Source organism: Macaca thibetana, chromosome 1, assembly GCF_024542745.1.
Source record: "Macaca thibetana thibetana isolate TM-01 chromosome 1, ASM2454274v1, whole genome shotgun sequence".
In the NCBI taxonomy this organism is placed as follows: domain Eukaryota; kingdom Metazoa; phylum Chordata; class Mammalia; order Primates; family Cercopithecidae; genus Macaca; species Macaca thibetana.
This window is the reverse complement of record NC_065578.1, coordinates 60,855,396-60,916,343: the sequence shown is the minus strand read 5'-3', so window position 1 is coordinate 60,916,343 and position 60,948 is coordinate 60,855,396. Positions and strand designations below refer to the sequence as shown.

General features: G+C 40.2%; 1 protein-coding gene across 1 annotated transcript; it reads left to right on the top strand.

Annotated features, from left to right (window-relative positions):
- Positions 1 to 456: 456 nt before the first annotated feature.
- On the top strand, positions 457 to 40,479 carry TM2D1 (TM2 domain containing 1). Its single transcript, XM_050804353.1, has 7 exons — positions 457 to 668; positions 1,840 to 1,909; positions 10,807 to 10,915; positions 19,443 to 19,534; positions 26,302 to 26,375; positions 38,001 to 38,130; positions 40,171 to 40,479. The coding sequence occupies exons 1-6, from the start codon at positions 501 to 503 to the stop codon at positions 38,109 to 38,111; spliced, it is 624 nt and encodes a 207-aa protein (XP_050660310.1). The 5' UTR covers positions 457 to 500; the 3' UTR covers positions 38,112 to 38,130; positions 40,171 to 40,479.
- Positions 40,480 to 60,948: the final 20,469 nt, after the last annotated feature.

Sequence of the window (60,948 nt, the reverse complement as noted above, 5' to 3'; positions counted from 1 at the left end):
CAATTAGTAAGAGCATATATCTGAAATCTGGCAAACATCAATTTCATTCCGACTGAGTCACTTAGTGATTAAGGTCAGTGTGTTTCAGCGTCTTTGAGCCTTGTTCCTTATCTGTAAACCCAAATCCTATCAGGGCTAATTGCGATGATGTCAGGAAAGCATTGATTCCAACCTCAGGCGCCGCTGGCACTTTCAGAGGATCCAGAAGCCTCAGCTAAGAGCACGGGAATGAGAAGCGGGTGAAGCACCTGATTGCCTCAACTAGTCGTTTCCTTCCTCCAGCACTCAAAGGTCAACCTTAGCTCCTTCCAAGGGTTCGAGGGGCAAAATTCGTCCCGAGGGACAGGGTACATGCATATTTTAAAAGGGTCTCCGAAGCGAGGGAACTGGCCTCTATCCTTTGCGAGGTCCCTTTAAGAACGTCGCCCTGTTGCCCTTCTCCCTCCGGCTCCTGGGCGGAGGCGGAAGCGGAAGAGGCGAGGGAAGTGTCGGTCTCCAAGATGGCGGCCGCGTGGCCGTCAGGTTCGTCTGCTCCGGAGGCCGCGACTGCTAGACTCCTCGGTGTCCTGTGGTTCGTCTCAGTCACTACAGGACCCTGGGGGGCTGTTGCCACCTCTGCCGGGGGCGAGGAGTCGCCTAAGTGCGAGGACCTCAAAGTGGGACAATATCCTCTGTGGGGAGCACTCCCCATGGAGGCGAGGTAGAGTTGGGGTCGCAGGTGGGTCGCTGCCCTCAGGACTGGCTAGGGCTGTACTGAGTGAAAACGATAACCTGATCTGTGGCTTCTAATGACTGAAGGATCCCTGAAGGTAAACAGAGTTGTGGAGATTGCAGGGCCAGAGGCCACCTTTTGTGATTTCCTTATGATTTTACTAGTCATTGGCGCTTCCTCTTCTGATCCACTTTTTTTTTTCTTTTTTATCAGTGTGCTTACTTGTTCAATAAAACATGTAGATCCTGAAGTATGCCAGGCCCCGTTCTAGACACTAGTAATACAAAGATGGGTAGTCTCTTACCCTGTAAATGTTTGCCACCTCTTCCTAGGGGGAAGACAAGTAGTAACGATCTAGCCGATGTGTTGTTGCCCATTTATCGTTAACTTTATGTATATTATGTATATTACCTCCTGTTATCCTCACACTTCATGAGATGCTAGACTGCCAGTGGACAAATTTCTTTCTGTTTTATGTTTCTTTTGTTTTGAGACAGGGTCTCGCTCTATGCCCAGGCTGGAGTACAGTGGCGCGATCTCAGCTCACTGCAACCTCCGCCTCCCGGGTTCAATCAATTCTCCTGCCTCAGCCTCCTGAGTAGCTGGGACTACAGGCATGCGCCACCACACCCGGGCAATTTTTGTATTTTTAGTAGAGACGGGGTTTACGCCATGTTGGCCAGGCTGGTCTTGAACTCCTGGTCTCAAGCGATCCGCATCCCCATCAGCATGAGCCACCTCAGTGGACAAATTTCTGTTGCATTTTGTAACCTTGGATGACTTATTTGAACTCTGTTTTCTCATGAGTAAAAGCGTGGATAATTATGGCACAAACTTAAAGGTTTATTGTAATGTTTATGTATTATTATATTATTTGTAGAGACAGACTTCTCATTATGTTGCCCAGGCTGTTCTTCCCGAATTCCTGGGCTCCAGTGATCCTCCTGCCTCAAGTATTATTTAGCAATACTAAAAGTATATTTGTACATATGCTTATTGACTTGGACAAACTAGCAGCCTTTATTTACATGTGAATATCAACATGAGTATATAATATGAATAGTAAAGGCATGATAATGTGTTGTGTTGGAATGTAGTCCATATTTCCTTAACTTTTTTTTACATATATTTGTAAAGATCCAAAAATAAATGATGCTACGCAAGAACCAGTTAACTGTACAAACTACACAGCTCATGGTAAGACTTCCAGAAACATGTCTTTAAAAATAATTTTGAAAACATTATTTCATAGGTCAATGTATGATCACTAAGGGCAATTAATAAATGCATTTTTTCTAAATTATAACATTATTACTCAGTTACCAGAGTAACTTAAAATTGGAGAACTAGCTAGGGGCTGTCAGTATTTAATTTAAAAAAGAATTCTACTTGTTCTGAAATGGTGAAGTTTCACCATGTAAACAAAAATAGGGCCGGACGTGGATGTTCCCAGATTCAGTTAGGCAAGTGTACTTATATACTTTATTTTCCCTAAATGAATAAGCATATCATTCCCTCACATGGAAAGTCTTCCTTTTATTTTCCTTTAGCTCTCCACTTACATCATCTGTGAATACTTACCTGATAGTTCTTGGCTAGTACCATAATACCTACAAGTCCTTGATGCTTCCCAGCAACTTCATCACTATCGTTTCTGTCGCTTTGATAAATGTCATTTTTATTACTTTGATTATATTACTTTGGTTTATATTTGATTATATTTGTTTGATTTGGGGTGTGTGTTTATGTGTATTTTTTTTTTTTTGAGACGGAGTCTCGCTCTGTCGCCCAGGCTGGAGTGCAGTGGCGCGATCTCGGCTCACTGCAAGCTCCGCCTCCTGGGTTCACGCCATTCTCCTGCCTCAGCCTCCCTAGAAGCTGGGACTACAGGCGCCCACCACCACGCCTGGCTAATTTTTTTGTATTTTCAGTAGAGATGGGATTTCACCGTGTTCGCCAGGATGGTCTCGATCTCCTGACCTTGTGATCCGCCTGCCTCAGCCTCCCAAAGTGCTGGGATTACAGGCGTGAGCCACCACGCCCGGCCTATGTGTGTGTATTTAGCATTCAGTTGGCACCAAAATGATTTTTTACATGTTTATAAATTTATCAATAATTCTTAAGTGGATTCAACATTTTATTACAGAAGACACCTAACTGGAGGGCAGGAGGGCAGACTTCTTTTGGGGCAGAAATTCTTTTCAGTTGTATAATTTCCTTTGAAATCCCCATATCTACAAAAAAACACCCTGTAGGCTAGAAAAATGCTTTTTTTTTCTTTTTTTGAGACAGCTGGCTGCCAGCTTCCCAGTATGAAGCGAGATGCTTGAGTTACAATAGTATTCACAGATTTCTAGCATCTTTCATATGAATGATTGAAACAACTATTTGAGAACTAACTCTTCTTTATGTGTAACTCTATTCTCTGTGTTCTGAAAGCTACGATATAAAAGACTTTGAAGTGTAAAACAGGCAAATCAAAGGATATTTATAAGTTAACTACAAAGGAAAGGATTACTTACAAAGTTCCTTTAAATGGCCAGGCATGGTGGCTCATGCCTGTAATCCGAGCACCTTGGGAGGCTGAGGCAGGCGGATCACAAGGTTGGGGGTTCGAGACCAGCCTAGCCAACATGGTGAAATCCTGTCTCTACTAAAAATAGAAAAATTAGCCGGGTGCAGTGATGGGCACCTGTAATCCCAGCTACTCGGGAGGCTGAGGCAGGATAATTGTTTAAACCCCGGGAGGTGGAGGTTGCAGTGAGCCGAGATTGTGCCATTGCACTCTGGCCTGGATGACAGAGCAAAACTCTGTCTCGCGGGGGAAAAACATTTTCTTTAAATGTAATATATCTAAATAAAATAAATGTATACATACTAAGCAATGTCTCCTATATAAGGCATATATTATTTTCTTTCTGGGGGTCTCATTATGTCATCCAGGCTGGAGTGCAGTGGTGCCATCTCTGTTCACTACAACTTCTGCGTTGTAGGATCAAGTGATCCTCCCACCTTGGCCCCTGGAGTAGCTGAGACTACAGATGTGCACCACCACTCCCAGCTAATTTATTTTATTTTATTTATTTTATTTTTTGTATTTTTGGTAGAGACAGGGTTTCGCCATGTTGCCCAGGCTGGTCTCAAACTCCTGAGCTCAAGCAATCTGCCTGCCTAGGCCTCCCAAAGTGCTGGGTTTACAGGCATGAGCCACCAGGACCGGCTTCCCGGCTTTTTTTTTTTTTTTTTTTTTTTTTTTAAATTGTAGAGATGAGGGTCTCTCTATATTGCCCAGCCTGGTCTTGAACTCGTAGGCTCAAGCAGTTCTCTTGCTTTGGTCTCCCACAGTGGTGGGATGACAAGCATGAGCCACTGTGCCCAGCTAGTTGCCTTTTTTTTTTTTTTTTTTTTTTGAGACGGAGTCTTGCTCTGTTGCCCAGGCTGGACTGCAGTGGCCGGATCTCAGCTCACTGCAAGCTCCGCCTCCCGGGTTTACGCCATTCTCCTGCCTCAGCCTCCCGAGCGGCTGGGACTACAGGCGCCCGCCACCTCGCCCGGCTAGATTTTTGTATTTTTTAGTAGAGACGGGGTTTCACCGTGTTAGCCAGGATGGTCTCGATCTCCTGACCTCGTGATCCGCCCGTCTCGGCCTCCCAAAGTGCTGGGATTACAGGCTTGAGCCACCGCGCCCGGCCGTTGCCTTTTTTTAAAACACACAAAAGCTCGTGGGCTAGCTATGGTGAATCAATTCTAAGTCCTGATTGGAGATGGATATCAAAATAGCTCATGAAACATGCTTTTTGGTTCTGACATAGGAGAAAAATATTAAGAGTTGTGAAAAGTGTGAGTTAAGTGATCTCTGTCATTCTTCTAGCCAAAATTATTTTTCCTTTGTTTTTTTCACTGAGTATATGAAGAACTATTGTGAAATTCTCAAACTATGTTTACTTTTCTTTCTTTCTTTTCTTTTTTTTTTTTTTTTGAGACAGAGTCTCTCTCTGTCACCCAGGCTGAAGTGCAGTGGCGCAGTCTCAGCTCACTGTAACCTCTGCCTTCCGGGTTCAAGTGATTCTCCTGCCCCAGCTTCCCAAGTAGCTGGGATTATAGGCGTGCACCACCAAGCCCAGCTAAGTTTTGTGTTTTTACTGGAGACAGAGTTTTGCCATATTGGCCAGGTTGGTCTTGAAGTCCTGACCTCAGGTGATCCACCTGCCTTGCCCTCCCAAAGTGCTGGGATTATAGGCGTGAGCCACTGAGCCCAGCCTAATTTTCTTGTTTCTTTTTCTTTTTTTTTGAGACAGGATCTCACTCTGTCACCCAGGCTAGACTGCAGTGGCACCGTCCTCGCGCACTGCAACCTCCACGTCCCAGGCTCAGGAGATCCTCCCACCTCAGCCTCCTGAGTAGCTGGGACTACAGGCACATGCCACTACACCTAGCTAATTTTTTGTATTTTTTGTGGGGGGTGGGTAGAGGTGGGATGTCTCCATGTTGCCCAGGCTGGTCTGGAACTCCTGGGCTCAAGCGATCCACCTGCTTGGCTTTCCAAAGTGCTGGGATTACAGGCATGAGCCACGACATCTGGCTGTTTAATTTTCATAAACTAATGTTTGGGTAGGGATGAACGTGAGCAGTGTTTTACAGAGGGGAGTTTGGAGCTAGTGAGTAGGAATTGGGACAAAAGGCAAGGAAATTCATCTGCGACAATAAATTGATGTGATCTTAAAACGGTTCCTGGTTAGCTCAGTATCATCCAACAAGCACATTTGTTTATTGAGAAAGTATTTATTGGTAATGAATAATTTAAAACTAAATTTAATTATTGAGTTAAGACAATTTATATTACAAAATATTGTTATTGATTGAGAATTTGTTCATTTATTTATATTTATTTATTAAGAAATTATTACATGGCAGGCATCTGCTAAGCAGTATAGGTGATCTGCAAAAGAAGACATAATCCCTGACCTTAAGAAGTGTTCTGTCAGTCCAGGCGAGGTGGCTCACGCCTGTAATCCCAGCACTTTGGAAGGCTGAGGTGTGTGGATCATGTGAGGTCGGGAGTTTGAGACCAGCCTGGCCAACATGGTGAAACCCTGTCTCTACTAAAAATAGAAAAATTAGCCAGGTGTAGTGGCACACGCCTGTAGTCCCAGCTACTTGGGAGGCTGAGGCAGGAGACTCGCTTGAACCTGGGAGGCGGAGGTTGCAGTGAGCCAAGATCACGCCACTGCACTCCAGCCTGGGCGACAGAGCCAGACTCTGTCTAAAAAAAGAAAAAAAACAAAGAAGTGTTCTGTCTGGGTTATATACACACATATCAGCAAGTATTTTCAATTTTTCTGTCACTGAAATACAAAAAATATTTAGATTTTACCTCCAGAAAATTTTGCTATGGTCCTTTGATAGAAGTCTTCTTTATTTTCTTAAGTTTGTATTATAGTATTTTTACAGAAAAGTGCATGTAGGTATAATTCAAATGATTTTCACAAATGACACACCTGTAAATGCTTCCAGATCAAGAAACAACATTATTAACATGCCAGAAGCCCTCTTCATAGTCTTTTATAGTCACTACTCTGCCTCAGTGGGTAACCACTATTTATTCTAGCTTCTGACTGTAAATTAGTGTTTCAAAGAGTATATTATTTTTTATCTTTTTATTTGGAGATAGTTTCAAACCTACAGAAAAGTTAGAAGAATAAGAGTAGTACAAAGAACTCCACCGTAGGCTGGGCGCAGTGGCTCCCGCCTGTAATCTCAGCACTTTGGGGCCAAGGCTGGTGGGTCACCTGAGGTTGGGAGTTCAAGACCAGCCCAACCAACATGGAGAAACCCCGTCTCTACTAAAAAAAAACAATACAAAATCACCTGTAATCCTAGCTACTTGGGAGGCTGAGGCAGGAGAATCGCTTGAACCTGGGAGGCTAAGGTTGCAGTGAGCCAAGATTGCACTACTGCACTCCAGCCTGGGCAACAAGAGTGAAACTCCATCTCAATAAACAAACAAACAAACAAACAAAAAAACCTCCATCTATATACTCTTTACCCAGATTGACCAATTGTTAACATACTTTCTCTCTCTCAATTTGTTTGTGTATATACTTTTTTCTGCCCCTATAAATCTGTGTTTTTCTTTAGAGATGTTCCAGATCAGATGTGGTGGCTCACACCTGTAATCTTAGCACTTTGGGAGGCTTAGGTGGGCAGATCACTTGAACCCAGGAGTTCTAGACCAGCCTGGGCTATGTGGTGAAACCCCGTCTCTACAAAAAATACAAAAAGCTAGCCAGGCATGGTGGCGCGCAAGTGTAGTACCAGCTACTTGGGAGGCTGATGTGAGAGGACTACCTGAGCCAGGGAGGTGAGGCTGCAGTGAGCCCTGATTGTGTCACTGCACTCCAGCTTGGATGACAGAGCAAGACCCTGCCTCCAAGAAATAAATCAGTAAAAAATAAAAAAATGAAAATAGAAATATTTTCTTAACATAAATACAGTTCAGTTATAAACTTTGGTAAATTTAATATTAATACATATGCTTTAATCTAATCCATATTCTTATTTTATCAGATGACCCAAATAATGCCTTTTTAGCATTTTCTCCCAGTACAGGATCCTAAAATCAGATTTTACATTTAGTTTTCTTTAAATTGGTACATTTCCACAACTTTCTTTGTCTTTTATGGCATTGACTTGCATGTTTGATGCCTACAGCCTCCCTGTATTTAATAGAGTGTTCCTCATTGGGATTGTTTGATATTTCCTTTTGATTAGACTTAGGGTATACATTCCACGCTGTAAAATAACGTAATTGATGGAGTGTCCTTCCCAACATCTCGCATCTGGGGGCACATGATAAGTATCTCTTTCTCCTTGGTGATGCTAATTGTTTATCACTTAGCTTTTTCTACTGTATAGTTAGTATTTTTTTCTTCGCAATTATAAATAATCTAAAGGGATACTCATTAAGGCCATGCAGATATCTCCCTACCACCCCCAGATTTATATCCCATTAATGATTCTGGCCTGAACTATTCTTTTTTTATAGAATGGTCAACACTTCATTCCATAAAATAGAAAAAGTGTTCCTTGGAACTATTCTTTACTCTGATAGTTGCAAAATGATTATTTTCCAAATCTAGCACTCTCAGAGTAGAACTCTTTTAATGCTAAAAATATGGAGATGGGGTTGGCTCTTGCCAACTTTATTTTTTTTTTCTCTTTTTTTTTTTTTGGAGATAGGGTCTCACTCTGTAACTCAGGCTGGAGTTCGGTTGCAGGATCTCTGCTTACTGTAACCTCCACCTCCCAGGCTCAAGTGATCCTTCTACCTTAGCCTCACCACACCCGGCTAATTTTTGCATTTCTTTTGTAGAGATGGGATTTCACCATGTTGCCCAGGCTGGTTTCTAACTCCTGAGCTCAAGCAATCCACTTGCCTCGGCCTCCCAAAATATTGGGATTACAGGTGTGAGCCACCACACCTGGCTTTTTTTTGTTGTTGTTGTTGTTTTTGGAGACACAGTCTTGCTGCTCTGTAGCCCAGGCTGAAGTGCAGTGGTGGGATCACGGCTCACTGCAGCTTCCATCTTCAGGACTCAAGCGATCCTCCTGCCTTAGCCACCGAAGTAGCTGGGATTATAGACATGCGCCACCAGTCCCAGCTAAGTATTTTTTTGCAGAGTTGCCCAGGCTAAATTTAGTCCTTTTTTTTATTGTTATGAAACTTCATTGTCTGATTACATTATTTCTGGTTTAGCATTTCTGTATTTGAAAAACGTCGCTCCTTTCTATGCCAGGTGTGGTGGTGGTGTGTGCCTGTAATTCTGGCTATTTGGTAGTCTGAGCCTGGAGGATGTCTTGAGCCCAGGAGTTTGAGGCTACAGTGAGCTGTGATCATGCCACTTCACTCCATCCTGGGCAAGAGAGTGTGAGACCCTGTTTCTAAAAAGAAACCAATCAAACAAAAAAAGCCACATTGCTGCTTTTTATAATGAATACTGTGTAGTTATTGGCTTCAATTGATGTTATGTAAATCCTAGACGTTGGTTAGAACCACACCTTTTTGCAAGAAAACTGCAAATTGAATCATTTGCAGGCTTGTAGCATGTTGCTTAATTTTGCTAGTTAACATTTATTGATAACTGGCTTCTTTGGTCTTGTTATATTGATTTGTTTATTTTTGCTTATTGCTGAAATCAGTGTTAGCGTGGGATAATTATGATATAATGGAAAGAGTATTGATTAAGAGTAATGAGTTTCAGTCTAGGATTTAGAGAGTATTATTTGCTCTTTAGTCAACTCATTTAATTTCTTGGAATCTCAGTTTTCCTGTTTGTGAAAGGAAAAATATTATGAATTTGCTTACTTAATAAGTTCTTCTTTCTTACAAGGATGAAATGAAATCGTTATAAAGTATGTCTAAACAAACTCTAGGGTTGTAGGCTTCTTTTGAATTGATTAATTTCATATAATAAAATCTTATGTTAATTTTATAGCCACTTAAAATGTTATATTCATTTCTTTTTTAGTCTTCTAAGTGTTAAATTTCTTGATTTCCTAGAGTGGGGAACCTAGCTCTCTTTTTTTTGTGTGTGTATATATATATATTTTTTTGGGGGGTAGGGGTGTGGGAGGTGGGGGGTGGGGTAGAGAGAGGCCTTGTTCTGTCACCCGGGCTGTAGTGCAGTGGCAGGATCATAGTTCACTGCAGCCTGGATCTCCTAGGGTCAAGAGATCTTCCTGCCTCAACCACCTGAGTAGCTGGGACCACAGGCACATGCCACCATGCCTGGCTAATTTTTTTTTCTTTAGAGAGAGAGTCTCACTATCTTGCCCAGGCTTGTCTTAAACTCCTGGGCTCAAGCGATCCTCCCTCCTTGGCCTCCCAAATTGCCGGGATTACAGGGATGAGTCACTGCACCTGGCCCCTAAACACTTTTTGAATACCTTTTCTAACCAAGCGCTATGCTTTACACAACATATGCCTGCCTGCCTTCCCTCCTTCCCTCCCTCCCTCCCTCCCTCCCTCCCTCCCTTCCTTCCCTTCCTTCCTTCCTTCCTTTTCTTTCCTTCTCTTCTTCTCTCTTCTCTTTTCTTTCGACAGTCTTGCTCTGTCACACAGGCTGGAGGGCAGTGGCACAATCTTGGCTCACTGCTATGTCTGCCTCTCAGGCTCAAGTGATCTCTTACTTCAGCCTCCCAAGTATCTGGGACCACAGGCACAAGCCACCATGCTTGGCAAAGTTTTGTATTTTTTTTGTAGAGATGGAGTATCGCCATGTTGCCCAGGCTGGTCTCAAACTCCTAATCTGCCCACCTTAGCCTCCCAAAGTACTGGGATTACAGGCATGAACCGCTGCACTCAGCCCTTTGGTACTATTTTTACCTATAAAGAATCCAAGGTTCTGAAAGGAGCAATGTCCAAATAAGTTGTTCTTATTCCAAAGGTCTTGTTCTTTGCATTATGAGGCTATAAAGCTGTTAAGGCAGTGCTTGCCTGAGTCTATAAGTGTTGCTTCCTCTTATTATGTCATCTGGGTTATGAGGAAGGATCAAGATTGCTTAAATTCTGAAATAATCTACTATATCAAACCCCAGAGGGAATCAAGAAACAAATACATTTAGAATCAATGAAAATAATTTATGGCAGCAACTATCTATGATAGTTGATATATGCTAAAAATACAAACTCAGATTGTGTTAAAATAATTTAATAGATAAATTGCCCAACGAATTACCAACAAAAATTTGAGCGGTGTTCTTAATTCTGGAGATGAAGTAAAGGGCAGTAATATTGTACATTTCTTCCCTTGGTACCTTTATCAGAGGCAGGAGATTGAATTAGATTAGCCATGCATCTAATCCAGTGTGGCAACTCTTGTATTTTTGTGTTAAGAGACTACTATACCATTTTATATTTATCTTGCATGTAAGTACATACATAATGTCACTTTTCCTGTCTAAAATTAAAGGCTTGTGTCATATTATATTGGCAGGTAGTTTGTTATAACATATTTGCTAGTCTTAGAAATAACAATTACACACTGTCTCTACAGAAAAAAATAAAACAGTTTCTTGACTTTTTCTGCCTTCAGTTTCCTGTTTTCCAGCACCTAACATAACTTGTAAGGATTCCAGTGGCAATGAAACACATTTTACTGGGAATGAAGTTGGTTTTTTCAAGCCCATATCTTGCCGAAATGTGTAAGTACATTACTGACACTTAAATTTTCAGATTACTTGCCTATATTATATCTTAATTGCATCAAGAGATGAGATAATTTATGGGGACTATCCTGAAAATATATCTTTTATCTTTTTGCCTGTGTCAGAAAACCTTTAAGTGTTTGTTTTTTGGTTTTTGAGACAAGGTCTTGCTCAGTCACCCAGGCTAGAGTGCAGTGACATGATTACTTCTCACTTCAGCGTCGACCTCCTAGGCTTAAGCAATTCTCCCACCTCGGCCCCACAAGTAGCTGGACTACAGGTTTGTGCCACCATGCCTGGCTAACTTTTAATTTTTTTGTAGAGATGAGGTCTCCGTATGTTTCCCAGGGCTGGTCTCGAACTCCCGGCCTCACATGATTCTCCCGTCTCGGCCTCTCAAAGTGCTGAGATTTACAGGCATGAGCCACTACACCCAGCCAAGTGTGTATTTTTTTTTATAAATGCATTATAAGTGTGTATTTTTTTAAATTATTGGCATTATATTTTCAGCCTAAAACTGTATATTGTTACAATTCTATTTGATGGCACCTAGTTTTGATTGTTTCAAGAAATAAAACACTGTACAGATAAATTGAACCTTAAAAAGGAAAAAGGAAAAAAAAGAAATAAACCACCATTAGACTATTGCTACAAGTCTATCAAATCAAGTAGAGCTGAGCAGTCCAGTATGTGGGACAAATAAAGACTATAAATGGCTTCATGCCATGTTAATTGAGGTCAATCAGTTTATACCACTGAGTTATGAAAAAATTGTCTTCAAAATGTGGGAGATTTCTAGAGTACAAATAGCAATTGTGTACCTATTGTATCAGAAAAACACTAATTTTTTGCACATAAAGGGCATTTTAAACTTCGTTTTATTCTTTGTAATAAATATGGATGATGAATGGTAATGTTAAACAGAATTCAAAAGTTATCAGTTTGGCTAGCTGGGCACAGTGGTACATGCCTATAGTCCTAGCTACTCAGGAGGCTGAGGCCAGAGGAGCTCGGAAGTTCAAGCTCAGCCTGGGCAATATAGTGAGATACTGTCTTTTATAAAAACAACAACAAAAATGATCAGTTTGGTATACTAAGACAAACGGCTTTCTTTTGTTAGGAATTTCTCTGTTTAAAGGACTTTTAGACCTAGTGTGGTGGCTTACTCTTGTAATCCCAGCACTTTGGGAGGCCAAGGCAGGAGAATCACTTGAGGCCAGGAGTTGGGGACCAACCTGGGCAAAGTAGGGAGACCCTGTCTCTACAAAAAATACAAAAATTAGCCCAGTGAGGTGGTGCTTGCCTGTGGTCCTAGCCACTGGGAGGCTGGGGTGGGAGAATTACTTGGGCCCAGGAGTTTGAGGTTGTAGTGAGCTACAATCGCAGTAACAGAGTGAGACCTTGTCTCTAAAAAAATTAAAATTAAAAATTTTTCAAAAAGGACTTTTAAGTTTGATTTCTCTTTCTGCTAAAGCTTATTATTCATTCTTATATTCCTGCTTTGTACCAAAAACATGATTTAGTGTTACCTATTTTTAATTATTGGCATTATATTTTCAGCCTAAAACTGTATGTTGTTACAGTTCTATTCGATGGCACTTAGTTTTCGTTGTTTCAAGAAATAAACCACTGTACAGATGAATTGGACCTTAAAAAGGAAAAAGAAAAAAAAGAAATAAACTACCATTAGACTATTGCTACAAGTCATTAGAATTCTTTGCAAGAACTTTTAGCGTTCTGTCTTTCCTTTTGATCCTACCTCATTGATTTAATGAGGGGCTTTTTATACAGCAAGGGGATTACATCTTGCTATATAATCCTAAGCCTACCACTGATCTTCTTGGGTTCCAAGATTTCGCATTAGTCGAGTAAAAATTGTTAAAAAGGAATAGTTTCCAGTGTACTTAGATATAGTTTCATTTTTTTTCTGTTACAGAGGTAAGTTTAAAAAATAAGGTTTAGTTAATATTTAAATTTATAGATATTTCTACCTTAAACATTCTAAACAACTGATGTGTTAAATGCTGGTCCAAGATATAGGTTATAGTAAGAAAATCATCTGTTGAGAACAGCTAACCACTCAGGCTGGAACTTACAGGTTTATATCATTTGTAATGCTAATACCAGAATGGCCTGTTACTTAATTTCCAAGTTGTTGCTGATTTTTCTTTCAGTGTCTCAAAATGGATTAGGCTGCATACAACTGAGCTGCACTAGTCATACTCATAAGTATTATTTATTTATTTATTTTTATTTATTTTTTTTTTTGAGACGGAGTCTCGCTCTGTCGCCCAGGCTGGAGTACAGTGGCTGGATCTCAGCTCACTGCAAGCTCCGCCTCCCGGGTTCACGCCATTCTCCTGCCTCAGCCTCCGGAATAGCTGGGACTACAGGCGCCCGCCACCTCGCCCGGCTAGTTTTTTTTGTATTTTTTAGTAGAGACGGGGTTTCACCGTGTTAGCCAGGATGGTCTCGATCTCCTGACCTCGTGATCCATCCGTCTCGGCCTCCCAAAGTGCTGGGATTGCAGGCTTGAGCCACCGCGCCCGGCTTATTTATTTTTTTTGAGACAGAGTCTTCCTCTGTAGCCCAGGCTGGAGTGCAGTGTCACAATCATATCTCATTGCAGCCTCAACCTTCCAGGCTCAAGGCATCCTCTCATCTCAGCCTCCCAAGTAGCTGGGAATACAGGTGCATGCCCCAAAGCTCGGCTAATTTTTGTATTTTTAGTAGAGATGGGATTTCACCACGTTGCCCAGGCTGGTCTCGAACTTCTGGGCTCAAGCGATCAGCCCGCCTCAGGCTCCCAACATGCTGGGATTACAGGCATGAGCCACCATGCCTGACCCTTATAAGATATTGGTATCAATTATGGTAAGAAATATAACCATCAGGTAAACTAGATATTCCAAGGCTACTGGCCAGCTTATTCCCTTCTTACAATAAAGTTTACAATTTCTTTTTTTTTTCTTTTAAGATGGAGGTTTGCTCTTGTTGCCCAGGCTGGAGTGCAATGGTGTGATCTTGGCTCACTACAACCTCTGCCTCCCGGGTTCAAGCGATTCTCCTGCCTCAGCTTCCCAAGTAGCTGGGATTACAGGCATGGGCCATCACGCCCGGCTAATTCTGTATTTTTAGTAGAGATGGGGTTTCTCCATGTTGGTCAGGCTGGTCTCGAACTCCTGACCTCAGGTGATCCACCCACCTCAGCCTCCTAAAGTGCTGGGATTACAGGCGTGAGCCACCGCGCCCGGCCTAAGTTTACAATTTCAAGACAGAATTTGCAGCTCGGCATGGTGGCTCATGCCTGTAATCCCAGCACTTTGGGAGGCCAAGGCAGGTGGATTGCTTGAGCTCAGGAGTTTGAGACCAGCTGGGCAACATGACAAAACCCCATCCCTACCAAAAAATACAAAAGTTAACTGGTGGTGCATGTCTGTAGTCCCAGTTACTCGAGAGTCGAAATCATGGCTACTGCTCTACAGCCTTGTTGACAGAACCAGATCCAGTCTCAACCAAATAAAAGAAAAAGAATGAGCATTGCTCATCAGAACAGTGGGAGTTAGACTGATGGGTAATTTTGATGGTAAGAATGGCAAAGCTAGGCCGGGCGCGGTGGCTCAAGCCTGTAATCCCAGCACTTTGGGAGGCCGAGATGGGTGGATCACGAGGTCAGGAGATCGAGACCATCCTGGCTAACACGGTGAAACCCCGTCTCTACTAAGAAATACAAAAAATAGCTGGGCGAGGTGGCAGCGCCTGTAGTCCCAGCTACTCGGGAGGCTGAGGCCGGAGAATGGCCTGAACCCGGGAGGCGGAGCTTGCAGTGAGCTGAGATCCGGCCACTGCACTCCAGCCTGGGCTACAGAGCGAGACTCCGTCTCAAAAAAAAAAAAAAAAAAAAAAAAAAAAAGAATGGCAAAGCTAAGATAACCTGATAAATAATTTTGCTTTATTGGGATATTAGGTACGTGCCTACCAAAAGGCCAGCTGCTGTGCAGCTACTGAAAAAGACTCAGTGATACATTCTTATTCGTTAGGTGTCCCTTTTCCAGTTTCATATTTTCTTTGTACTCCTGTTAGCATATTGTTTTTAAAACTATATATAATAGGTTAATACTTGGTTAAAACTTCATCTTAGTATTGCAAATATTCTGTAATGTATTCTTCAGAAACTAAAGTCTGATAACCATCCTGATTGATGACCAAGCCACCCACCTATTTACACTGGCCATCTATATTAGTATTATGTCATAGTTTCATTTGGGTTAACTTGGAGGTCTGGGTGGTGTTGGTGACGCCATAGTTGTTCCATGCAGTCACGAATGGGCCTTGCTCCTTTCATCTTGTGGCTTTGCTTTCTGTAGTCCTTTGAGTCCTTTCCACTAAGCCAGCAGGTGGGAAAGAGGAGAGGGAAACTTTTATAGGAGTATTTTATGGGCCAGACTTGGAAATGGCGTACACTTCCATCCTCCTTCCACTGGCCAAAACTCAGTTATGGCTGCACTTAAGTGCAAGGTGAGCTAGGAAATGTAGGTTAGCTGTATATTCATAAGAAAAAAAGAGAAATGAGCCTGGGCGTGGTGGCTCATGCCTGTAATCCCAGCACTTTGGGAGGCTGAGGCAGGCAGATCGCTTGTAGTCAGGAGTTCAAGACCAGCCTGGCCAATATGATGAAACCCCATTTCTACTAAAAACACAAAAATTAGTTGGGTATGGTGGTGCGTGCCTGTAATCCCAGCTACTCAGGAGGCTGAGGCATGAGAATCACTTGAACCTGGAAGGTGGAGTTTGCAGTGAGCCGAGATCAAGATTGTGCCACTGCACTCCAGCCTGGGCAACAGAGAAAGAGAAATGGCTCGGTGAATAACTAATCTCTGCTATACCACCAGTTTTCAGATTATTCTTTAGGGTGATTTACTTATATAGATAATTGCTTTTCTAATTTCATTTCCCTTCCCAGCCAAACTTTTTAAAAGTTGTTTTGATAATACTTATCTGTTACAGGATTTTCTGTCTAATGTAGTATGGCTTTTGGCCATGCTGAGATTCACCAGCAATCTTTGTTGATATATCGAATGAATGTTTACAGTCCATGTCTTAATCTTTCTACAGCATTTGGCTATTCCCTTCTTTCTCTCTCCTCTCTTTTTAGTATAGAGGCAGGGTGTCACTATGTTGACCAGTCTTTTCTGTCTCAAATTCATGGCCTCAAATGATCCTCCCACCTCATCCTCCTAAAGTGCTGGGATTACAGGTGTGAGCCACTGTGCCCAGCCTGGCTGTTTCCTTTCTTAAAATACTTTCTTGGCTTTCTTAAAATACTTTCTTGGCTAGGCCCAGTGGCTCAGGCCTGTAATCCCAACAGTTTGGGAGACTGAGGCGGGTGGATCACCTGAGGCCAGGAGTTTGAGACCAGCCTGGCCAACAAGGTGAAACCCCATCTCTACTAAAAATACAAAAATTAGCCCAGAGTGGTGGTGGGCGCCTGTAATCCTAGCTCCTTGGGAGGCTGAGGCAGGAGAATCACTTGAACCCCAGGAGGTGGAGGTTGCAGTGAGCTAACATTGTGCCATTGCACTCCAGCCTGGGCAACAAGTGTGAAACTAAATCTCAAAAAAAAAAAAACAAAAACCCTAAAACACTTTCTTTTTTTGGCTTATAGTATAAAACACTCTTCTGTGTCCCTTCATTCTTATTTCTTTGCTTCTTCCTTAAGTCTTGATGTCCTTGGTCCTTTTTCCTTTTTCATTCATCCACCCCTTTGGCTTCTCTCACCATCTTTGTATATATATGTGCCATATAAAAAGTTGGTGATATGTTTTATATTCAATTTTAGACCTCAGATTTAATATATATAAATAGCCAGGCACAGTGGCTCATGCCTGTAATCCCAGCACTTGGGGACGCCAAGGCGGGCAGATCACCTGAGGTCAGGAGTTCCAGACCAGCCTGGGTAACACTGTGAAACCCTGTCTTACTAAAAATACAAAAATTAGCTGGGTGTGGTGGCGGGTACCTGTAATCCCAGCTACTCGGGAGGCTGAGGCAGGAGAATTGCTTGAACCCGGGAGGTGGAGGTTGCAGTAAGCCGACATTGTGCCATTGCACTCCAGCCTGGGTGACAAGAGCGAAACTCTATCTCAAAAAAAAAAAAAAAACAAAATTATGTAAAACATATATATGCTTATATATAATATATACTAGTATATTGTATATAGTAATATATATATAACATTACCATCTTAAATATGCAATATAATATTTAATGTAAAATATATTACCATCTTCATATATAATATAATTATATATTTTATATCATATATAACATATATATAAATATGGTAATATTCATTAGGCACAACAGTGGGAGAGCTGGACACACTGGCATGTGACTACAGGCATATGTCACTGTGCCCAACTCTCCCTTTGTTTTTTTTCTTTTTTTCTTTTTTGTTTTTTTTGGAGACAGTCTTGCTCTGTCACCCAGGCAGGAGTGCAGTGGCGTGATCTTGGCTCACTGCAACCTCTGCTTTCCAGATTCAAGCGATTCTCATGCCTCAGCCTCCCAAGTAGCTGAAACTACAGGCATGTACCACCACGCCTGGCTAATTTTTGTATTTTTAGTAGAGATGGGGTTTTACCATGTTGGCCAGGCTGCCAGTCTCAAACTCCTGGCCTCATATGATCCAACCGCCTCAACCTCCCAAAGTGCTGGGATTATAGGAGTGAGCTACCACATCTGGCCCCATTGTTTCTTAAGCTCTCTAACATATAAAATATATTGCAATCTTTATATATATTGCATATATATATAAGTCCTAAAATTGAATTGAATTGAATTGAATATCAATATGTTAACTATCTTTTATATACTATATATATAGGGGTCTAAAATTGAATTGGACCAGGCGTGGTAGCTCATGCTTGTAATCCCAGCACTTTGGGAGGCCAAGGCGGGTGGTTCACTTGAGGCCAGGCGTTTGAGATCAGCCTGGCCAACATGGTGAAACCCCATTTCTACTAAAAATACAAAAATTAGTCAGGTGTGGTGGTGCGCACCTGTACTCCCAGGTACTCGGGGGGCTGAGGTGGAAGAATCGCTTGAACCTGGGAGGCAGAGGCTGCAGTGAGCCGAGATCACACCACTGCACTCCAGCCTGGGCAACAGAATGAGATTCCATCTCAAAAAAAAAAAAGAAATAAAATTGAATTGAATATCAATATATTACCATCTTTATATATATTTTATATATATAAGGTCTAAAATTGCAGTTGTTTTCTTTTTCTTCAAATTCTTTCCTCCTTCGTCTCATTGAATGGCACCAGTTCTACCCAGTTTCTTAAGCAGAAACTTTTGGATTCATTACTTATTTTTTATTATTTTTTTGAGACAGAGTCTCACTCTGTTGCCCAGGCCAGAGTACAATGGCGCGATCTTGGCTCACTGCAACCTCCGCCTCCTGGGTTCAAGCGATTCTCCTGACTCAGCCTCCCAAGTAGCTGGGATTACAGATGCCTGCCATCATGCCCAGCTAATTTTTGTATTTTTAGTAGAGACTGTGTTTCACTCTGTTGGCCAAACTGTTCTCGAACTCTTGACCTCAGGTGATCCACCCACCTCGGCCTCCCAAAGTGCTGGGATTACAGGCGTGTGCCACTGTGCCCGTCTTGGAGTCATTCTTGACTTCTCCTTTTCCCTTATTCCCCACATGTAGCCTGTTTGCTTCTGCCTTGTTAGTATTTCCCAATTTTGTTCACTTCTTTCTCCCACTGTTACTGCCCATTAGATTTCAGCGTTAGTTTTTGCATTGCCTTCTAAATTATTTTTCTGCTTCTAGTTTGGCGCCCTATTCCATTGTAGATGGGGTGCTACTGCCTTCAGCATAAAGTTTGACATCCTTATAACGTTAGACACATAAACGGGATCTCTGGGCCACTTACTACTTTTTCTAACTCATACAAATATGCAGTCCAATAAACACACAGGCACACACACACACGAAAGAGGATTATGAGCAGGGATCTTACATGATGAAATTTGACTTCAAATTGATAGTTCTGCCTGTCTCTTTTGCCTGTGGCACTCTTTCCTCAGAAGCATGGCATGGCCATCTCACTCACTTCCCTCAGGTCTCTGCTCAAATATCACCTTCTCAATGAGGTCTACTCTTACCATGCCATTTAAATGGCTCCTGGCATTCTACACAGCCTGCTCTACTTCTTTTTTTCCGTAACATTTTTGACTTTCTAACATATGATTTACTTTTTAAATATATTTGTGTTTATTGCTTATTATCACTAGCCTGTGAGCTCCACGGGAATAGGGATTTTTGTTGTTTTTATTCGTTAATACATTTCAGTAGCCTAGAATAGTGCCTGACATACAGTAGGCATCCAAAAAACATTAATTGAGTGAGTGAATGAACCAATTAACAAATAAGTAGTAGTTAATAATTTTGTTTTCTAAAATGTCCACATTGGAAATATATGAATATGACACTCAGATTTTAATTTTTTGCAGAAATGGCTATTCATACAAAGTGGCAGTCGCATTGTCTCTTTTTCTTGGATGGTTGGGAGCAGATCGATTTTACCTGGGATACCCTGCCTTGGGTGCGTATGTTTCATTAAAAAAAAAATCCTTATGAAACCTACATTTTAGTGAATTGTATGTGTTCTTATAGATTAAATCTCTGTGTATTTATTATAAGTTCTGTATAATTGGAGTTGAGTAGTTAACATTCTTCTGTGAGTATAGAGCTATCAATTAGCCCAACAGTTCAGCTTAGGTAAGAAATACTCTTTTCCTGTTTTCACCTTTATGAAAACACACAGAAAATAGTGTAGGCATTTACTTAAGATAGTAGACTGGAACTGTCACTGCTAGTGCTGGGCACACACTGGATGTTTAGTAAATGTTTTATGAACAAATGTACATCCTCTACCACTCCAAAAAATATTTCCTTCTGCCCAAATCTCTTTCATCACTGCCCTGGGATTAGAAACTATGCACTTGGGCCGGGCGCGGTGGCTCACGCCTATAATCCCAGCACTTTGGGAGGCCGAGACGGGTGGATCACGAGGTCAGGAGATCGAGACCATCCTGGCTACCACGGTGAAACCCCGTCTCCACTAAAAATACAAAAAATTAGCTGGGCGTGTTGGCAGGCGCCTGTAGTCCCAGCTACTCGGGAGGCTGAGGCAGGAGAATTGCTTGAACCTGGGAGGCGGAGGTTGCAGTGAGCCGAGATCACACCACTGCACTCCAGCCTGGGTGACAGAGCAAGACTCTGTCTCAAAAAAAAAAAAAAAAAAAAAAAACTATGCACTTCTTTCAGAACAAGTTGGGGTTGGAACTTTGGTGACCAGCTTGAGCTGGAGTGGGAGCCCTGACTTCTATCACCCTTAGCCCCGCTCTCTATATCTTCCTTCTTGCTGTAATCACATTTACCGTAGTTACTAATGCTTATGAAAACTATTTACATTTTACGATAGCTTTTGTTTAAACAGTACTTTCACATGCCTGCCCTTATTGAAGCCTTACAACCCTCTGAGTTTATCATCCTCTTTAAATCCTCTTTAACAGGTAGGGAAACTGTCACCAGAGAGGTTAAGGGATTTACTGAGTCTAGAGGCTTTCCTTTATTCTGTGACATATTTGTTGTTATCATCTTTGTTTTATGGATAGGAAAATTGTCACGAGATTAAGAGATTTACCCAAGGACACTCAGCTAGTGACCTCAATTTGAACCCAAATTTTCTGGCTCCAGAGATCATGCTTTATTTACTGTAGTAGTCTGCTTCTATATTAGCCCTTCACTGAGCAAATTTAAAGTTTTTGAATGCTCTGCCTTCTAGCTAGCAAAGCTAACCTTATTTCTTCCATGTTGCTACCCACAAAAGATCAAAGAGAAGTCTTCACTGTGGGGTTGATGGTAGGTATATTTCTGATAGCTGTACTAAAACTCAGTGTTGTAAGTTCCTAAGTAAAAGTCATAAAGTACTATATATACTTGTTTATTTAATTAAACATTCAACATTTAAATAACTAAATGATATGGAAATAATGATGAAGGTCACAGTGTATATTGGTTAAAAATAAAATAAACATGTTAGTAGGCCAATTTATGGTACAGCACCATAACAGAACCATAACAAAGTGCTGTGAGAGTAAGGAAAAGGGACTGACGCAGTTGACTGAAGGAAGTTCTTAGATGTGGTGACATTTGAGCTAGGTTTTGAAGGATGAAAAGATTACAGAGGTTGAAGGCATGGCAGGGAACAGCATGTGTAAAGTGTATAGGTGTACACTGAGAGATGAGGGGATAATTTAGCTGATCGTGTAGGAAGAACATTGCAGGAGGTGACACTGCCTACAGAGGTAGTCTATGGTCCGATTATAAAATGCTTTGAGTACCTTGCTGTGGAGTTGGGTCCTTTAGATATCAGAAGTTATCCTTTTAGGTATCAGAAGCAATAAAATATTTTTTCTTTTTCTTTTTTTTTGTGACAGGGTCTCACTCTGTTGCCCAGGCTGGAGTGCAGTGGTGCAATCTCGGCTCACTGCAACCTTAGCCTCCTGGGCTCAAGGTATGCTCCGTCCTCAGCTCTGCCCGAGCAGCTGGGACTACAGGCATGTACCACCACGCCTGACTTAATTTTGTATTTTTTTGTAGAGATGGGATTTCGCCATGTTGCACAGGCTGCTCTTGAACTCGTGGGCTCAAGCTGTCCTCCTACCTCAGCCTCCCAAAGTGCTGGGATTACAGGGAAGAGCCACAGTGCCTGGCCAATTTAAAATTTATAAATATTTTAAATAAATTTTAATTTCTATTAAGAATCCAAGGTTAAGAAATTTAGGCATTTTTATTTTAAATGATCACTGCCTTAAAAAAAATTCTTAACTACGTAATACAATGTTGACTGCAATGAAAGTAGTTATAGACAAAATCTAAAATTCAGTTTTTTGCCGGGTACAGTGGTGTGTGCCCATAGACTCAGCTACTCAACAGGCTGAGGTGGGGGGATTGCTTGAGGCCAGGAGTTTGAGGCCAGCAGAAACAACATGGTGACATAGTGAGATCCCATTTCTACAAAAAAGAAAAAAATAAATAAAAAATCCCATTTTAAAACTAAACTTACTTAATCTTTCTTCATGGTTATGAAAAGCAGTAGTCCTACTTAAATATAGCTTTTTTTTTTTTTTTCCTTCATAGTGCTAATTATAAATCTGTTAGCCTCAGGGATTTGTTTATTCATTCACTTCAGTCTTCCTCTGGAATGTACACTCTGTTTTTTTTTTGTTGTTGTTGTTGTTTTGAGCGGAGTTTTGCTCTTGTTGCCCAGGCTAGAGTGCAATGGTGCGATCTCAGCTCACTGCAACCTCCACTTCCTGGGTTCAAATGATTCTCCTGCCTCAGCCTCCCGAGTAGCTGGGATTACAGGCATGCGCCCAGCTAATTTTGTATTTTTAGTAGAGACAGGGTTTCTCCATGTTGGTCAGGCTGGTCTCAAACTCCCAACCTCAGGTCATCTGCCTGCCTTGGCCTCCCAAAGTGTTGGGATTACAGGCGTAAGCCAGTGCCTGGCCTCGAATATACATTCTTAAAGGCAGAAGCCTCATCTGTCTTATGCAAGTTGGTGTCCTAAACAGAACTTGACAGACGGTAAGACTCTGATAAATATTTGTCATATGAATATCAAAAAAGCTAGAAACAGGCTAAATGTTCACTAGGGAGGAACTGTCTCAAACAATTAAGGTACAGTGTATAACAGAGCAGAATACTATGCGCCATTTAAAACAATGACATAGAAATATGTTTATTGGCAAAGTAATGTAATAACACCCATAACAGAGTAAGGAATTTAAGAAAATCTAGATATTTTGCTACAGAACCCCTTCTTAAGGATGCTTCACAAAAATGAACATGAGAGGTTTCTGCTAAGATAAAATATTAGATAAGGGAAGAATATCTTTGTTTGGAACTGGTAAATATTACCTACACCTGGAGTAATACATTTAAGGAAATTAGAGAACAGATCAGAGACGATATTTAAAAGTTTAAGGAACTAACAAATTTATAGTGACAGAAAGCAGATAAGTGCTTGCTGGGGAAAGACTGGGGCAAGGAGAGACAAGAAATAGAAATTACAAAGGGGCGTGAGGAAACTATTAGGGGTGACAGATATGTTCTTTTTTTTATTATAGTGATTGTTTCACAGGTGTTTACAAGTGTCAAATTTATCAAATAGTACATTTAAATATGTACATTTTATGTCATTGTATGTCATTGATGTCATTGTATGTCATTTTAATGTATGTCATTTATAGCTCAATAAAGCTGTTTTAAAAAATCAAGAGGCAGCCGGGCGCGGTGGCTCAAGCCTGTAATCCCAGCACTTTGGGAGGCTGAGACGGGCGGATCACAAGGTCAGGAGATCGAGACCATCCTGGCTAACACGGTGAAACCCCGTCTCTACTAAAAAATACAAAAAACTAGCCGGGCGAGGTGGCGGGCGCCTGTGGTCCCAGCTACTCGGGAGGCTGAGGCAGGAGAATGGCGTAAACCCGGGAGGCGGAGCTTGCAGTGAGCTGAGATCCGGCCACTGCACTCCAGCCTGGGCAACAGAGCCAGACTCCGTCTCAAAAAAAAAAAAAATCAAGAGGCTGGGTGTGGTGACTCACACCTGTAATTTCAACATTTTGGGAGGCCAGGCAGGAGGATCACTTGAGGCCAGGAGTTCAAGACCAACTTGGGCAACACAGTGAGACCCTTGGAAATAGAAACTGCAAAGGAAAGAAGGAAGGGAAGGAGGAAAAAAGGAGAAAGGAAAAGAAGGAAAGAAAGAAAGAAAAGAAAGAAACTCCTGGAGTAAACTTACCAGTTCAGTGTTAAAAAAAAACTTGAAGGTTTAATCATTACAGTGACTTACAGCATATCTTACTCCAAACGTGTGATGTTAACTATGGTCTATCTATTTCTACAAATTTAAGGCAAAGGATGATTTTAGTAATGAAGTTCCCAATAATGCCACCTTAACCTCGTTTTACGTTTTCAAATATAAAAATACTTTATGAACACAGATAGGAAGGGCAATAAGAATTAAGCGAGGTAAGATACATTTGATAAATGTTAGCCCAGCAACAACTTTTGTTGTCACTATTTCTGCTACTACAGTTATTATAATCAAAACCTTCATTCATCCCTGAGAGGTATGAGAAAAAAAATAAAAATAAAAAAAAGAAATTTAGGCCAGATGTGATGACTTGTAATCCAAGCATTTTGGGAGGCCAAGGCAGGAGGATCACTTTATCCCAGGAGTTCAAGACTAGCCTGGGCAACATAGTGAGACCCTGTCCCTACAAAAAATTTTAAAAAGTAGCCGAGCATAGTGGGTTACCGGGCAGGGATAGGGTGGCATGCGGCTTCAGACAGGCAGGTTAGGGAAGACTTCTCTAAAGAAGTGGCCTGAAAGGAAGAACAATCTTGAAAATGGCACAATAAAAGCCAAAGCCCTGATGTGATTACCTATTCTTCATGGATTAGCAGTTAAAGATATAACTTTAGAGGGACCATACTTAATATTCTCTCTCTCTCTTTTTTTTTTTTTTTTTTGAGACGAGGTCTCCCTTTGTTGCCCAGGCTGGAGTCCGGTGGTGCAGTCTCGGCTCACTGCATCCTCTGTCTCCCAGGTTCAAGTGATTCTCCTGCCTCAGCCGCCTGGGTGGCTGGGATCACAGACATATGCCACCATGCCTGGATAATTTTTGTATTTTTAGTAGAGACAGGGTTTCACCATGTTGGCCAGGCTGGTCTCGAACTCCTGACCTCAGGGGATCCACCTGCCTCAGCCTCCCGAAGTGCTGGGATTATAGGCATGAGCCACCGCACCTGGCCAATGTTCTTTTTTATAAACAAATTGAAGAAAGAAAAACTATGACATTCTCAAATTTCTACTAACATGCTATGTGAAGAGGAATACATTTCGGAAATATAAAATACACTGAGTGGATAAAATCTCAGCAGACAATTTTCTTTGGGTTACTATAGTACCATGCAACTAATGAAAAAACGAAGGGAGTTATTATTAAGGTAATGGATGGAATGATGGGAGTGTTTGGGAAGCAGAAATATGAGAATATTTGTCAATTTATGCAACAAATATTGAGCATTTACTATGTGCCAGGCAATGTCGTTGGCACTAAGGACACAGGAGTAAAGAAAACAGATAAAAGGCCCTGCCCTAATGGGGCTTCTATGCGACAGATAGTAATCAAAGATAAAATGTTAGGTAAGTAAGTGTTTTGAGGAAAATGAAAAGCAAAATTTTTAGTTATTTCTGTATTTTAATAGTTATTAACTTATTGCCACCATGTTATTTCTGTACTTACAACATTATTCTGCTATATGTGGGGGAAAAAGTCATCTAATGTCCCAACATAGTTCAATCTTATTTGTGTATTCTCAGGTTGTGGGAGGTGATCTCATCCTCACAGGATTTTTAGCTGGCATCTATTTGTAGTTGATATATGGAACTACATTTTCACAAAGAGTCTTGTCTTACACCATTTTTATATCTCATATGAGATGTCTTGTAAGAAACTCAAGTTTAAATTCATAAGAGATTAATCATCCCACCCCCAGGCCACCCCAATCCGCCTCTTACAATTGTTTTTGGGTTATATTGTTGTAGATGTCTCATATTAGATACTCTGTTATCATCTATTTTAGCATCTGAGCTCTTGGGTTGGGACCAAGGACAAAGCCATATATAGTGATCAGCACAGAGTTGTTGATTTTGACTATAGAGCTAATAAACAGGAGATCCTTAGGAAAAGAAATATGTAAGATAAATTAAAGGTAATTGGATTGCTAATAAAATTTTGCAATTTTACAACAAGAGCAGTGTTTTTTCCTGATTTTTTTTTTTTTTTTTTTGGCATGACAATTTATATATTTTAACTCTCCAAATGTATAGTGAATTTTGGGTCACATAATGTATGAAGTCTAAATAAGTAATTAAGGATTTTAGGACTAAAAGATGTTTTGTAACTGGTGTATTGAGATTTAAAGATTATTTCCTTAGGCCTTTTCTCTTAGAAATTTTGTTAGATTATATTGAGGTTTTTTTTTCAGTTACTAATGTTTATTTGTTAAGGGAACTAACACATTATTTTTTGGCATTTCTATGTAGAGTGTTCCTTTAAACTCTTCTCATTTTCAGATGAAGATTTGATTTTTTAAAGTGTTACTTTTATGTTCTTGATATAAAGAGCATTATATATATATATGTAAAATAATGGTGTATTGGAAAATGGAACAGTTCGTTAATATTTAGAAGACTTTCCAGATTATAAATGACTTTACCTTCTTTTCTAGGTTTGTTAAAGTTTTGCACTGTAGGATTTTGTGGAATTGGGAGCCTAATTGATTTCATTCTTATTTCAATGCAGGTAAGTTTCTCAATCTAGAATATAAACTACTTTTACATTCAAAATTGAGTTCTGTGATCTCCTGTTATACTTAAAATGATTAGTATACAAGGAAACAGATATGAATGGTTGTTTTCATTTGTCTTCATGTACTAGTGCTCTACCAGTTAGTAGTTCTCAAAGACATAAGAAGTTCATTAAAAAATTCCATGCTCAAATATGATTTGTAAATGTGAGTTCAACTGAGTTAAAGAAGTTTCTTTACTGAATAACTTCTCAAAAGCTTTTTAATATATGTTGTCTCCAAGAGGGATTGTGGTTGTTTTTCAGACCATTTCTTTTCCTCATAGTTACTGTCACCTTGTCAATTACCATAAAAGCATTGATAGGATTCTGTTATACATATGGACATTGTGGAGGCAGAGACAAGATTTTCTTTTGCACTGGACAGGCCTTCTATACTAGTATTGTGTTGTTTGCAAATTACAGAAACTGAAATCCAGCTAGCTTAAGCTAAAAAGGAAAAAAAAAAAGGCGGGGGGCGTTCTTTAGAAAATCTGAGAATGTAGACCAGATATGTATAAACAAATGATACACATGTTTGGGGCTCTCCTGATAACTTATCTTGCTTTTCTCCTTAGCCTCATTTTCTCCTGCTGCAGTGAGGCTGGGGGCAGGCATAGTTTGTGAAATGCTGTCCGTAACATTTGAAAGTGCCACCAGATGTTTTCTGTTAAATTATGTAGAACTGATTGTGGTTAACTCATGAGGATTCTTAGAGAAAGAGATGAATTTTTCACAACAAATGTTGACAAACAGCATTTCAACAAGCATTTATGGAGCACCTAACATCTTCAGCAAGTGTGTCAGTGTGCATTTAGAGCATCATCTGTTTTGCTCTGCTTTCTCATATAGTATTTCCACTCTTCAATTCTGTCTGCTTGATGTTATCATTATGCTTTAAAAGAAAGTCACAATCTAGGAGATTGGGATACCATACTGTGAGGAGGAGGCAGCATATGGACCAATAAGATACCAGAATTAAACAAGGAAAATATTTGGTTTTAAAGTTGGAATTTTCCTGTCTGTACTCGTAAACATATGCCTAACCAAATATCCTGCCTTCTCTGACTGTGGGACAGGCATGCAGGCATGAAGAGGCTAAGGTACTTGTGCACATATGCTTAGAAATGAGTTTCTCACTTTCAGTGAGGATCCAAGGAATTTAATGTATTATTGGGATTCTTTGAGTTAAGATACCCACAATTCAAAGTGTCTTTGAAACTGAACCATTTAGTTAATATTTTCATGCTGGGTTCTTTCTTTGGTGATATTATTGCATTGTAGCTTTAGTTATATCAAATTATAGAACTATAGAACTAATTTGATTCAGCCACTGCTTTCTGATTCATTTATACCTGAACTTTTTACAATAAAAACTTTTTTTTTTTTTTTCTTTGAGACAGGGTCTCACTCTGTCGCATAGGCTGGAGTGCAGTGGTGTGATCTGAGATCACTGGCAACCTCTGTCTTTGCCTCCTGGGCTTAAGCGATCCTCCCACCTCAGCCTCCCAAGTAGCTGAGACTACAGGTGTGCACCACCATACCCGGCTAATTTTTGTATATTCTGAAGAGATGAGGTTTTGCCATGCTGCCCAGGCTGGTCTCCTGAGCTCAAGCAATCTGCCCACCTCAGCCTTCCAAAGGGCTATTATTACAGGCATGAGCAACTGCACCTGGCCTCTAGTTATTTAACTTAAAGATCATCTGGGATTAGGAGTTTATCACATTAAGAAATAGAGTGTGTAAACATCTGCAGTAAATTTCCCTAAATAAGACATTTTCACAGGTATGGTCAGTTTAGACTGCTTTCAAATTGAGGGAGATTATAATAAATCCATTTCAAGCATAGCCAAATAAGATGGGTATCCTTATTCTTCATGTCATTTAACATATTTCACATTTGATGTTGACATCATCAGTTTTAGAGGAGCATTCCTGGGCTCGAGTGATCCTGTCATCTCAGCCTCCCAAAGTGTTGGGATTACAGGCATGAGCCATTGCGCATGGCCCTGGCTCATTTTTTTGTTTATTTTTCTTTCCTTCCCCATTCTCTCCATGACTCACTCACTCTCTCTTTCTCTCTTTCTCTTTCTCTCTTTCTTTCTTTCTTTCTTTTTCTTTCTTTCTTTCTTTCCTCTCTCTCTTTCTTTCCTCTCTCTCTCTTTCTTTCTTGCCTTTCTTGTCTTTCTATCTTTCTTTCTTTCTTTTTTGCCATTAAATATTATTTCCCAATGAGTAGCAATGTGTTTCTGTTGGACTGTGATCCCATAAATGTATCGGGCATGGATTCAAGACCTATAAAAAATACCATACTTTGTTTCACAGTGTTTATAACAAAAATCGAAGAGTCTAGTTATAGTTTGTCTTTGAACAGAAACAATACAAAGTGTAATGCCCATATTGTTAAAGTAAGCTTTACATGTCGCTGTATTTACTGAAAATACTTTTATGAGTTTGTCTATTTGTTATTAAACTTTGGAAGTTCTACTTTTTGTTCCTAAAAATATACAGATAATATGAATGATGATGCATGGCATGAAATAATACATAGAATACAGTCAAGAAAATCTAAATCAATGATACATGTATAGCATACCATCCTTCAGCTGTGGGTAACTATTGTTTATAACTACTACATATATAGTTATTCATAAGGTAGTTTTGAAGATTTAAAGACACTCATTCTTTTATGCCATATAGATATATACATATATATATATATATTTTTTTTTTTTTTTTTTTTGAGATGGTGTCTTCATCGCCCAGGCTGGAGTGTAGTGGCTCGATCTCGGCTCACTGCAACCTCTGCCTCCCAGGTTCAAGCAATTCTCCTGCCTCAGCCTCCCAAGTAGCTGGGATTACAGGCACACACCACTACGCCCGGGTAATTTTATATTTTTAGTAGAGATGGGGTTTCTCCGTTGGTCAGGCTGGTCTCGAACTCCTGACCTCAGGTGATCCACCCACCTTGGCCTCCCAAAGTGCTGGGATTACAGGTGTGAGCCACTGCCCCCAGCCTCCTTATATTTTTATACATGTCATGAAAGATAGATTAGACAATACAAGGTTTTTATCAGAAAAATGAGAATGTTTTTTGATTGTATTTAAACCTCTTTCCTCATTCATGCAATCTGGGCTTTTTTTTTTTTTTTTTTTTTTTTTTTTGAGGTGGAGTTTTGCTCTTGTCGTCCAGGATGGAGTACAGTGGTGTGATCTCGGCCCACTGCAACCTCTGCCTCCCAGGTTCAAGCGATTCTCCTGCCTCGGTCTCCCAAGTAGCTGGGATTACAGGCACATACCACTATGCCCAGATAATTTTGTATTTTTAGTAGAGATAGGGTTTCACCATGTTGGTCAGGCTGGTCTCGAACTCCTGACCTCATGTGATCCGCCTGCCTTGGCCTCCCAAAGTGCTGGGATTACAAGTGTGAGCCATCATGCCTGACCTGGGCATTTTTAATTATACCAAAACCACTGATGTATATTCTGCAAAACAAAAGGAAAAGAAAGTCTCCTATGTTAAGTGGAGACAAACAGCCACAAATCAGAAAGATGAGGATGTGTGGAGGGAAAATGGAAATAAGTGTTATAATGTAGAAAGTTATTGGAAGTATGCTGGGTTCTTTCTTTGTCACAGTTTTTTAAAGATTCTGTTCATCATGGAAGAAATTGCTTTTCATTCCTATTAATATAACAGAGTGGATTTCCTTAAAGGACTAGTAACCATGTAAGCAGCAGAAATTCAAAAAAGTAGCATAATGTCTGAAACATTTATGAATTTTATAAATACATTTAACAGACTGGTAAAGTATGTTTCATGAATTTGATATTTATTATATGCCACTCTAATATTATATGTACTGCTTTGTATTAGTTTTTAACTTTTAAACAATGGATTTGACTTTTCACTCATAATTTTTTTGAGGAAAAATGACTTTTATTAATCTCCTGTAGTACCAGTAGTATGTTAAACAGAGTATGCCCTCAAAAATTTTTGCTGATTTGGAACTGTATGCAGTATGCCTTATACAAATTGTGGCTTTGTGCCGAGTACAAGCAAGATGAGATGCTGAAAATGGTAGTTTTTTAAAAAGTCATTGTTTTCCTGTAGGACCTGTTTTAGTTCATTTGGGGCTATAACAAAACACTTTAGACTGTATTATTTCTTTCTTTTTTTTTTTTTTTTTGAGACTGAGTCTTGCCCTATTGCCCAGGCTGGAGTACAGTGGTACAATCGTGGCGCAATCTTGGCTCACTGCAATCTCTGCCTCCCAGGCTCAAGCGATTCTCATGCCTCAGCCTCCTGAGTAGCTGGGATTACAGGTGCTTACCACCACACCTGGCTAATTTTTGTATTTTTAGTAGAGACGGGGTTTCATCATGTTGGCCAGACTGGTCTTGAACTCCTGACCTCAAATGATCCACCCACCTTGGCCTCCCAAACTGCTGGGATTACAAGCATTAGCCACTGTGTGTGGCCTAGACTAGATTATTTCTAAATAATGGAAAATTATTTCTTATAGTTCTGGAGGCTGGGAAGTCCAGTATCAGGGCACCATCAGGTTCAGTGTCTGGTAAGGGCTGTCTGCTTCATGGATGGTGCCTTCTATATGTGCCCACATGGTGTAAAGGATAAGGTCATTAATCCCATTAATGGATGGTGGAGACCTAATGACTTAATAACTTTCCAAAGGCCCTGCCTCTTAGTATGAACACATAGGGGGTTAGACTTCAACATAGGAATTTTATAGGGACACAAATATTCAAAACATAATAGGGCTAAATTCCTAAATTTCACAGTGTCACTTGAGAGGTAATGAATAAAAATGAGAGTTGATGTGATAAACTATAAATTATGCCGTCATTGGAAATCGTTTTAGTGAGCACCAACTTAGGTATAATAACATGGGGTCCTTGCCCTAGAGGAACCTATGATCTTTTCCAAGAATAGTCTGATAATAGATTCCATTTATTTTTGGAAACAAAATATTTCCAGATAAATGCCTATAATCTCAGGACTTTGGGAGGCCTATGTGGGAGGATCAGTGGAGCCCAGGAGTTTCAGACCAGCCTGGGCAACACAGTGAGACTCCTTATCTACAAAAATTTTTTAAAAAATTTTCCAGGTGCGGTGGTGCATGCCTGTAGTTCCAGCTACTCAGGAGGCTGAGGTTGGAGGATCACTGGAGCCTGAGAGATCGATCAAGGTTGCAGAGTGAACTGTGATTGTAGTTCTACACCCTAGCCTAAGCAACAGAGTGCTTTTGCCTAAGCAAAAAATAATAATAATAATAATAAAATATTTCCTTGGGGACTGTAGGCCTAATAAACACTTTCCTTAATTTTTATCTTTTTAAAAATCTTTGCATTTTACAAACATTTTTAAAAGCCTAAGCTTTTCAGTTTAGACCAAAATATGGCCAAGGCTATGGAATCACCTCTGTGTGAGCCAGTTTGTTTGGTCAAAGACATAGCCTATCCCTTTTTGATCAAAAGAAGGACTAATAGCATAATTGCCATAGTCTACTACCAATGCTGGAAAAGGTGGTATACTTGATAGTTTGCTAGATGTAGGACAATAATACATAAAAACAGAGGACTTTTTTTTTTTTTTTTGAGATGGAGTCTCACTCTGTTGCCCAGGCTGGAGTGCGGTGGCACGATCTCAGCTCACTGCAACCTCTGCCTCTCGGGTTCAAGCAATTCTATTGCCTCAGCCTCCCGAGTAGCTGGGATTACAGGCATGCGCAACCGTGCCCGGCTAATTTTTAGTAGAGACGGGGTTTCACCATGTTAGCCAGGCTGGTCTCAAACTCCTGACCTCAGGTGATCCGCCTGGCTTGGCCTCCCACGGTGATGGGATTACAGGTGTGAGCCACCGCACCCAGCCACAGAGGAGTGTGTGTTTGTTTTTTTTTTTTGGGCGGAGGGGTAGGGAGACAGAGTCTCGCTCTGTTGCCCAGGCTGGAGTGCAGTGGCACGATCTTGGCTCACTGCAACCTCTGCCTCCTGGGTTCAAGTGATTCTCCTGCCTCAGCCTCCTGAGTAGCTGGGACTACAGGCATGCGCCACTGTGCCCAGTTAATTTTTGTATTTTTAGTAAAGACGGGATTTCACCATGTTGGCCAGGATGGTCTCGATCTCTTGACCTCGTTACCCGCCTGCCTCGGCCTCCCAAAGTGCTCAGATTACAGGCGTGAGCCACTGTGCCTGGCCACAGAGGACATTTTATAGATACCAAATCCTTCAAATAGCTCCCTGTGTCATTATTTAACCCTGGTGTGATTTATTGGGAAAATAAATTGAAAAACCGAAGTGACTGATAATTTTCGTAACTTTTACTCTGTCATGTGACCTTAATCAGGTAGATTTCACTTAGTTCACTTACCCTGTGGGTAGATTTTTTTTTAGTGCCTTTAAGAGGATTTTCAAAACAAAGAATATCTTTTTTTTTTTTTTTTTTTTTTTTTTTTTTGAGACGGAGTCTCACTCTGTAGCCCAGGCTGGAGTGCAGTGGCCGGATCTCCGCTCACTGCAAGCTCCGCCTCCCGGGTTCACGCCATTCTCCGGCCTCAGCCTCCCAGGTAGCTGGGACTACAGGCGCCCGCCACCTCGCCCGGCTAGTTTTTTGTATTTCTTAGTAGAGACGGGGTTTCACCGTGTTAGCCAGGATGGTCTCGATCTCCTGACCTCGTGATCCACCCGTCTCGGCCTCCCAAAGTGCTGGGATTACAGGCTTGAGCCACCGCGCCCGGCCACAAAGAATATCTTAAACTGGTTCTGAGACAAATCCCAAAGCTGTGTTTTCCTCAGGATGTAAATGTTGACTCTTATTCATGTCTTAAAGAATAGTGTTTATATTGGTCATTTATGATTAATATTAAGAATTATTTAAATCAAATGAAGTCAGGTGTTCTGAATGCATAAATTCTGGCACTGTGTAGGAATTTTGATAATTAAAATGTGACTAATCAGATGGTTTTAATAGCATCATCTTAAAATTAATCACACACAGATGTGAAATATGGATACAAAAATGTAGTTTGACTTTTAAGAAAGTATTAGTTATTTGGGGGAGTTGGGATGGATACAGGTTGCATTATCCTTTACTTGCAGACAGCTGAATCATTTGACTTTCATCACCAGATTGGTAGGTTTGCAGGAGATGATCTGATCTTGCTGATGTTATTGTTGGCATTCTTTGTATGGAGGAACTCAGAAGTCTTTTAGATAGAGAAAGCGTAGATTGATATAAATGCTCTTTTTTTTTTCTTTCACTTCTTAATTCATTCATTACATTTGAAATTTATAAAATATTTGAGTTACCTAAGAAGCATGACTTCACTGACAGTGCTGTTAAATGAGGGGTCATATCAATTGCTAAAGTTGAGGTGATAAAGTACTTACTGGTAACCACATTTTTTTCCCTTTATTCGTAGTAGAATGCCACCTAAGTATATATAAACAAATTACATTTTACACTAACAAAATCAAAAGTTTATAAATTGCAAACATTAATACTATAACATTAATAAGTGCAAATAAGATAATAGCTTTTTTTGTACAGTAAAATATATATAACATAAACATTGCCACTTTAATCTTTAAGTGTACAGTTCAGTGGCATTAATTATGTTCAGAATATTTTACAACTGTCACCACTATTACTAAAACTTTTTCATCACTCCAAAAATACTGTACCCCTTAAGTAATAGCTTCCTTCCCCTTCTCTTCCCACCTTCTGGTAACCTCTGTTATACTTTTTGTCTTTTTGAATTTGTCTGTTCTAAATTTTTGTTTTTACAAATAGAGACAGGATCTCACTTTGTTCCCTAGGCTGGTCTCAAACTCCTGGGCTCAATCTATCCTCCTGCCTCGGCCTCCCTAAGTGCTGGGATTACAGACATGAGACACTGTGCCCAGCCAGCTTCAGGATATTTCTTAGCAGAGAAATAAACTCATAATTTTAGGTTTCATATTCTGTTGTCTATGAACAAATGGACGTGGACATATTCACTGAGTAAAAAAATTCCCAGTATTGGGATATTTTACTTTATTTTTTTAGAGACAGGGTCTTGCTCTGTTGCCCAGGCTGGAGTGCAGTGGCATGATCATAGCTCATTGCATCCTCGAATTCCTGGGTTCAAACAATCTTCCTGCCTCAACCTCCCATCCAGTATGGGATATTTTAAAAGATATGTAATTTTATAATTAATAATACAATAATATACTCATAATGAAATATGTTAGAATTGGCACATTATATATGTGTATGTGGGTGCTTATAAAAGATATGTAATTTTATAATTAATAATACAATAATATACTCAATGAAATATGTTAGAATTGGCACATTATATATGTGTATGTGGGTGCTTACAGGTTTTATTAAAAAATGGGGTTTTTATTTATTAATAAAACAGGTTTTATTATTTATTAATTTTTTCTTTGAGATAGAGCCTCACTCTGTTGCCCAGGTTGGAGTGGAGTGGTATGATATCAGCTCACTGAAACCTCTGCCTCCTGGGTTCAAGTAATTCTCATGCCTCAGCCTCCCTAGTAGTAGCTGGGATTACAGGTGTGCACCACAATGCCCAACTAATTCTTGTATTTTTTTTTTTTTTTTTGTAGATACTGGGTTTTGCCATGTTGGCCAGACTGGTCTTGAACTCCTGGCCTCAAGCAGTCCTCCCGCCTTGGCCTCCCAAAGTGCTGGGATTACAGGCATGAGCCACTGCACCCTGTCTTAGGTTTTATTTTATTTTATTTTTTAAATTTGGCAAAGGAATATGGATCTAAATAGTTGAGAAATCTTTATAGCTGATCTTTTTTTTTTTTTTTTTTTAAAGTAAATAAAACAGTTTCTTGTGTGACCAGATAGTTCATAGAAAAGTGTGTTGATGATACTTTGTAGTGGCTTAAGCTGAGGTCTTTGTATCTAAATCTTGTAGTCATAGAAGACATTAAAACTTTAAAAATACTGTACCGATCAGCTTATTCTATTCTTCATTATAATCAATAAGAAAAATTGAGATCCAGGAAGGAATAAATTATTTGATCCTGCAGCTAGTTATAGAAAGAGACAGCTTTCTCTTCCAAGTTTTCCTTTCAGTTTAGTGCTTTACCACACTGACTTAATTTGGTTATTTAAATAGGGTTGCGTTCTGTCATCCAGGCTGGAGTGCAGTGGTGTAATCATAGCTCACTGCAACCTTGAACTCTTGGGCTCAAGCAATCCTCCTACCTTAGCCTCTCGAGTAGCTGAGACTACAAGTGCACGCCATGGCACCTGGCTAATATTTTGTTTTCATTTTTTTTTTGTAGAGGCAAAGTTCTTGCTTTTTTGCCCACACTGGTCTCAAACTTCTGGCTTCAAGCAGTCTTCCTGCCTTGGCCTCCCAGAGTGTGGGGATTATAGTTAATTTTTATGTAAATTCATAAAAAAGTGTCAAGCCAAATCAATTTAATCTTTAACAAGTAAGTCAATGTGCATAATAGCACCTGACATGGTGTGTGGCACATACGTGCTTTGTAAGTACTACTTGAATATTAACGTGTAGTTCACTGGAATAAGTTCCCTGTTAGCAGAGATGGTATTTTATTCACTGTGTATAATGTCTAGCATAGAACCTGGAATATCATAGGATTAAATATTTGTTGAATAGTTTTAAGATCAAATTTATTTTTAAAATGAGGAATGCTTTATGGCAGTGTCCTTCGATTTTAAAAACAAAGTCCATACTCTCCATATATTTTTAAATTGACATTTAAGTTTTCTATCATAAGTTTAAATAGTTGCAAAGGATATAACTTCTAGTCTGCAAATATTTACATATTGAAATAAAAGTGTTACATCAATTTTGAAATGTCTCCAACATAATATAAATATAGGATTTTAAATATCACCTACTTTAAAAAGATGTGCGTGAACTCTTCACTAACTATTATAATTTTTATGTTGCTTCTTTTCTTCCTTTATTTTTATTTCTCTTCTACAGAATTTTATCCTAATATAATACAGTTTTATGTTTAAAAGCTTCCTACTAGGCTGGGCACGTTGGCTCATGCCCTAATCCCAGCACTTTGGGAGGCCAAAGCAGGCAGATCAGTTGATGTTCTTAACCATTATCCTAGTACTGGGAGTTTGAGACCAGCCTGTTCAACATAGTGAAACCCTGTCTCTACAAAAAAATACAAAAACAAAATTAGCTGGGCGTGATGGCGCACACCTGAGGTCCCAGCTACTTGGGAGGCTGAGGTGAGAGGATCGCTAGAGCCCAGGAGGGGGAGGTTGCAGTGAGTCAAGATCATGCCACTGCACTCCAGCCTGGGTGACTGAGATCCTGTATCCAAAAAAAAAAAAAAAAAAAAAAAGAAATCTTCCTACTAATCATCTTATTCATTAAAATTAAAATATTTAAAAATTTTCTGTGATTTTTTTTTTGGATTGTCATTATAATAATGATACACAGTTGATCAAAACAGCATAAACATGTTGCAAATTATTTTTAAGCAAAAAGATGTAAAATGTTATTGGAAATGCATCTTTGGAACAGATACAGCAGAATGTATTTTTGGACCTTTGAGTAAAGGATCGTTCCCTAAATCCAATATTTTGAGTTATCCCTTTGTTTGGCACTTCAGAGGCTTTCACACCTCAGGGAAATAGTCCATCGTAAGACTCGGGGTATCCTGGATGGTAGGTATGCTTTACTGTTAACAAGTGGGAGAAATGACCACAGTGAGGAGAAGTGGGAAGGGAAACTGACAGGATGCTTCCACTGTAGCATGGTATCAGGCAGATTTGTTTTACAAAGAGTATTTAGGGAATTAAGATCTCAAGATTGATTTCCCCTCTGGGCCCACATACACCTTGGTAAATCTTTGTCCACCTTTAAGGCTACAGTTTGAAGATTGCTACCTTAGAGGATAATTTATAGAGATTACGTTAACTAGATCGTCACATATGTGATTAAGTGGACAAGATGATGGTAGTGAACGTGTATTGTTTTTCCTACCTCTTCCTTTTCCATTCCAGGTGGTTCTGGCAGGACTGTCAATGATACTACCTCATCTCCCACAGGCAGCCTGGCCTGGCCTGGCCAATCATTAAATCTATTCCCATGGATATAGTAGGTTTGTCCACAGTAGGCATAAAAACCAAGCAGATCAATAAAAGTCTTTCCCTGGAATTGGTATATAAACATTGGGGAAGAAAATTTTACTTTCTTTATTAGGAGCTGCTGAGCTGGGAATATGTGACTCTCGAGCTGTTGGCAATTAGTTAGAGTGCCACTCTGCAGAATGAAGACAAGCAGAGCTAAGCAAGGAGGCAGGGAAGCCAAGGGCCTCAGGGAGCACAGAATTCAGTCCTTGGTGCCTGCAGCTTTTCTTTTGATCCTTTGAGCTATCCCAGCATTCTTTTCAGGTACATGAGCCACTAAATTACCTGTTTTTGCTTAGGTTAGAGCTGGATTTCTGTTGCTTCTGAAATACTTTTATTAACAACTGAGAAAAGTAAACTCAAAGTGTTGTGAAATATCTTCTGTAAAATGAATAATTTTGAAATTTTGTCTCTTTTAGATTGTTGGACCTTCAGATGGAAGTAGTTACATCATAGATTACTATGGAACCAGACTGACAAGACTAAGTATTACTAATGAAACATATAGAAAAACGCAATTATATCCATAAATATTTTTTAAAAGAAACAGTAAGTGAGATATATATATATAATATAGTAGTATATTATTCATATAAAATTATGAGAATTTTAGGACCATAGAAAATTTTAAGAGACCATATAAACCTCTCAGGTCCCCCTATGCCTGAAGCATCTTCAATCCTTTGAAAAGCATTTTAGTCCACGCTTATGGCTCCTACGGTTCCCACTTCAGACTCTTTGCAGTGCATATGGTTAAAGGACAAAGTTCACAAAAAAGTAACATCAAAGCAAAAAGGCATTTATTATATGATGGTTATGATGAAAGTATGTGCTGTAAATAGTTCAGTATAGCAGATATTTCTGCTGCCCATCCCTCTAAGGGTCAGTATAATCTTTAACTTCCTTCTTTGGTTCTCCTTCCCTGAAACTGAAAATAGATACTGATAGAGTCCAAAGCCTGAATTCCCTGTAAGTCCTTCTTCTAACCTGAAGTTTGGCTCTGCCCATAAGAATTATTAATTGGCCTCAGCTTTATCTTTTTTTTTTTTGGAGACTGAGTCTTGCTCTGCCGCCCAGGCTGGAGTGCAGTGGCTCAATCTCGGCTCACTGCAACGTCTGCCTCCCAGGTTCAAGCAATTCTCATGCCTCAGCCTCCCCAGTAGCTGGGACTATAGGCACACACCACCATGGCCGGGTAACTTGTATTTTTAGTAGATACAGGGTTTCGCCATTTTAGTCAGGCTAGTCTCGAACTCTTCAGGTAATCCACCTGCCTCGGCCTCCCAAAGTGCTGGGATTATAGGCTTGAGCCACTGTGCCTGGCTGGCCTCAGCTTTAAATAAGTGATAAATCTGCTGAAGTCAGAGATACCATCCTTTTTCCTGGTTCAACTCTGGTTTTCTAGAACTCTGCTACTACAAGGTTTTTAAAATCTCAATTACCATACATTAGTCTATTCTAACAATCTTCCAATAGTGCAAATTTTACTCAGGATTTTGGTAGAATATCAGGAAAACCATTTCCTGGTATAATTATTCTCTGTAATAGAGAAATCCTATATATCATGTAAGGTGAAGGGTAGCTTTTATGTAATAGTTCACTTTGAACTGTCTAGCAGCTGTCTAGCAGCTTTCATAGACACAGACAGGCAGAGAGAAATACAGGGTAGATATCTTAACCATTATCCTAGTTCTAGGGTTTTCAGTCAACTCTGTCTCAAAGACTGCTTCTAGAGGCCAGCAAGAGAATAGACATTTGTTTTCTGTCTTGTAGAACAGAAACAGGATATGAAGTATACTTTTGCCCTTTAGGTGGATTTTTTTCTTTTCTAACAGTAAAATTATGGATATGCCTTGTAGTTATTGTCATGGGATTGAACAGTGACACACCCTCAAGATGTAAGGAATTTATTCAACTGATTGTCCAAAAGGTTTTCGAAATCTTATAAACTATAAGTCTTTGAACCTTAAAATTAAAATAAAGCTTAGAGATCCATCTACATCTTCTTAACCAGGAAAAAAAATCGAGAGCTAAGGAAATTGAGACTAAGACACACAACTGATTAGTCAAAAGTGAAACTAGAATCTAGGTCTTCCATACATTCTGTTACATGGTGGTTGTTCTCTTTCTCCCATCCTACCCCAGCTCCAGTCAACTGTATCATTTTGTATTAGGCATTTTTGTTTTGGAAATTGTTTCTCCTGTCTTATGAGAAGGATTGTGTAGTTTCATGTAACTTTTATTATTCATACTGTAAATTGTGTCTCTTTCAAAAGTAGATTGTTTCTAAACCATAGTGTGTAAAAATTAAGCAAATGTAATTTTAAGAGGAATCTCATTATTTGTAGCCTATTATGTAAACATTTAGGTGGGATTCCAGAGTCAGATTTGAAACTTAAAACCTGAAGGGCCCATTAGGAAGGCCAATATCTGCATTATCACTCATGTAATCTCTGCATTATACAGAAGTGCTCCAAGAGTGAGAAAAAAATATATTGAGCAAATGAAATGTTAAAATGTACATCTGCAATAACCTCATTCGACTATTAAAAAATATTGTGTTTTAACTATTTCTTTTTTCTGTTTTAGGATTTGAGCGTCCTTGATTTTAATAGAGAACTTCTAGTGTCTGGATTTAAAGATTTCTCTTTTTCATTCATATACCATTTTATGAGTTCTGTATAATTTTTTGTGGTTTTTGTTTTGTTGATTTAGTTAAAAGTATATTATTGTGAGATTTATTTAATAGGACTTCCTTTGAGAGCTGTATAATAGTGTTTCTCAGGCTTCTGTCTCTGTGAGAGATAGCTTATTACTCTGATACTCTTTAATCTTTTACAAAGGCAAGTTGCCACTTGTCATTTCGTTTCTGAAAAATAAAAGTATAACTTATTCACATTTTTAGTGCTTTGTTATTGAGAAAATCTTCTTAAATGTTGAATGTAGCTGTCTTACCCATTTTGATCCTTCAAAGCAGTTAATCTGTGGTGTGAACAAATACCATTTATATTGCCTGGGGCTTCAGTCCTGTGTATGACACCCACCTGTTTTTCTGCAGCTTTCAGATCTGTCTTTGCCTTGGTATCCAGGGAGCTAAAGATCATTAGGGAGTCTGTGAAACCTTGAGGCAACATATACACTTCTGGCATTGATTCAGGCCTCTGAAGTGTGAACTCTTTCCTTTTTTGCTTTGGGAGTGCTACACTAGCTTTTGGAAGACAGATGCTGACTCATCGAGCTCACTGCAGTTATAGTTGAAGCTGGATGGACAAGGTGGGAGCACCAAACAACAGATGATTAATGTCTTCCATCTGTGAGCAGCAGCGGGCAGATGCCAGCACAGGTGCCTTAAGTGATGTACCAGTGTCTGAAAAAAGCAGCACCTGTATGTTAGCGCTGGTTTTTCTTACCATGCTTAGAGGGATTTTAAGAAGATGGAAATACATGAAATGTTACGTCCCAGAATACTATCCCACTTTTTCTTTAGGAACAGGCATACCAGTTTCAAAATTACTAGTGTCGGTGCTCCTCAAGAGTAAAAACCATAATTTTTTGTCACATTTTCCTCAAAAGTGGACAGTATAGTATAATTAGCTTCATCATATGTAAATCATTCAGTAGTAACTTCTCAAGTTGGTGGGAGATTTTTAAATATTAATATATGAAATGAATTTGGTTGCCCCCCTAATGTACACCAGGAATATCTCTTTGATTTGTTCAAAGAGATGTTTGAACAAGTTTGCTTGTCCACCAAGTGGGAGGCCTGATCTATATGGGGGAATGCAGGAGTGAACAAAATCCCCGCCCTTTAGAAGTTTATATTCTCTTGTGACTTACTGTTTCACCGTGATATTTTTGGTCACAGTTAAACTGGTTGGTAGATACCATTTTCTAGTGTCCCTGAGTTCCTTTAGGTTGCAGACAGTGCTTTGTAGTATCATCTAAGCCCAAATGATACTTTAGTATCATCTAAGCCCAGACTAAGTCATGTTTCCACAGTCGGATTAGTTCAACTATATAAGAAATACCTACTCGGGAGGCTGAAGCAGAAGAATCACTTGAACCCTGGAGGCGGAGGTTGCAGTGAGCTGAGATTGTGCCAATGCACTCGAGCCTGGGTGACAGAGCGAGACTCTGTCTCAAAAAAAAAAAAAAGAAAAGAAAAGAAAAAGAAATACCTGCAGTCAAATTTTGAAAAGTAATCTTGATCCTTGCATAATAGCTACAGTCATGAGCTTGGCCAGGCAGTAAGTCTGTTTCAAAGCAGGTGATGCTAAAAAGTATTTATTCAAATAAGCTATACTCTTAAAGGGTTGTTGAGGAAGTACAGAAACAAAGTCCCTTCACAATACATTATTAAGCCTTTAGACTTTATTTTCACTTTAGTTTCCTAAATTTACAACAAGAACACTTCTAGTTTGCCTAATTCTGTTGCCTAATACGTAATTCTTTAACAGATTTTTTAATAAACTCATGTGAATGCATTTAAATTCTTTGTCAACTTTTTTTTCTTTCACTGAGCACTATTATGACAATTTGTTAGTAGTATGTATGAATATGAATTATATGTTAAACCCTCGGTGTCCGATGTTTTATATGTTAACACTGGTTTTAGATCAGTGACCAAAATTGTGAGATGGATTAGCTCAGTCATTCTTTATTACTGCTAAGCCTTTTAAGGCAGAATGGGAAGGATTCTTTCAATCCTATAGAAACGTTTAGTACCTTGTAGCAGTGATGTACAAATGATACTGCTTTTGCCTAAAGGATTAGTATAATTTCCAGAAGTACCTATGTACCCAGAAATATTCCTTACTTCAAAGATTCTGTTTTGTCTGTGGCCAGGATTTGTTCATGGAACTGCTAAGAGTATAAAAGAAATAGTGGTTTGGGGTTTGTTTTTTTTGTTTTTGTTTTTGCCAATGGAGTTTCACTCTTGTTGCCCAGGCTGGAGTGCAATGGCACAATCTTGGCTCACTGCAACCTCCATTCTCCCGGGTTCAAACGATTCTCCTGCCTCAGCCTCCCAAGTAGCTGGGATTATAGACACGTGCCACCACACCCCACTAATTTTTGTATCTTAGATGGGATTTCACCATGTTGGCCAGGCTGGTCTTGAACTCCTGGCCTGAAGCAATCCTCCCGCCTTGGCCTCCCAAAGTGTTGGGATTACAGGCATGAGCCACCACACCCCACCTGATAGATATATTTAAAAGGAAAAGGTAGGATGCCATATTAGAGGTCTGGCATCCAAGCAGCATGGGATGATAAGAAAAGCATAGATATATTCTGAGTCCTGAGTTTGCATTCTGTTTCTTGTCACTTATTTTGTGTGTATTGAACACATTTTAAAAGAACGGGATAATGGCCTCAAGTACTGGTGAGGTCTGTCTGGAACTTGCAAGAGGACTGCACGCTGGGCTATATAGTATGGTTGTTTCTAAAATAAAATGCCAGTGGGCTCAAAAATCTCTGACAAAAGGAGGATAAGACACTTCGTTTGGACATTGTTTACCTGTTTTTCATATCTCCATTATCTTTATCCATATCTGCAGTTACTGGATGTAATATGGGCCAAAAATGTCTTTTTTTAAATCAAGAATTAGTCTTATTGGCAGCTTCACTCCTTTAAGATTCTATGTAAGAAAAAGTGGAAATGTTACAGATTTTGTTTTTGTTGCTTTTTCATCTAAAGTTCACTGGAGATATTTAATAAGTTTTAAAATGTTGCTGTGAGGCAGCTGATCAGCCTACTTTTCAGCCTAAATTATGGTTAATTGCAAGCAATCACTATGCATACAACAGAGTGTTGCTTTTAACCTGTCAATGTTATCAGAATATGCCAAGCATGTGGAGATTACAACTTGAAAAATGATCAAGGTTAGAGCTATTTGGGCTGCATATGCCAAAGAAAAACGTTTTACCAGAATACTCTAGACTAAAGTGTGGTGTTTGGAACTTTTTATCACGTGAAGTAATTTTGTATTTAAGATGCTATGATTATGAAGGCTCAAGATCCTATCTTTGATTTTTAGAAAAACCTCAAAATTCGACTGATTCTGAATAGATAATGTAATTCACCTATTATTGTGCTATGAGAAACATTAAGGAGAATGGCGTGACTTCTCTGTGTGATTTGTCACTGAGGCAAACTATTGGAGTGAAATGGTTCAAGACATAACAAAAATTGTTTTTAATAAGTGTTTTGAAGGCTGGGCGTGGTGGCTCTTGGCTCTAATCCCAGCACTTTGGGAGGCCGAGGCGGGCGGATCACGAAGTCAGGAGATCGAGACCATCTTGACTAACACAGTGAACTCCGTCTCTACTAAAAATACCAAAAATTAGCTGGGCATGGTGGCGGGCGCCTGTAGTCCCAGCTACTCGGGAGGCTGAGGCAGGAGAATGGCGTGAACCCGGGAGGCGGAGGTTGCAGTGAGCCGAGAACGTGCCACTGCACTGCAGCCTGGGCAACAGAGCGAGACTCCGTCTCACACACACACACAAAAGTGTTTTGAACCTTTTAAAAGGTATTCAAAAGAAGTAAATTTGGCCGGGCGCGGTGGCTCAAGCCTGTAATCCCAGCACTTTGGGAGGCCGAGACGGGCGGATCACGAGGTCAGGAAATGGAGACCATCCTGGCTAACACGGTGAAACCCCGTCTCTACTAAAAAATACAAAAAAAAAAAAAAAAAAACTAGCCAGGCGAGGTGGCGGGCGCCTGTAGTCCCAGCTACTCAGGAGGCTGAGGCAGGAGAATGGAGTGAACCCGGGAGGAGGAGCTTGCAGTGAGCTGAGATCCGGCCACTGCACTCCAGCCTGGGTGACAGAGCAAGACTCCATCTCAAAAAAAAAAAAAAAAAAAAGCAAATTTATTGTTTATTCATTCTCAGCTATTTATTGACCTACTATGCACCTCTTCTGCTCTTGTCCTCCTACATTATATTCTCCACACAGCAGCCAAAATGATAAAAAATAAATGAGAACATGCCACTGTTCTGCTTATTCTCCAGTGGCTTCTGTCATGCTTCAAATGTGCCATATCGATTCCTTTTTGTTTTGTTTTGTTTTTTTTTTTTCCATAGAGACAGGGCTTCACTATGTTGGTCAGGTTGGTCTTGCACTCTCGGCCTCAACCATGCCTCCTGCCTCAGCCACCCAAAGTGCTGGGATTACAGGCCACCAGCCTGAGCACCCAACCCAATTTCTACATCAATTTTTTTTTTTTTTTTTTTTTTTTTAGAGCCTTGCTCTGTTGCCCAGGCTAGAGTGCAGTGGCACGTGACCTTGGCTCACTGCAACCTCCACCTCCTGGTTTCAAGCAATTCTCCAGCCTTAGCCTCCTGAGTAGCTGGGATTACAGGGACATGCCACCACGCTCGACTAATTTTTGTATTTTTAGTAGCGATGGGGTTTCACCATATTGGCCAGGCTGGTCTTGAACTCCTGACGTCAAGTGATCCACCCGCCTCGGCCTCCCAAAGTGCTAGGATCACAGGCGTGAGCCACCCCACAAGGTCTAGCTCAAGATTTTTTACTTGCTCTTTCATTTGCCTGGAGGACTCTTTCCTATGTTACATGACGTGCTTCCTTAGTCAGGGCTCTGCTCAAATATTTTATAAACATTAAAATTCTCTCTTTGAATGGGTGGTTTCTAGAGGTGGTTCCTGATAAAAGATCAGGGAGTAGATTATTAGAAATAATTAAAGGAAGCTACTAAATTGCCTATTATTTGCTATGTACTCTCCTGACCTGATTATCTCACTTAATCCCTATAAATCACCTCATGAGACAGGACAATTAGTTTCCCTTCCAGTGATAAAGGTCTTTTATGCTGTAGATATCATTGGCTAGCCCTTAACATGTTAACGGAAGCTTTAGTTAAATATTGTGCCCCTCTGCGGAACTCAGGCTAGTTTCTGATTCAGTTTTTTAATATCCACCCACCTATTCATCCAAGTATACCATAAAGGGTAATGCTTAAATTCATGGACTTTAGGATCAGACACACCTGCCACTTCTTAAGACCAAACTCTTTGGATCTTAGTTTCTTAATTCTTAAAATGGAGATGTTAGTATCCTTCCCATGCAGTTGTCATAGGGTTAAGTAATATATTCCACAGCGTGTGGCACACAGTATGTAATAACTGATTGTTTTTAAGATTTTTGTATTTTTTATCTTATGTACTTCCAATGCTCCTACAAGGTCAGTACAGCCATTTATATATCCATATTATATACATAATTAAACTGAAGGTTAGAGAGATCAAATATCTTGAGTAAGATTACACAGCCAGCAAATGACACTTAAAACCAGGTTTGTGACTCCTAAGCCCATCCTCCTAATCACTATACTATATCACCTCCCTTTTATGCCCTCTCTGGGTGGACAACTGGCCATATATCTGTCTCATGTTTTAATAATTTCCCCACTGGAGTTTGTCATCAAAAAGGAAAGACAATCTTAGAAAAGCCTAATGGCTTCATTTTAAAAAGAATATTCTGGGTGCAGTGGTTCATGCCTATAATCCCAGCACTTTGGGAGGCTGAGGCGGGTGGATCACCTGACGTCAGGAGTTCTAGACCAACCTGACCAACATGGCGAAACCCCTGTCTCGGCTATAAATAAAGAATTAGCGAGACGTGGTGGCACATGCCTGTAATCTCAGATACTTGGGAGACTGAAGCAGGAGAATCGCTTGAACCCAGGAGGCGGAGGTTGCAGTGAGTCGAGATTGCGTCAGTGCACTCCAGACTGGGCAACAAGAGCCAAACTCCATCTCTAAATAAATAAATAAATAAATAAATAAATAAATAAAATATTCTATTGAGGTATGTATACAATGCCCAAATCTTAAGTATAAAACTTGATAAATTTCTGCCTGTGTACACACCCATTTAACCCCCATCCAGTTCAAGATAACATTTCTAGCACTCCAGAAAATTCTCTTGTATTCCTTCCTAGTCAGCAACCACCCCTCATGGATATCACTCTTTTATGAGTCTATCACCATAGATTTGTTTTGCCTGTTTTAGAACTTCATATGTTTGGCTTCTTTCACTCATTATTATGGTAGAGTATTCCATTGTATGAATGTACCAAAAATATTTATCGAGTCTACTGTTGCCAGAGCTGTGAGATAATAAATATGTTATTTTAAGCCACTAAGTTTATGGTAATTTGTTATAACAGCAATAGGAAACTAATACAGTTGTTAAGTTCAAAGTGAGTTTCTTATAGGCAGTTATATTGTTGGATCATTTTTCCCCTATTCTGCTAATCTCTGTCTTTTAATTAGTGTATTTAGGCCACTTGCACTTAAATTAATTATTGATATATTGAGGCTTAAGTTTGCCATTTTATTACTTCTTTACTGTTTCCTCCCTCTGTTTTTCATTCTTCTGTTTTTCCTTTTTGCCTTCTGGGCATTACTTGAATTTAAAAAAATTAATTTTCCTCTATTTATAATGCTTTTGAGCATATTGCCCTACATAATTTTTTTTAGTGATCTCTCTAACCATTGCAATATAGATATGTAATTTATCACCCTCTACTGGTGTCAACACTTTACCCCTTTAAGTATTGAAAGCTTACTTCCATTTAGGTCCCTTTGTGCTTCCCATTTCTAAAATACAGTTGTCTCAAGTATTTCCTCTACATATACTGAGCACCACCATATCAGATAGTGTTACAAATTTTGCCTCACTTAGTAGCACCTGTAGGCTATTTAAAAATTTTTTTTCTCTGGGTTTCTGTGGCTCACACCTGTAATCCCAGCTACTCCAGGAGCTAAGAGAATCACTTGAATCCAGGAGGCAGAGGTTGCAGTGAGCCGAGATCACGCTACATTGTATTCCAGCCTGGGAGACAGAGTGAGTAAGACTCAACCTCAAATAAAAAAATTTTGCTTCACCTACCAAATATGATGTAAGAAACTTATGAAGGGAAGTTAGTCTGCTATATTTACCCAATATTTATCCATTCTGTTCTTGTTCTTTTAATTTCCAAAGTTCCCAGCCTTATTCTGTTATTTTCTTTCTGTTTGGAGAGTTTACTTTAGCTATTCTTGAAGGGTGAGTTTAATGGCAACTAATTTTCTTAGTTTTCCTTCATGTGTGAATAACTTTATTCCCCTTTCATTTCTGAAGGATAATGTCACCAGATATAAGATGCATAACTGAAAGTTCTTTTCTTTCAGCACTTGAAAACTGTTGTGTCATTTCTTCCTGGCCTTTATGGTTTCAGATGAAAAATCCATCCTCTTACTAATTGGTGTTCCTCTATAGGCAGTGCGTCATTTCTCTCTGGCTTTTAAATTTTTTTTTTCTTTGGTTTTCAGAAGTTTAATTATGATGTACCTTGGTCAGAAGAAGAAATGAAACAGTAGACACAGAGGTCACAGTGATGTGATTACTGCTTTGAAGGTGGGAGGAGGCCATGAGCCAAGGAATGCAGCTGGCCTCTAAAAGGAAGCTCAGAAAGGCAAGGAAACAGATTCTCCCATAGAGCCTCAAGAAGGCTTATAAAACTTTCTCCTGAGCTCAGTGAGACTCATTTTGAAATTCTGTACCTCCAGAACTATAAGATAATAAATTTGTGTTGTTTTAAGGCACCAAATATCTGGTAGTCTGGAGCAGCAAAAATGGGAAACAAATATAGGCCTCAAAACCTCCTTTCACATATGGTCACTTATGTGGACAACGGAGTCAAACTTTCTTAGATCAGATTCTACCCTCTGCCTGTTAGTGTGCTGTGTGACCTTGGACAAGATACTTCATCTCTCTAGGCTGTTATCTGTCAATCGGGAATGACGTAATAATACCAAACTACCCATTAACACGTCTGTTTCTATTTCCTCAGGACCTATATGTAACATTTTCAAAATTGTTCTCATCTGTTTTTTTTTCCCTTAAATAATAGACTTTATTATTTAGAGCAGTTTTAGGTTCACAGCAAAATTTAGTAGAAAGTACATAGATTTTCCACTATCTCCACACATGCATACCCCCCTCCCACCACTATCAAGATCCCTACTACAGTGCTATATTTATTACAATTGATAAGCGTACGTCGACACATCATTGTCACCCAGAGTCCACAGTTTACATTAGGGTTCACTCTTGGTGTATATTCTGTGGTTTTGGACAAATGTATAATGACATGGAGCAACTATTATAGAGTCATATAGAAATAGTTTCACTGCCCTTAACATCATCTGTGCTCTGCTTATTCATCCCTCCCCACCCCCACTCCTGGCAACCACTGATTTTTTTACTATCTCCATAGTTTTGCCTTTTCAAGAATGTCGTATGTAGGAATCATATAGTATGTAGGCTTTTCAGACTGGCTCCTTTCACTTAGTAATATGCATTTAAGTTTCTTTTGTGTCTTTTCATGGCTTGACAACTCAGTTCTTTTTATCAATGAATCATATTCCATTATTGCATGTACCACAGTTTATTTTCCATTCACCTACTGAAGGACATCTTGGTTGCTTCCAAGTTTTGCCAATTATGAATAAAGCTGCTATAGACGTCTATGTGCAGGTTTTTGTGTGGACATAAATTTTCAGTTCCTTTGAGTAAATACCAAGGAGCATGATTGCTGAATCACATGATGAGAACAAGTTTAGTTTTATAAGAGACTGCCAATCTGTCTTTCAGAATATCTGTTAACATTTTGCATTCCCATGAGCAATGAATGAGAGTTCCTGTTGCTACACATCCTCTCCAGAATTTGGTGTTGTCAATGTGCTGGATTTTGGCTATTCTAATAGGCATGTAATGGTATCTCATGGTCGTGTAATAGGCATGTAATGGTATCTCATTGCATTTTGCTGATGACATATGATGTAGAGCGTCTTTTCGTATGCCTGTATGTCATCTGTATACTTCTTTGGTAAGGTGTCTATTATTTTTAATAGACTTTGGCCCATTTTTTATTCATGTTTTCTGATTTTTATATTTTTTAAAGGTAGGGTTTCACTCTATTGTCCAGGCTGGAGTGTAGTGGCATGATCAGAGTTCACTGTAAACTCCAACACCTGGGCTCAAGCAATCCAAGCAGTCCTCCCACTTCAGACTCCCAAATAGCTAGGACTACAGGCATGAGCCACTGTGCCTAGCTAACTTTTTCTCTCTCTCTTTTTTTTTTTTTCTCTTTTTTTTTTTTTTTTTTTTGAGACGGAGTCTCGTTCTGTCACCCAGGCTGGAGTGCAGTGGTACAATCTCAGCTCACTGCAACCTCTGCCTCCCAAGTTCAAGCAATTCTCGGCCTCAGCCTCCTGAATAGCTGTGATTGCAGGTACCTGCCACCATGCCCAGCTAATTTTTGTATTTTTAGTAGAGATGGGGTTTCACCATCTTGGCCAGGCTGGTCTTGAACTCCTGACCTCGTAATCCACCCACATCGGCCTCCCAAAGTGCTGGGATTACAGGTGTGAGCCACAGCGCCTGGCCCCTATTTTCTTATTGTTGAGTTTTAAAGGTTTTTTTTGTATGTTTTGTATAATAGTTCTTTACCAAATATGTCTTTTGCAAGTATTTCCCCCCAGTCTGTGGTTTGTCTTTTCATTCTCTTGGAAGTAACCTTTGCGGAGCAGAAATTTTGAATTTTAATGATGTCCAGCTTATGAATTATCTCTTTCATGAATGGTGCCTTTGGTGTTGTATCTAAAAAGTCATCACCAAACCCAAGAACATCTAGATTTTCTTCTATGTTTTCTTCTAGGAGTTTTATAGCTTTGTGTCTCACATTTAGGTCTGTGATTCATTTTGAGTTAATTTTTGTGAAAGGTCTACATGTAAATTCACTCTTTCTATGTGGATATCCAGTTGTCCCAGCAACATCTGTTGAAAACTCATCCTTATTTGTAAACTTAGTTTCCCCTTAATAATTATGACAGGGGATTTTTTCTGTGTGGATATCCAGTTGTCCCAGCAACATCTGTTGAAAACTCATCCTTATTTGTAAACTTATTTCCCCCTTAATAATTATGACAGGGGATTTTTTCTGTGTGGATATCCAGTTGTCCCAGCAACATTTGTTGAAAACGCATCCTCATTTGTAAACTTATTTCCCCTTAATAATTATGACAGGGGAAATGGCAGCACGTCCACCAAGAAAGAAGCCCAGAAGTTATCTTTGGTGCCATTTTCTTCCTACCTTGGATGGATCACCAAACTTAATTCCACCTCATAAATACTCTGAAATCATTACTTCATCCTCATTGCAACCCTGTATTTCAGGCTCCTGAATATCTCTCATCTAGGATCCTCTGATAAACTCCTGCCTTGGTTACCTGGCCAGAGCTCCACCTTCCTCTCTGTCACCCTTCCTACTCCTACCATACCAGACTGATGGTTCTGAAAAGAAAGCGATCATCTCTATCTCCTGCTTAAAACCTTCAAGAAGCTACCTATGTCATTTAAGATAAAATCCAGATTCCTTTTTTCTGGCTTAAAAGGTTTATCCTGATTGAGTCCCAGCCACCCTGCCCTGTCTCCTCACAGTGAGTACTTGGTCTGCTGACCCTCGAGATGACTGGAATGTGCCTTGGTCTCTTTTAGCCTAAGAATTTTGCTTACTGCTGCTGCTTGTTCTGACACTGCTCTGCTCACCTCCTTATAAGGATTTCCTTCAGGTTCTTGAAGATGTGGTCAGAGGTTAGAAGTCCAAATCTGGTCTCAGTGGGCTAAAACAAAAGTAACAGCAGGGCTCTGTCCTTCTGGAGGCTGTAGGGGAGAAGCTGTTTGCTTGCTTTTTCTAATTCCTTTTTTAAAAAATCTTTATAATTTCAACTTTTATTTTTGATTCAGGGGTACATGTGCAGGTTTGTTACATGAGTATATTGCGTGATACTGAGGTTTGGGTGCAATTGATCCGTCATCCAGGAAGGGAGCATAGTACTCAATAGGTAGTTTTTCCACCTTTGCCCTCCTCTCCCTCTCCACTCTAGCAGTTCCCAGTGTCCATTCTTGCCGTCTTTATGTCCACGAGTACCTAAAGTTTAGCTCCCACTCGTAAGTGAGAACATGTGGTATTTGATTTTCTGTTCCTGTGTTAATGCACTTAGGATAATGGCCTCCAGCTGCTTCCATGTTGCACAAAGGACATAATTTCATTCCTTTTTATGGCTGTGTCCAATTCCTCTTTAAGTTGGGTTAGCTGCCCCTCCAGTCCTTTGTTAGTATCCTGTGCTTCCCTCTAGCATGGCACTGGTTAGATATTATGATAATCTCTTTTAAAAGCAATAACAACACTTATTTATTTATTTATTTATTTATTTTGAGATGGTGTCTTGCTCTGTCGCCCAGGCTGGAGTTCAGTGGTGCAATCTCAGCTCACTGCAGCCTCTGCCTCCCTGGTTCAAGCGATTTTCCCGCCTCAACCTCCCGGGTAGCTAGGACTACAGGTGCACACCACCACGCCCGGTTAGCTAATTTTTGTATTTTTAGTAGAGATGGGGTTTCACCATGTTGGCCAGGCTGGACTCAAACTCCTGCCCTCAGGTGATCCACCTGCCTCAGCCTCCCAAAGTGCTGGCACCCGACCCCAAAAGCAAAGCTGCAATGAAGAGGCATATTGTAACAGACACCCGTCTACTCAGCACTGAGATTAAATATATGTTAGTAATTTGCCATATTTGTTTCAGATTTCTCTTATTTCTCTGAAGAAATACAAGCTTATAGACATAAGTAAAGCTTCACTCCTCCCAATCCTTTCTCCACCTTCCCTCCCTAGCAGTAAACCCTATTCTGAAGCTGGTGTGGAGGTCTTTTTACTCATTTGTCTCCCTCACTAAACAGTTGGTGCCTTGAGGTATCCTTTTGCTTTGATTTCTCTATTCCAGGTGCTTAGCACAGGGATTGTCAGTAAATGCTCGTTGAACAGCTAACTGGTTGAAAGCCTCGGCTTGACTGCTTTTAACTTGCCACCTTCTGAAGCAACTCTTTCTAATTTTTTTTTCTTTCAGACAGCTCTGCCTGTCATTCTTACTTTAATGGAAACATGCTCCTTCTCAGAGAAGGGCTGAAATTATTATGAGGGCAAAAAGAAACAAAGGACAGAACATGAATTTTAGAATCAAACTGACTGGTTATGTGCCTGGCAGCAATTAGTTAATCTCTCTGGATGTTTAATTTCCTCTTTTGTAAAAATGAAGCTTAATAATACTCATTTAGTTGGGGTTTGTGAGCATTAAATTAAATAACAAATGTGAATATGCCCTTTAGGTGGAATAGGTGCTCCATAAATGTTACCATTCCCATAAAAATAATTAAATATTTTATCTTCTTGTTTTCTCCTTCCTTCCTTCCTTCCTTCCTTCCTTCCTTCCTTCCTTCCTTCCTTCCTTCCTTCCTTCCTTCCTTCTCTTCCCTCCTTCCCTCCTTCCCTCCTTCCCTCCTTCCCTCCTTCCTTCCTTCCTTCCTTCCTTCCTTCCTTCCTTCCTTCCTTCCTTCCTTCCTTCCTTCCTTCCTTTCTTTCTTTCTTTCTTTCTTTCTTTCTTTCTTTCTTTCTTTCTTTCTTTCTTTCTTTCTTTCTTTCTTTCTTTCTTTCTTTCTTTCTTTCTTTCTTTCTTTCTTTCTTTCTTTCTTTCTTTCTTTCTTTCTCTCTCTCTCTCTCTCTCTCTCTCTCTCCCCCCCCCCTCCCTCCCTCCCTTCCTTCCTTCTTTCTTTCTTTCTCTTTTTCTTTTTCTTTCTTTCTTTTTCGAGATGGAGTCTCCCTCTGTCCCCGAGGCTGGAGTGCAGTGGCGCAGTCTCGGCTCACTGCAACCTCCGCCTCCCAGGTTCAAGTGATTCTCCAACTTCAGCCTCCTAAGTAGCTAGGATTACAAGTGCACGCCACCATGCCTGGCTTATTTTTTGTATTTTTAGTAGAGACGAGGTCTTGCCATGTTGGCCAGGCTGGTCTCTAACTCCTGAACTCAAGTGATCCACCCACCTCAGCTTCCCAAAATGCAGGGATTACAGGTGTCAGCCACCTTAAAGTGCTGGGATTATAGGTGTGAGCCACTGCACCCGGCCTTCTTGTTTTTCTTTATCAGACTTTTCCCCCGGTAGGCTTTGTGGATTATTTTCTTTCTCCATTTTCATGTTTATTTGCGCCAAATATTCCTTCACTCATTCCTTTCCCCAGTCTATAAGGGACCTCCACTGTACCTGTCCATACCCAAGCACCCTTTCAAGTCCAGCTCCATCCAGTCCTGAGGATTCCAGTTTCTTCTCCCATTTTCCTGATTAAATGTAGGTCATAGATCATTTAGGATCTGTGTTATACTCTCTATAATCTGATGTTTATGTTAGGGTGGTCTTTTCCATTCTATTTGTTCCTTGAGGGCCAGGACTGACTTATAGTTCAAGACCATTTTTCACACCTCTCAGCACTAACATGGGAGATAGTATGACATGGAGTTAGATTGCCTGAGTTCAGATCCTTGTTTTGCCACTTGCTAACTGTGATCTTGATTGAGTAACTTAGCTTTACTAAACCATGGTTTCCTTAGCTGTAAATTAAGAGTAATAATAAAACATTTTTTTTTCTTTTTTTTCTGAGACAGAGTCTGGCTCTGTCACCCAGGCTGGAGTGCAGTGGTATGATGTCAGCTCACTGTAACCACCATCTCCTGGTCTCAAGTCATCATCCCACCTGAGCCTCCCAAGTAGCTGGGACTACAGGCATGGGCCACCACACCCAGCTAATTTTTGTATTTTTAGTAGAGCTGGAGTTTTGCCTTACTGCTTAGGCTGGTTTCAAGCTCCTGAGCTCAAACAATCCGCCTGCCTTAGCCTCCCAAAGTGCTGGGATTACAGGTGTGAGCCACCACACCTGGCCAATACCTGTCTTCTGGTCTCGTTTAGAGAATTAGAATAAGGCATGTCTGTAAAGCATCTTGTACTGCACTTGTCCCTAAGTGCTCAATAAATGCTGGCTCTCATTTTGGTTATTGTCCATTACAAATGACTTATTATATGGCCTCTTAATGTTAGTGCTAATTGTACTCATTTCCTATTGCTGTCTACAAACTTCCCTGGTTTCAAACAATACAAATTTATTATCTTACAGGTCTGGAGGTCAGAAGTCTAGATTGGGTGTCACTGAGCATGAAAGTGCCTGCAGGGCTGTGCCCTACTGGAAGCACTAGAGGAGAATTGGTTTCCTGGTCTTTTCCAGCTTCTATGGGCCACTCACATTCCTTGGTTCATGGCCACATACCACTCTGACCTCTGCTTCCATTGTCACATCTCTTTCACTGATTCTGACACTCCTGCCTCTCTCTTTCATTTATAAGAATCCTTGTGATTACCTTGGGCCCACCCAGATAATCCAGGGTAATTTCTTCATCTCAAAATTCTTAATCACATCTGCAAAGTCTCTTTTGACATGTAAGATAAGATACTTAAAAAAAAAAAAAAAGATATTCAGATGCTCTGGGCACTAGGATGTGGACACCCCTGGAGAGGGCCTTTATTCTGCCTGCCATACTAAAAGAGTAAAACTCATTCATTTGTTCAACAAACATTCTCATCACCTACTCTGTGTCAGGCCTTGCTTTAGTCCCTGGGGTTGCAAACACAAGAATAATATCTGGCCCTAACGCTGCTTTCATTCGAATGGAGAAACTGTCGGCAGTGGATCTGTCTTATGATAGTGTTTCCAAAAATGTGGAAGGGAAATAAAAATATCTCATGTTTAACAGTTAACCAGGCCTTAGTGCTCTTTTCACTGATGGAGAAGCAGAAAATGAATGTAGCATAGTTCTTTCTTTTTGAGACAGAGTCTCGCACTGTCTTTCAGGATAGAGTGCAGTGGCATGATCACGGCTCACTGCAGCCTTGATCTCCCGAGCTCAAGCGAGTACTTGGAACCAGTAGGCATGTGCCACCACATCTGGCTAATTTTTAAACTTTTTGTAGGGACAGGGTCTCACTGTGCTCCCCAGGCTAGTCTCAAACTCCTGGGCTCAAGCAATGCTCCACCTCAGCCTCTCAAAGTGCTGGGATTACAGGTGTGAACCACCACACCTCACCCTAGCATAGCTCTTGTTAGCTTGTGCATACCCCAGACTTCGGCGTGTAAATACACAGCAATTGAATTGAGGTATTCTTAAAATTTCTCTCCCAATGAGAAACCAATAGAAACCAGACACACAATTTTCAAGTGAGAATGAGAACAGGAAAGAACAGTATTGCTTTTATATTTCTTTTTAGCATGGAGGTTGTATGTGAGTAATTTTAAGGAATGCAAGGGAGAATGGTTTACTTTGGACATCATCTACCCAACAGAGTAACCTTTTAAATTTACTTTCTACCCATTGGAATAAACACACAGATGTTTTTTCTTTACTTTTCTGCCATCCATGCTTTCAATGGTCAATTTCCAGGATTATCAGAGGCATAATCTGATTTTGTTCACACGAATAGGAAGTAAGAGAATGAACACAGGAATGGGAAGTACCTGACAGAATTCTTAGAGATATGGGCCTTGGTTGATGGGGCAAAATTGAGGAAAAGAGAGAAAACCAAAAATAGTATTTCCAAGTGTCAAATCAATCATGTGTTTATTTGGGTTCCCTTTTCAGAAATGAACAAAAATATCCTTCTCTAGACCCTGTATTTTCTACTTAATTCTACCTGATTCCTTTGAACCCAAACTTTCCCTCCAAACTTTTTTTCTTCTCCACAGTCTTCCTTCTATATCACTGAAAAGAAGTGGGCTAATAACACCAGAAGAACAAAAGCTAGAAAGGTTTTCCCTCTTTCCAAGTACCTGACAACATGTCACATTTTGGTTGTTATTGTTAATTGGGGCCTGGATGTGTTTGTACTTTGCCTTTAGCTCAGAAAGGACTGTTATGGCTGAAATGGGCTTCTTAAAATGCAAGAGGCTCACTTTAACTGGCCTTTTGCTTATTTATTATTTTAAAAGGTGGGACTGGAGCTGGGTGCAGTGGCTCATGCCTGTAATCCCAGCACTCTGGGATGCTGAGGCGGGCAGGTGACCTGAGGTCAAGAGTTTGAGGCTAGTCTGGCCAACATGGTGAAACCCTGTCTCTACTAAAAATACAAAAATTAGCCGGGCATGGTGGCTAGCGCCTGCAGTCCTAGCTACTTGGGAGGCTGAGACAGTAGACTCGCTTGAACTTGGGAGGCAGAGGTTGCAGTGAGCCAAGATCAGGCCACCGCACTCTAGCTTGGGCGACAGAGCAAGACAAAAAAAAAAAAAAAAAAAGAAAGGTGGGAACTTCGTTGAGTCACTTTGGTTTGTAGAGATCACACAGCTCATTTTTGAAGGTTATACTAACATTCTCTCATTCAACAAATACTTACTGGGGATCTACTATGCGAAAAATAGGGGCAGTAGGGTGGGAAGTAGGGAAGGGAAGTAGCATCTGAGCTTTAATCTGTACATGCACCATGACCTTTGATGCTATTTGCCTAAAAAATATAATTCATACTCAGACTTATGGAAACTATATGGAAAACTGGTTTCCTCATCCATGCCAGTTCCAACTGCCTATCTATAGCACTGTGTTGAAAAGGATTATAAGGCTTAGCTCAAGCATCATGGGAATAAGAGGTGGGATCAATACATAATGTTTGCTATAAGTGTGAGAGGGGAGAATGGTGACACGTAGGCTGTGTAAATTTTCATTTATTCATTATACTGTTCCTAAATACCAACCATACACTTAGAACCATGAAGGCCTATGTCGATGTAAATGCAGTACAAGCTAATATATGACTAATGCCAGTGGGGGGCCACAAACACATTGTACTAAAGAAGCATAGAGAAATTGCTCTAGAGTAGTCAGAGAAGGCATCAAGCAATAGCAGTACATGAAGTGAGTCTTGTATATCAGGTAAACAGAACCACTATGAGTGTTATGAATGAGGAATTGATTATAGCAATTAGATATGATATAATTGTGGGAGCATCTGGGGAAACAAGGTCTGGAAAGGAAAGCTGGAAGATCAGATATAAAATTACTACTTAACCCCCCTGAAACACTGCCATGGGTGAATGAGTGGGAGCTTGCAAGGGAAATCTGGGAAGCTACAGGTGTCTAGCTCTGGGGTGACTACCATAGAGAACTGATGGAGAAGCCCATAGAAGGTTGTTGACTCTGCATCTGGTGATGGGTGGGGGAGTTGGTGGTGGTCATCAGGGCCAGCAGGGAAGGAGAGCTGCTCTCAGAAGCTGAGATGTGAGGACCAGTTTGAACTTGAGAGCCCCTTTGTTTATGTCTCTCACTACATCTAATCAGGATGTTCTTTCCAGAACTCTTGCAAATTTCTCTTTTGGTCAACTTAAACTTGGAATCATACAGGAAAAGAGATCCTGGAAAATGTGGTTGCAGCTTAACCAAGTTAACATAGTTCAAAACCATCACACCTTGAAAAGTGGGACAGGCCGGGCGCGGTGGCTCATGCCTGTAATCCCAGCACTTTGGGAGGCTGAGGCAGGCAGATCACTTGAGCTCAGGAGTTCGAGACCAGCCTGGTCAACATGGTGAAACCCCGTCTCTACTAAAAATACAAAAATTAGCCAGGTGTGATGGCTTGTGCCTGTAGTCCCAGCTACTCAGGAAGCTGAGTCAGGAGGATTGCTTGAGACCAGGAGGCGGAGGTTGTGGTGAGCTGAGAGTATACCACTGTACTCCAGCCTGGGTGGTGGGAGAGAAACCCTGTCTCGAAAAAAAAAAAAAAAAAAAAAAAAGGAAAAAAAGAAAAGGACAAATTTGCAATTTTATATCTGATCTTCCAGCTTTCCTTTCTGGACCTTGTTTCCCCAGAAGCTCCCACAATTATATCATATCTAATTGCTATAATTTGCATAAAGGAAGAAGGAGTGAACACAGCATGTGGGAAAGTCTTGTGAGCAAGGGCTTGCAGGTAGGAATGAATAAGTTAGTATTTAGGAAACTATGAATAGAGGTCTCATGCTGGGACATAGTGGAAGATAAGATTAGAAGCAAAGGTTGGAGTCATTACTTAATTCTCTTATTCAACAATTATTCACTGAACACATCTAGAGGGCACTGTAGTGGGTTCTAGGGGCATCATGATGCATAAAAGAGCCAGATGTGGAAGATTTTGAATGTTAGACTAAAGTTCTTGTTCAGTTTTTGATTCACCTGTTGAGAAATGATAGACTCTTCCATTTGGAACAACTGGTCAGTTCAATTTCTGTCCTTAGTTCAAGTCAACCAGCGCTTAATTAAACTCAACCAACATTTAAGCGCCTTCTCTGTGCAAGCTCTTTGCAAGCACATGATCATTTTCCTTTCAATAGTGAAATACGGCTGCACCTGATAATATTGAGTAGAGCAGAAATACTGAGTCATTTCTTTTCCTGCCAATTCTCTAGAATGATTTGTGCCCACATGTTGTTTTATACCATGATGCCCTCCTTCCAAATAAAAGCCCTTTATTAGGCACTTAAGTGAGCCAAAACAACATGCAGATTAAATGGCTTAAAATCACAAATTTTGGCTGGACGAGGTGACTCATGCCTGTAATCCTGGCACTTTAGGAGGCCAAGGTGGGTGGATCGCTTGAGCTCAGGGGTTCGAGACCAGCCAGGGCAACATAGCCAGACCTCATCACTACTAAAAATTAAAAAAAAAAAAAAATCAGCCAGGCATATTGATGCATGCCTGTCATCCTAGCTACTTGGGAGGCTGAGGTGAGAGGATTGCTTGAGCCCTGGAGATTGAGGCTGCAGTAAGCCATGATTGTGCCATTGCACTCCAGCCTAGGTAACAGAGCAAGACTTTATCTCAAAAAAAAAAAAAAAAAAAAAAACTGGGCGCAGTGGCTAATGCCTGTAATCCGAGCATTTTGGGAGGCCAAAGTGGGCAGATCACCTGAGGTCGGGAGTTTGAGACCAGCCTGACCAACATGGAGAAACCCCGTCACTACTAAAAATACAAAAGTAGTGGGGCATGGTGGCCCATGCCTGTAATCTCAGCTACTTGGGAGACTGAAGCAGAAGAATTGTTTCAACCCGGGAGGCAGAGGTTGCAGTGAGCCAAGATCATGCCATTGCACTCCAGCCTGGGCAACGAGAGCGAAGTTCCGCCTCAAAAAACAAACAAACAAACAAACAAAAAAACAAAAACAAAACCCAAAACCCCCCAAAAAACAAATTTTTCTTGAAACAAACATTATCTTAGTATTCTGTAAAAATGTTGATGCATAATTCATATTAGTCCATCTTGGATAATACATGAGTTCTGTGCTAGCAAATTGTAACACAGCTTAGCATTGTGCCTCATGTTCTGCATATGAGATCTCACTGAAACCTCGCAAAAGTCCTAGAAGGTAGATAGTATTATTGACCCCATTTTGTGGGAAAAGGAAAGCCAGACTTAATGACATCAAGTAACTTTCCCGGATTATATAATTAGTTAGAGGCTGAACTAGGAATCATCTCTTCTTCACCATTCCACAGCCAATAAATGAGCACTCAACTACTCTATAGTTTGGTAACTAGTGACTTAGATACTCCTCCAGGTGATTCAGGAAGAATATTATATATGCAGGAAAGGTGTCTAAAAAAAATCACTCTTAGTGTTAATAGATACAAGTTGAGAATAAAGCACCTGTAGAGGAAATCTGCAAAGAACAGTGGGAAACTGAAGTCTTTTGGCTGCACTCCAATGGCGCAAATTGGCATTTGAGCATTTCCTCCATGTTCCAAGATACAGGCAGCTGCATGTCAAACTCCTCCTTGGGATATCGGGATAGTTTTGAGCATTGTATGGTGGGTACTTTTTTTCTTCAAAACTAGCTCCTAAGCTTATTGCTGGATAATGTGGATATGCTGCCTTTTCTGCTAAACAAGCACCATAATGAGGATCCCACTGCAGGACACGTGTGCATGTGTGTAAGAGAAAGAGCAGTGAATCTTTACAGAGTGAGAACCGAAACAAAACCAAGGACAATGTCTAACCTTTGAAGAGTTTGCCACAGGGTCAGTACCATTTCTTTCATTTCTTTTCTATTTTACCACTTTCTGCGGCCCAGATCTTTTCTGAAGAGTTTCTATCAGCTTGGTGGACTCTTTATATTCCTTGATACAATGCACATTATCCTTTCTGCTGCATCTAATAGTAGATTTCTACTTTAATTTGTAGGTTACCAAGCAGTGTTGCCTTTAACCCTCATAATAGCTTAATGTGGTAGACAAAACCAAGGCCTAGAGAGATGAAAAAACTTGCTGATATGATCTGGCTCTGTCCCCACCCAAATCTCATCTTGAATTGTGGCTCCCATAACCCCCATGTGTTGTGGGAGGGACCCTGTGGGAGGTGGGATTTCCCATGCTGTTCTTGTGATAGTGAATAAGTCTCATGAGATCTGATG

Bases quoted from the DNA above. Each gene is read 5' to 3' on its own strand.
- TM2D1 (XM_050804353.1), top strand. From the start codon at position 501: ATGGCGGCCGCGTGGCCGTCAGGTTCGTCTGCTCCGGAGGCCGCGACT. The intron at 669-1,839 runs CCTCTGTGGGGA...TTTTTTACATAT, and splicing joins ACCTCAAAGTGGGACAATAT to ATTTGTAAAGATCCAAAAAT. The intron at 10,916-19,442 runs GTAAGTACATTA...AATTTTTTGCAG, and splicing joins CCCATATCTTGCCGAAATGT to AAATGGCTATTCATACAAAG.